This window comes from Haemaphysalis longicornis, unplaced genomic scaffold (assembly GCF_048455015.1).
Source record: "Haemaphysalis longicornis isolate Haplotype H1 unplaced genomic scaffold, Haemaphysalis longicornis Haplotype H1 scaffold_7, whole genome shotgun sequence".
NCBI lineage: Eukaryota > Metazoa > Arthropoda > Arachnida > Ixodida > Ixodidae > Haemaphysalis > Haemaphysalis longicornis.
In genome coordinates, this window is record NW_027526422.1 from 153,285,226 (window position 1) to 153,357,020 (window position 71,795).

Consider the following 71,795-nt stretch of genomic DNA (forward strand, 5'->3'; position numbering starts at 1 on the left):
TATAGGATATATAATAAACAGCCAGTTTGCACTTTTAATGAGTTTTAGCACTTCAAGTACGTTAGGTGACCATTTGTTGCATAGCGCTCGTGCAGTAAGCGTACGTCCCCCAAACTTCCACAGTATCTCACGTCTAGCAAATGCATTTATTAAAGGGAAAATCGTTCGCAGATGTGTGGTCGTACTGCTGATCGCTGTGCTTGTTCACCCAGAGCAAAAAAGTGCTTCCTGCTCCATAGTTTTGCGCTGTATGGTAAAAGTTTCAGTTGATGTTATTTGCTTAGTACCTATATTGAGTTCGGTGACTCTTCTCCCGCCTTCAAGTGGGCTCAGATTTTCCTACTAGCGCACCAGTCAGCGAAGCGTCGCATGTGCACTTGTGCAGCGCTTGTGTGGAGCGACACGGACTCGGAGCGTGATACAGTTTACAAACTATCAAAGTAAAGAAAGGCACATTATCTCATTCACAAACGTGTGGTGGCTTAGTTTCAATTGAGCGAGCCAATTGCGACGACCCGTCGGCGGCCGGCGGTCTAAACGCTGTGCCGACTGACTCGATCGGAAGGTCGGCGAACGGTGCAGTAGCGCAGCCAATTGCCAGCTCATCTCCTCCTGACGTCACACGAAAACGCCACAGAAAATGGGCCAGGGTGGAGAGAGGAGGACAGCATTTTCTAACTGATTTTTCCACTAAATAAATGCGCGTAACCAGGCTCAGAACGGTCGAAACATGGCCAACGGACTCCGGACTACAATATGCGCTCGGAATCCCGCAATATTTACAAATCACTTCCGTGTCTCTTTACGTGGTGTATAGTGCACCTGGCACACTTACACCCTCGCAAAAACACGATAACACCCGTTTAAATGGTGTTTTATTTTGTTTTCTTGCCAGCGTTTTGCGGTGTTAGTTGAAGACAAAATTGTGCAAACAATGCTACCCAGTATCGCGGAAAAAGCGTTCTTAAAATAAAGTCTTTCCAGATGTATTTTTAAGCCACCTTCAGGCAACCGGTGGTAACCGGTGGACCACCAGGTCAAAAGAGTGCATACCGAGAGACGGATCTAAAAGGGGAATAAAATAAGGAAATTCGGGGCAAGGATCGGACTCGAGCAGCGCAGGACATGAGAGGTTGGAGGTGACGGGAGAGTCCATCGCTCTGCAGTGGACCGAAGTAGGCTGGTTATGATGGGGGGGATGATAATTAGACATAACCACATACGTCTGGCAACGGACATTTTTTATCTCAACGGTGCTTGTTGACGTCCGCCAGATTTCATGCGTGGATACAAGGACCACATCATGGCGCCCTGCTCCGATTCCTTCGAGAATCCTTGGAGTGTATCTGTACATTTAATTTCCCCTTATGCTGAATAGCAAACTTCCGCAATAAAAAAATGGCGCTTTGTACCCCACGTAAGTGCCTGCAATGGTAAAACGGGATTGAGGTTATACTTGCTGGGTGCACTAAGCCGATGCCGAATAAAAACCCTAGCACGCTATTGGTTCAGTCATTTCCAAACCGAAACGGAGACCAAGTTAAAGACGTTAACTGACCCGGTAATTTTTTTCCGGAATCCGAACCGTTTTTTTTATACCGCGGAACTCGACCCGGAAGTAGACTGGGAAAAAGAAAAGATTCCTCGGGCACATAACTCTGCTCACGGGCTTGGAAGGCGAAAGCGTCGCCCTTATTAACGAGTTCTTTTATTTCTGTGTCGTGCTTGCGTCCCTTTGTCTGCTTTCGTTTCTTCGTCGCCTGGAGCGAATTACTGCGACCGGTAGCCTGGCCGCATTCCGCTCGACCAATCCCAAAAAAAATGAAAGCTCCCCTTCGAAGGCGTGCACTGGTTCCACTCACGTGCCGTTACGTTCGCCCTTTTCTTGCTCTATAAAGGTGGTATCACAGTTGTAACGCAGTCGGTGCTTGCTCTTAAGAGGACCACAAATGTGTTTTTTTTTATCTTCACAGTGGCCGTCATTTCAGTTCCATTCGTTTGGCGCCGCCGCCGGTGACACCTTGGTCACTTTGCGCGTTTGATGAGACATGTTAGGCTTAACAACGGCTACCGATATGTGACGAAAAGGTTTAGGCATGCGGCGTTTACGAAGTGCGGTTGGTGCCATTTTCTTCTGTTCTTTTTCATGTACGATTAAGCGCGTGCCACCAGAACTTCAGTTAGATGCTATTGATAGTTGGCCGCGCAGAGTTCAAAGGCACCGCAAAAAAAAACAAAAAAACTATATACTCTTTTACCTTGCGAAGTGGTACACATCATTGGTTTTATGTTCCCTGCAGATGTCTTACTCCGGCTTGTGCAACAGCGAACAGGCCACAATATTGCTGCACTGCGCATACCAGAGGACCTATGCACAGCAAGTGCCTACTTGCTGCATTTCATACTTAGTGTTATATTGTACCACTACTTTAAAGTATAAGTGCTTATAAGTCTTCATCCTGAAAAAAAGGCACAAAGAAGCAGCCCACCTTATTATAAATAATCCACGTTTCCACGAAACAAGGATACCTTATGCGTGTCTGCACTGCCTGCCACCATCAAAACATCACAAAACCAAAACGTCTCCTTTGCTTTAGACGTTCCTTCTTTCGCCAGCCTTTCACTTAAGCCTCCGGGCCATCAGTGCGGAAGTAGCGAGCTCCGCGGTGCGTAAAATATACGACTCGGTTTTTTAGGACGCGCGGAAAAAGGTTGAGGAAAAAAGTGCGTGTGTTGTAACGAAGGTAATTGATGGTGGTAGGTTCAGCACAAGATACACTCCTAGCAAACTGAGGGTTGCTTTTGACCTTTTGAATGAAACTCAGTACCTATCCGCTCACCATGACGCCGCAAACTATCTATCTCGTGTTTAAAAAAAAGAGTAGCGTTTATAGATAACCGAAACACGAAGAAATGCAGACGGGACGGGCGCTGTCTCGTTTGCCCAGCACTAATCCCCTCAAACTTCTTGCTGCTTTCTGTGATTTTGTTCTGCTTTGTTCTCCGAGATCGGGGTTTACCGACAAGTCCAATGTGATATTCCGCTACCGCTGTCTTTCCGTAGTGGTCATGCTGCTGTCGACAACATAATGGCCCTCTCTGAGGTTACCGCTGTCTCTTCCTTCTACACTTAAAAGACAATGTTTGTTGGAGGTCGCACCGGGCTAAACTATCTCCGACTAAGGTGCTTCTCTTTCTAAAAAAGCTTTCGAGCAGTGCTGCTTCATCTGGAATTGAGCGGTGTGTAACTACCTCGAGAGTATACGACAAGAGGACGAGACGATGCCCATCGTTTCGTCCCCTTGTTGTACCCTCTCGTCGTAGTTGCGTCATGCGGAATTCCGTCTGAAGCAGCACTAACTTGCCTCATTGGTCGTCCTTTTGTATACTGAGGCTCTTTGTGCGGCATCTAGATGACATTTGCGCGAACAGAGCTTTGATAATCTAATGGATGTGTACAACACGTCAGCACACTCTTAGTGCATGTACAAAGCGCCACAGTTTAATATAAACTAGCTCAATAGAAATAGAAAATAGCTCAATAGAAAGCGAGAACAAACAACTGAGCGATGACATTCCGACGATCGAGCCATTACGCAATCCGGAATCAACAAATAAGGGCTATGCTTAAAGGAGGACTGACACCAAATTCAGTATCCTAAAAAATGATATAATTGGCTTCAGTAGTTCGTGAAGACGCCTGCCAGCAATTTTTGTGGCTATCCTCGTCGGGAAACACATCAGAAAACAATTTTAATTGCCATGGCCTCGAGCTATTTCAGATTCCCAGCGCCAGCGAAATCGCCATCAGTGTGACGAAAGACATTCCGCACCCTGGGGACCATAGAGCTTCATACTAATATATACTAGAGGGAAATCTGGAGCTGCATTCGCGGGCCGCCGTGGGCGGCGCCATTGCAGCTAGCGACGTTCCTCGCCTCCTTGGCTTGGTTAGCCACATGGCTTCTATTTCGTCTTGAAGCCAAAATGAATAAAAACTGGTAACATAGTTTTTTTTGTTCATCTTGTATGAAGCTTCTCAATATTTCCTGCAGATACATCTTTCTGGAGGTTTAATTTTATAATAACAAAACAAATTCGATTAATCTTCTGCAGTAATATTGTTGTATTTTTACAGCCAGAGGCAACTTTTCAGCCTGTTCGTGAGCCATGCCAAGGACAAGTGGAACCTGCCTGCCCGGTACATGACGGAACGCTCGCTGGAACGCGGCTCCCCAAGACAGTGGCGCCAGATTTCTCCCTAGTGTATATTAGTATGAAACTCTATGCCGGGGACGGTCCTGTTCTGTATGACGTCGGGTAGCCGTTACCGGAAGCGGAAACAGTCTCCTGTGCTGCTCTTGTTGGTGGTCTCGTTGCGTCAGGCCGGGTCTCTCTACGGCATCGTCAACTTGGTCGAAGTGGCAAAAGAATCACGCTATCTTTTCAAAAACCAATGGGGCAGACCGAGCTGCGCGCGCGCTCACCAGTCGCGGTGCGAGCCTGGACCCCCCGCCGATGGAAACGGAAGACGACGAGGCGACGCCGCTCACCTCGTATAAGGACGCTCTGGAGTGGTACAGGGGCAGGAGACAGGTGTTCCCGCCGCCCCACCACAAGCTTACGAAGAGGGAAGCGGTGACGCTGCGACAACTACAAACGTGCGCGATGTGGACTCCGGTGATAGCCAAGCACGTGTGCCCGGACGTGTATCCGAGCGATGTGTGCGCGGTGTGTAGGAAGGACAGGGCCACGATGGCTCATATCCTGTGGAACTGCAAAGTGAACGACGGTGCTACAGAGACGTTACCGCCGCACCTAGCGGATGCGGTGGCAAGCAAGGACTACGACGTGCAATACAGGGCCGTCCAGCAAGTTTTGGAGGCTCTCGAGCGTCAGCGGCCGAAAGCACTGTCCCCTCGGGGGCTGGGTGCGTGTAGGTAGCCGATGCCGAGGGACCGACTGACACGACGTTAGGGCAGCGTCAATTTTGCCGGACAATAAAGATGTTTTATCTCTCTCTCTCTCTCAGAAACCAATGGAAGGCGAACATCATGAACACAAAAGAACTCAAATGTGTTTAAATGAAATATATTACCCGTAAATAACATCTAATTTACACAATTTCAAATTACCTTCAAATTACCCGTGTCGTGGTTGCAGCCGCAAGCTCGGCCGGGCCAATGCAGACCACGTGAGACCACCCCAGACGATGCAGAAAACACGTGTGACGTCGCGGGTTTTTGATCGACGTAATAACTTGCGATTTTGTTGCCACAATACCGTGACATAATAGCGTCCGGCACTGCCCAGAACTGCCATCTGTGCTGCCGGAGACCGCAACCGAAGCTGGTTAAAAGAAATGCTATGCTTACTGCTGATCAATTTTTGCTCGATTTTCTTTATTAATGGGCGAAGAGGTATTCTTTACAGCATGAAAACGGAAAATCTAAAATGTCGTGTCAGTAATCTTTTGAGGGCCATGCTTAATCTAGCCTATGCATCCTAATGTACGCCCATTCGTGCTAACCCATATCAATCCTTCTTTAATCGACTTTAATATCCCTTAAATACCTTTATCCGCCTTGCATAGACCTTAATAGAGCCTCATCTCACTTATTCCACCTCATTCTATCCTAAGTTTTTGAAGTGAAAGTTTATTTCATAAAAGCAATACAAACATATTGGTATGCAGACGGAGTCCCAGAGTCAAGAGACTGAAAGGGGACCCTCGAATTTGAATACATACGATCATTGCATGGAAGCAGCTATTGGGCACAAGAGCCCATCGGATCAGCACGCAGTGTCAAATGACAAGGAAAATTAGCCTATCGTATACATACACTCAAAAAGGTAGCAGCACCTAATAAAAGAACTAGTTCAAACAATTCGTGAATAACAAAATAGGAAACAAAGGCACATGAGAACACCACGAAAATACGCAATAGATAAAACAAAAAAAACATGGAATTTATTATAGAAAAAGAAACTCTCTCAGATTTTTTTAAAGCAAGTTAGGGATGGGGATGATTTAATAACCATTTGCAAATTATTCCGAAATGTGAAATCTGCAAAACAGGGGGTTTTCTTCCCGTAATTAGTGTGAACAGTCGGTAGTAAGAAATTGTTATTGCTCGAAAACCTACTGGCGCTTTTGCCGCGCAAAATAGTAACATTGATAAGGTTATATGAAAGGTTGCAATGTAGCAATTTGTAAAAAAAAAACATTCCTAAGTTAAATTCAAATATTGCTTTGATTGATACTATGTTATTCTGACGCATTAGCCCTAACGCACAGGAGCAACAGGAACTAAATGTTATAAGGCGAATACATTGGTTTTGAATATGTTGCACAGGTGTAACGTGAGAAGAGTATGTGTTGCCCAATGAGACAATGCCGTAATGAAAATGGCTGTGAACGAAAGCAAAATACAAAGATAATAAAGCTGTATGAGGAAAAAAGCGGCGAGCATTAATTAAAGCTCGTATACCGAAAGCCGTTTTCTGCTTGGGATAAGAAAAATGAGAACGAAATGTAGGTGAGGGTCGAGGTGAATACCAAGGAATGTAACATCGTCGCAAGTTGTAATTAAATGAGGTCGAAGGTTTAATTGCGGGAAAAAAAGTGATGGATTTCTGGTGAGACCTAAAGACCATGAATTTAGTTTTTCAGGGTTAATCACTAAATAGTTGTCACGGCACCACTTTACAACGTTAATTAGTAATGCATTCAAGTATGACGTGAGGCAACTTAATAATTTATCAGATGAAATGGTTGTATCATCCGCATACAAGACGCAATGGAAAAAACTAACGCAATCCGGAAGGTGATTAACATACAAAATAAAGAGTAAAGGACCTAAAATTGACCCCTGGGGCACACATTGGTTAAATGTTCTAGTTTCAGAAAAAGCGTTAGCCACATATACATAGGATTGTCTGTTAAGTAAATAGTTTTTCAAAAATATTAGTGTTGGTCCTTTTATGACATAAGCTTCAAATTTTTTTTAACAAGATAATATGATTAATCGTACCAAACGCCTTTGTAAAGCCCCAAAATACTGAACCCACAAATTTTCCAGAGTCAATAGATTTTTAATGAAATCTCTTAGGGAAAGTAATGATAGGTTGGTGGAACGTCCAGGCCCGAAACCGGAAACCGAATTGTCATGTATTCAGTAGATTAAATTTATTTAGGTAGCTGTTCGATTAGATAACTTAGACAAGAAAGAATGGATATCGGGCGGTAATTGGATATTAATAACCGATCACCTTTTTTGAAAACAGGTAAGACTTTTATTATACACTCTTTTGTACTAATTCAACGTAAAATCACGTTAATCAACCCTAAGCTGTGTTAACTGCATCTCACTAATCATTACTATCAATCGCTAATCAATCACTATTCTATTTTATTATATGCTATTGTACCTCAATTTGTCGTAATTTACTGTAATTCACCCGAATTCATATTAATCGAAAAAAAATGATTTTTCTGTCCCATTGAAACTCTTGCTCGCTGTGTGTCGGTTGACGGTCGCACGTTATAGTAGCTACGGTGATTCCGGAATGGAAAAGTAAATACGTACACATGTGTAGCAACCTCCCGCAGTAACGCAATCTCGGTGACAACTGTCGCACCGATCTTGGGAACCTGCTGAAACCTCTTGGACACTTTGGAGATCCGTTCAGTTGGTCATTGCATTGGTTGTGCGAATGTTGCCAGTGAGTTGGCTCAGAGCAAGTCAGTCGTTTTGTAGGTATCGGCGTTGCTTTACAGCGATGTCCTTGAAAAATCCAATCGCTGAGCTTAAGGCGCCAAAGATACATATTCATAATGAGGTAAAAGAAGAGGAGGAGGGGATGCAGGAGGAGGTATGCATTTAATGATGCGGCTTAGCAGGTGGCTACGGATTAACTTAGACCACCTACGGATCTTCAACGTGCGCCGATATCTCTTCACACGAGCCTCCTAATTTTTTGTTTCCCTCGGAAAAGCGACCGCCGCGGCGGCCATCGAATCCGATTCCTTGAGCTCAGCATACAGGGAATTGTTGCGAATGCGTTCAAGTCTGCGCGGAATAGTACAAACTGCTTGGGCAACCCTTTCTAACCCCACGTACTCTTTCATGTCAGAAAGCGAGCCACCTGCTTAGCAGAAGCATCGTTAAGTCGACGTGCTCGTGCTCTATTGCTGTAAAGTGGGTAAGCCAATACGGGCAAGCTTGTTCCACAAACATATCGTATTTAGGGTGGCATTGTAAAGTTATTTTCTCTTAAACAGTTCAAATGACTGCAACAGGTATTGTAGGCGGGCAACTTGGAACATAACTGAGTTACAAACAGCGCAGTAAACAGGAAGATATGAAGATCACATAAACACGGCGCTGAAACAAAACTGAGCTCGCTGTTTGTGTGATCTTCCTATCGACCTGATTCCTGCGCTGTTTGTAACTTAGTTCAAATGAGCACGACCACAGCGGGGGGATGCTACCCCCGTTTTCGAAATTTACTCGGCACCCCCTCTTTCTTGTTCTGTGGATGTGACGTATACACATTCCACGCACTATAGATTTGTGAGCGGCACCCAGCGTTAACCCGCTTCCCAAACCCAACTCTGTCATCCTGGGAGGTGGGGCTTTCTTACCCTAGCGCGGCGACACAGTTTGCGCTGATGACCAAGGCGGAGTAACTTGACGGTTGCTTGCAAAGAAGGCGCCGTGGACTGATGCTGCTAGTAAAAATAAAGTTTATTTCTTCCCTTCCTTCCCTCGAGACCCTTCTTTACTACCACTGATAAGATTGCAGTATGTCTTAATCTGCTCTCTTCACAATCTTCTTGAATGCCCCCACTCCGTTTGCGCTCGTTTCAATGGTGAGTTTGTACCTACGTCACATATTGCCGTGAACCATGCAATGGGTTTGTTTATTTATGTTTTGCTTTTACCGTCCGGCTGCGCCGGTCTGTGTTATCTGTGTGCCAAGGGAACCGAGTGTTCCATTCTTTATTTCTATGCCGCACGTGTTATCTCTTTCTCTTTTTATAGGGAGAGCATTTCCAACTAACGTCAACAGCCTAGAATAATCTTCTTTGATCTACAATGTACTGAATTTAAATCGACGGTTCGAGAACCACTCGCGCCGAAAGATAAAAGCGTGCAGAGCAGACTCTGCGGTATCGACTTGCCGACGCTCGCCTGCACACGTCACTTTGTTGACTGCTGCTTCGCCGCCTGTGTATTCTTTGAGTTGTTATGGGAGCACAAGTTACCTCCAGTAAACGTGCTTTCCTTCAAGGCAACTGCCTCGTCTTTGGCTTCGTGACATCTGGTGGAGGTGCTGGGTACATGCACCCTAAACCCTCTTGAAGTCGTCAACGAAGCCCAACTCGTGCCAGCCAACGACAGCAAGTCCTAAAGCCGGAGTTTGGACTACTGCCGGATAAATTGAAGGCGGAGGACGTCCCGACTGGTGCCATGAACAACGCATATACGATGACCAACGCAGCGAGCACTCCCGTAGTTCTGCAGCAACCCCGGGAGCCACCATCTTTTCACGGGTCACCTACGGATCCTGAGGAATGGCTGGAGCATCTCGAGAGGGTCCGAACGTTTTACCGATGGGATGACGACAAAACTCTCAGGCAAGTGTTTTTCTACCTTGAAGACTTCGCACGCATTTGGTTCGAGAACCACGAACGTACGCTGACGACCTGGGAGTTATTCAAGACCGAGCTTTCGAAAACGTTCCCGACTCTGGCACGCAAGGAACGGGCCAAGAACGGCTGAAGACACGCACGCAGTATCCCAATAAAACCATGCTCGTGTTCGTTGAGGAGTTGAAGCGACTTTTTCGCAGTGCGGACCCAGAAATGAGCGAAGGAGAGAAACTAAGGTTTCTGAGGCGAGGGGTTAAGCAGGAGCTCTTCGCATGCCTTCTCCGCAATCCCCCCGAAGACTGTAGCCGATTCGCGTCTGAGGCGGCCACGTTGGAAAAGACGCTGGACATTCGTACGAGGCAGTACGACAGCCCCATCAATGCTCTCACTTCGGAGCCGATAGGTGCCGGGGCTATTAGCTCTAACACACTAAAGGTGACCATCCGCGCAATCGTCAGCGAGGAGCTTCGGAAAATTTTAAGTGCGAATGCACTTAAGCGAGCCTGAATCGTCCGCCGCCGTCGTCCGCATAGCAACAGCTGCGGGTGCGCGCGCTCCTCGTCTTCCCTAACAACGGGGGGAGATGGGCGCGCGCTGCCTGGCCGCGTCCCTATGGCTCATTCTTGTTGTTGTTCCTGCTGACATGGCACATACCCACGTGGGGGATTGGCCAGGAATCGGGCGTGAGAAGGGCTAATGCACCCGCTTAAAGGAGCACTGAGACGAAATTTCAAAGCTTAGATAACTATGTAAAACGCTTCCTTTTTATCAGGAGATATCTCTCAGCAAGTTTTAACAGCAACCGTTCAGCGAAACATATTTAAAATCCATTTTAATCTTCGCCCACACGAGAAAGCCCAGAGCGGGTCGACGTGACATCATCTGCTACGTGCCCCAAACTGCCGACGTCGGGGCTCCCGTGACGAAGCCGAGGCGCTGGCTGTGGTTGGCGCGAGCTGCTCGGGCGTGTGTACACGTCATGGTTTTGCGACTGACGTCATGCTGCCCGGGCCTGTGGGGACGGCGAAGACCTCGACCGGTCTGGGCGCGCGCGTGCGCTCGCTCGCGAGCGCTTCCAGAGAGGCAGCGATACGGCAAGAATGGTGACGTCACGTGATACATCCTGTCATGGCGGCCGCTCGGCGTTTTAAGTGCGAATGCACTTCTTAAGCGAGCCTGAATCGTCCGCCGCCGTCGTCCGCATAGCAGCAGCTGCGGGTGCGCGCGCTCCTCGTCTTCCCTAGCAACGGGGGGAGATGGGCGCGCGCTACTCTCCTCCTCCTCTCTCCGCTCAGTGACTGCGGGTATTGGGCGCCTCCTCTCCACTTCGGGCGGGAGAGCTCTCGCTCGCGTAGCGGGCGCTCCGCATTCCGACGCGTGAGGGCGCTCGTGTAGCCCTCGCCGTAACGGCGGGCGCTACTCTCCTCCTCCTCTCTCCGCTCAGTGACTGCGGGTGTTGGGCGCCTCCTCTCCACTTCGGGCGGGAGAGCTCTCGCTCGAGTAGCGGGCGCTCCGCATTCCGACGCGTGAGGGCGCTCGTGTAGCGGCCGCGTGGCGCGGGAGAGTAATAGTCGAGCGCGCGCCGTCGTCGAGAGCGGTCGCATCTCGATAACGATGATGGTGGACCGGGCAACGGTACCAGCAATAACGAGTGAAATATCTTTCTTTGTAGTTGTGTGCGTGTGTGTAATCTCTCGACTACTCATTAAGATCACGATATCCACCGTAATCGCGCAATCAACAACCGTGCATTCGCACTTACACACTCTCCCCCTCGGGGAAGTGCGAGGGAATTTTTTTCCAACGACGCCGCAAGCTTCAGTCGCTTCCCTAACTAACGTCACCCGAGAAGAGATTCAACAGGCACTGGGACTTCTATGACCTACACAGCAGCTGTTCGTCTACCCCGCCCTGCTCCAACACGTCGTCAAGAGGCCCCGCCGTACCGCCGCCCACTGCCGCCCGCCCGACTCCCTGTAGTCCGCAACCAGACGCCGAGGAAGACGGACGTATGGCGAACACCGGATAATCGCCCGCTGTGCTACCACTGCGGAGAGGCCGACCACATCTACCGTCTCTGCCCCTACAAGAGGTTCGGTTTGCGAGGGTTCTCCGTCGACGCTCCACGCCCCCGGCCCGGCCAGCACCCTACGTAAATCGAAGATTACCTGTCCAACACCAACCGAGGTCCAGCGCGCTTCAACCGTTCGCCGTCACCCTACCTATACCGATCGCCAAGCCGTCGAAGCAACGCAAACTTTCCGCGTGGGAGTTCCCCAAGCACACGTAGGGGAAACTAAGAGCAGCAACTTCTGGAGGTAAAGTTGCACGACGGCGGAAAAATAAAAACCCTCCAACGACTCAATGACTTGCCGAAGACCATCATTCACGACATGCCCTCAGCCCAACAACCCGATCCAACCCGCACGTGACTACCGAACACCACGACAACAACACGACACGACGCATACCCTAAATGGCAGAGCCTGCCGCTGAGAAGACTACGACAATGACTGCGCATAGTGCCCGCCCGCCAACACGCACAAGCCGAGATACGGCACCCCGACGCACCCATAACTCGAGAAATGCGGCGTCCGACGTCGAGTTGTCCATCGACGGCTGTGACGTAGTCGCCCTCATCGACACGGGAGCCGACTACTTATTAATGAGCGGGTCATTCGCATCCAAGCTGAAGAAAGTTTCGACAAGATGGGATGGACCGCACATACGCACAGCAGGAGGCCATCTCGTAACACAAGTGTAACGTGCACATCGCGCGTCACCATAGACAGCACCACGTACTCTGCCGCGTTCGTCATTTTGCTTAACTGCTCCCGCGATGTAATTCTTGGAATCTACTTTTTGATGGACAACGGTGCAATAATTGATCTGCAAACAAGGTTGATAACCTTTGCCTTCGATCACTCCACGACGCCGGTACCAAACTCCGAACACCGTGTTGCTGTAAGGATCGCCGACGATCACGTCACCCTGCCACCGCGCGCAAGCTTGATAATCGCCGTCTACTGTGAGGATGCTGCTCCTGACATCGACGATATCGTAGAGAGTGACCAAAGCTTGCTTCTCGACTGCGGTGTCTCCGTCGCAAGAGGCATTGCGCGCTTTAAGCAATGCAAACACCACGTTTGGTCACTAATTTCACAGAGGAGTGCCAGCATCTAAACAAGGGCGCTGCAATTGCGTTCCTGGAGGAAACGCAAGAAACAAGTCAAGTGATAACGGTCGCCAACTTTGAACGTGCATCCTTTCGACGTGAACCCGGCGCTGCCACAAGAAAACCGGGACAAATTATTGGATTTGCTCCGTCGCTGCAGCGAGTGTTTTTCGTCGAACTCAAAATTACGTCAGACACTGCTAGCAAAGCACCTAATTATAACCGAAGATGCAGCCCGACCTACCCGACAGTCACCGTACCGCGTGTCTTCACACGAGCGGGAAGCCATCCGGACAAGTCTAAGACATGCTCAGCTACGACATTATCGAACAACAGCTATTGAAAAGCACCTGGGCTGCTCCGGTCGTACTCGTGAAGGAAAAAGACGGCACATTGACGTTCTGCGTTGACTACCGGCGACTGAACCAAATCACCAAAAAGGACGTGTACCCCCTGCCACGAATCGACGACGCCCTCGACCACCTCTGCCACGCGAAATACTTCTCTTCAATGGTTTTGAAGACGTGCCCCTGCAAATTGAAGTGGACGAGAGAGACCGAGAGAAGACTGCATTCATAACCCCGGGCGGCCTACACGAGTAAAAACGGAGGAGAGTCTGGCGATTGTAATCACCCGGCTTATGAAAACTTGCATTTCGACCACTTTATTTATTTATTTATTTATTTATTTATTTATTTATTTATTTATTTATTTATTTATTTATTTATTTATTTATTTATTTATTTATTTATTTATTTATTTATTTATTTATTTATTTATTTATTTATTTATTTATTTATTGCGAATACTGCAAGCCAGATTTTCTGGCCCAAGCAGGAGGGGCAACTGGCAATACACAATCATTTATACAAGGATCAAACTTTTTTTTAAAGTAAGAAAACAAACAAACGAAAATTACAAGGCACGTCGGTAAAGACATAGCACATCGTACAATGCATATACTCAATGACAAATACTCGCATGGAGCGCTTCGGAAAAATTTCTGGCCTGAAGGACAGTTTCGGGAAGTGCATTCCATTCAGAAATGGTGCGGGGAAAAAAACTAAGCTTGAACTGGTTTGTTTTTGCGAAAATAGGCTGAAGTGATTGAGTATGCGTGTGTCGTGTCGTTCTTGTGCTTAAGGGATGAACTAAAGTCGATGGAGTTATTCTCACTTTAGACGTAACAATATTGTGCAAGAATGATAACCGGGCCAAGCGTCTTCGAGATTCTAGAGATTGAATGCCATTGTCAGACATGAGCTTGGAAGGAGACTCGTAACTCCCATATTTGCAAAAAATAAACCGTACTGCTTTTCTTTGGAGGAGCTCTAGCATGTAAATATCCTTTTTAAAGGGTGGATCCCAAACCATGGAGGCATATTCCAGTTTGGCTCTAACGAAAGTATTGTAGGCTGAAAGCTTGGCGTGAGTTGGGGCATGTCTTAATTTGCACCTCAAAAAACACAACTTCGTAAACGCAGCTGAACAAATACGTGATACATAGGACAACCAAGTTAAAGTAGAATTTAGTGTGATGCCGAGGTATTTATATTCTGCAACGTCTGCGATTGCAGTGTTCTGCAGGAAATACTGGGAACGAAAGAAAACGTTTTTTCGTGTTATTCTTAAAAAAGCACATTTTCCGGCATTAAGCATCATTCCCCACTCCTCACACCACCTCTCTGTTTGTACTAGGGATTCTTGCAAGAGAACACAGTCGTGAGGTGAGCGAATTTCTCTAAAAACAATACAATCGTCGGCAAACAGCCTGACAGAGACCGCTTCAGGAATTACAGACACCAAATCATTTATATAAAGAAGGAACAACAGTGGCCCCAGTACACTGCCCTGGGGTACACCAGACGTGAAAGCAAGAGAATGAGAGAAACAACCATTAATATCAACATACAGTTATCTGTTGGCAGAAAACCCCAGTTTTGGAGCCCTACTTTCATTCGGACTATGAGGGTCGCTCCATTGTTAGCAGGAAACGTACTCTATAATTGCCACATTTCTATGTTATTGGTACATTGCTGATTTAATTTGAATTTGGGACCCACTGCGGGATGTTGTTCCATGTATGATGCGAGGTTGAATGGCAAGCGCTTATGTGAAGGCGTGTTCTTTTCTATTTACATTTTAATTGCAGGAATCGAACCTAATTCCGGCTAAGCAGTGAGAATTTGAGTTCAAGCTATCTGCTTTGCATTCTCACATCTTGAAGATCTCCAAACCATGTTCCTACGACTGATTTCCAATTGCCCTTGTATTGCGGGAGTTAGCTGTTTTTCTGAGGCAGCGATGAATTCATTCCAACAAGCGCGAATTCTGGTCTTTTTTTTTTTAAACATCAGTGTAATTTCTCATTTGCATCGAGCTACACGTAAACAAGGGAGAAATTGTGGATGAAATGATTCTGACATGAGTTAAACCAGGCGACGGCTGCCCAAAATCGGTGTTCCAAACATACCACCGGAAGTCTGTTAGGAGGGATGGTTGTTTGCCGAAATGAAACGGCTGCATAAAGGTACGGGTGGAGTTAAAAAGGACGTGTTTATTTTACTATGGTCACATGTGGCCGACCCGCCGGTTATGTTGTAAACGGCCGAGAGGAAGAAAGAAAGGGATAGAGACGGGCAACTTCCGGCCCTGACGAGTGGGTACGCGCTCTCTTCTTGGCGTACGTAGAACCCTGCGGGTGCCAATAGGGAGTTTTAGAATAGGGGGCCCCAACGCTCTGGGGCCCCCAAGCGTCTTGGGGCCTCGTACTGCGCATGCGCAGAACCCAAGCCGCCCTTGGGGTTTTGCGTTTGCGTTTAGCGCACGCTATTTTGCTGAAATAGCGGGCGCCCCAAAGCTGGCCCCAAGAGGAGCTTGCGTCGCTCTCGCAGGCAGCGAGACTTCGCGTGATCGACAAAAATGGCCGACCCCAAAGGGCAAGCTACCCGAGCGAGGTTCACCGTCGAGGATGACATAAATTTATTAAAGGAAATTTGCGCAGAAAATCCATTTAAGGACTCAAAAGCGTGGCTGGTCATCGCCAAAAACATCGAAGTCGGCACAAAAAGGATCTTCACTGTGCGGGCCATCCGCGATCGTTGCGACCTGCTGCTCGCACAGTTCGTGCATGAAGATCGCACAAACTTAAAAAAGTAAGTGCTGCTTTCGTTTGCCAATTCTACCACTTGCGTTTGTTGACAGAAAGCGTGGCATTTGCTTCATTGCCTGTCACCTGCCGCCTACAGAAGTTCAGGAGTTCGTGCGCTACGTTACAGGTCCGGTACTGAAGAGCAGTATGACGAAAAGCACCACCTACTGCAAGATACGCTTGATCTGGCGAAGGAGTTCGGCTACCAGATTAAGCGGTCGGCGGTGCGAAAAATAACCGTCGCCCGCTCGCACCAGCGCTCCGACACTGCGGCAGAGCGGACCGCGGCATCTACTGCACGAGACACCGCGGCGGCCGCTGCTGTGAGCAGGAGCTCCGCCGACAGCCTCACGCAGCCGGAAAATCCCGAGTGTAAGTGACCTCCACGAGCATGTTTCTTTGATTTTTGAATGCTATTTTTGAAATCAAGAAAACAACCGCGTGCCCATTGATTGCAAGTGTAGGCGCCGACGCCCGTGTCATCACGGGGGCGCCGAGTGAAAAAAATAAGTGGTGTCTGGTGCCGAGAAAATTTTGTGCCGGGTACAAATACGGAAGCATTTGGTAAAAAAAAAAAAAAGTGGTCCGGTTTTTAAGGAAGTTTTATCTTGAGAACTGGCGCTGAAAAGACCGACCAAGAAAAAAAACACAGGGTAATGCGCTCCTGTTTGTGGTCTGGTCCACAGAAACACAGACCATCAAACCTTTACCCTGCGGTTATTTTGTGGTGGTAAATCTGCCTGTCGTCATCGATTTTTTTTTTGGCTCCGTTTTTCGTGAAAAACTTTCGTTTTGTTGCCCTATCATTGGTTCCTACTTGACAACATTCAGCAACCCTGTCAAACAACTACAACATTTCTTACTATGCTATAACATTTTTTTGTAGAAGAACTGCGTTTTTGTCATGAACGGTAAAATATACACTACGCCCACAAATGACAGTCACCCGCAAACCTCAGATATATATATATATATATATACAGATGTTTCCTAGTGCAATTGTTGAAGTTACCAGCACCTTCCCCGCCAAACGAGGCTGGCTGGGCTTCATAGTTGGCTTCGATCAGAGAAAATTACGCTTCACATAATAGTTCCTTTCGCACAATATGCACTGCCCAATAGTTTTGTCGTGAATTGGGCTTTTGCAACAGATAACATTTGCTGTGAAATATATTGTCACGGGTGGACAATGCCCCATGGCGCCATGGCCAGGCATCGAAGACGAGGAAAAGGCTGGCAAGCAGCCTGCATAGGCTGTCACGGCTGCTTGTAAATATTGTAAATAGATCATCCATAATCATTCATGGTTCGAGTATTGCCACTGTGTAACAATATTTTCAAATACAGGCGAACCTCATTAATTCAAACTCACTTATTTTGAACTTGTGGTTTATTCGAACTGATGCTGCGGTCCTACCAAAGTTATGTGTATTTCAATTGCTTTCGTTAAGTCGAACTTGTTTTAATTTGAACAAATTTTTGGGCCCCTTTGAGTTTGAATTAACGAGGTTCGACTCTACTTCCCCAGCTGTAACAGCGTTGCTCGGAGCGGTGCCCCAAAAGTGTGCAGTAACATTTTGCAGAGTTGTTGCTCATCGTACACTGTGGTAAAAAAGTACTCTTAAATTATTACTGGGGCGCAATGAGTCCAGCAGTTTCTTTTTTCATGTCATGTGGTTGACTGTGCTTTTGGTATTGTTGATAGAACGTACAAGCTGCATTGAAAAACATTTTTGTCGGATGCACGTAAAAAACTGCCGATTTTCTACCATTTAAATCGTTGCTATATTATTATACTTTGTGTTTAAAATATTTGCAACTTTTTTGCATTACGCAAAATGTTTTCCAGGGCTGCATGGTATATCGCCTGGCGTCGCAGACGTACTTCAGTATGTTTATGAAAACAATGCCAGATACCACGACGACATCCCGGAAGACACGCGGAGCAGTGGTGAGGAGGGCCCCAGTGATGACCTGCAAGGCACCACCATCCGAGGCCCCAGCTCCAGTCATGGCCGAGGTGCCAGTGGCAGCCAAGTGCTAAGTGTTCGGGAACTGTTGAGCTTCCCCCCGCAACAAACGAGCCAAAGCACCGACCGCCCCACCAGTGCCAGCCAAGTCCCAAGTGCGCGGGAAACCTCAAGCTTCCCCCCGCAACCGACCAGCCAGAGCACCGGCCCCAACAGGGAAGCTCCACAAGGAAGACGGGGCAAGTTGATAATTCTTTTCTGCTTCGGAACACTTGTACGCACTTACTCGTTGAAAATGCAAATTCGGCAGGGCTTGCAGAACTAGCGATTGCATTAAAAATGTAATGCACATTCATTTTGCGGCAGTAACAATGGTTGGGTGAAACAAAGGAAGTTGAAAAAGTAAACTTAGACTAAGTACACTAAGTACACTGACTACATGCACAGCATTCTGGTGACAGGCTGTCATGCTTTCACAGTTTGCACGTTTACCAGACACTCTCCCTGATATCGCTTGATCACACACTTCTCTGCTGTGGTAGTTACGTCACAATACCTGTAAGCGATTGCAGAGAAGGCCCTTGCAGATCAGGGGCATTTTATCTAGCGATAAGACAGTTATTTTTAAATCAAGCAACAAAAAAGTTTGTTTCTCATTTTCCAACAGGGTGATAGAAAGGGCTGTATCTTCACGCGCTGATATTTCCACGTGCCTTGACAGAACTACCACAGACAATGGCACGCTCCAGCACTTTTCTTTAGGGAGTGTGTCCACTAAATGTATTTCAGAGTGTGTCAGCCTTTCACCAGAGTGCTCTGCAGGCACAGAGCGGCACGATCTCCTGTGTTTATTGTCGTAAAGCTTTCGACTGTACACTAACTAGGCCAGTACAGTGAAATGAAAAGTCGACTAAATAAGACATACATAAAAACAAGTCCACGGGGGAGAATGGACAAGGCCCAAAGCCCGCCTCGACATGTAACAAGGACAAGTGCTCACACAAAGTCAGTTGACAAAACCAAGTGGAAAAGCAAAGGAAACTGTGAAGGGGAACAAAGTTGGTGGCACCTCACTTTAGTTGTTATGCCACCAAGCTACACACTGCTGTGAGGTGTGTGGGATATTAAGCTTAACTACAAACACGTAAATTTTTTTCCTCCCATCACTATAACCTTAAATGCGGTCCCATTTTACCTTCATTAAAATACAGCCACAGCACTTATGAACTCAACTTTCAACCTCAATACGTGCCACTCTGAATTTTAATAAAAGGCTGTTACAAAGAATTGTTTGGAGAACAAGTGTAATGATCTCGTGTTTCTTTTTTTGGTACTTTGTAGGCGTTAGCAGGCCCAGAGAACCGGAGAACAATCTCCAATTCTTTCAAAGAAGACTTACCCATGAGAATGGATGGCGCGACCAAGAAAACTCAAGGGAGCTTCGGCGCCTCGCCTTAGAAGAAAAGCGCCTGGATTTTGAGTGGGCCTCACTAGAGCAGCGAAAAGCTGAATGGAAGGCTGCATGTGAAGAACGAGAAGAGGAGCGGCGGCTACGGATGGAGGAGGTGGCCGAGCTCCGGAGGGAGAGAAAGCAGGAGCAAGAGGAGAGGGCAGAAGAACGGCGGTTATTGCTGGCGCAGCAAGAAGCCCTCCTCCAGCAGCGGGCGGAGGAACACCGCATGTTTATGGCTCAGCAGGAGGCACTTTTAAATGTCATTCGAGCACTCGCCATGAAAAAGTAATTGCCTCTGGCTAATCCATTCTTTACCTCTGAATTTTCCAAGTTAGTCCCTCCATCATATTATTGACCTTCTCCGTCTTCTAGACCCGTCTTTTGTTATCCACTCTGTTACCCTGTTAGTCCACTCTGTTACCCTTCATCTCACTACACAGCCAGCCTCAGTTAATTTCTTTCCTTTTACTTACTTATTTTTTCATGTATGATATCTACTTCTGCTTGTTCCCTGATCCAGGAAGGTCGTTTCCTGTCCATAAGTGTTGCTTCTGTAATTCTTCGTTTCACGGCTCATTGAGCCAACCTTATTTTGCTTTCCTGTTGTTTAGTGAGGTGGTAAGTTTCCTCTCCATATGTCATCACCAGCAGCATGTTTTCATTGTATATTCTTCTTTTAAGTGAAAGAGGTAGCTGCTTTTATTTGTGGATGAGTGCAGGGTGCACCCCAGCCCATCTCCCCCTCCTATCAGAAATGATTTGATTTGATTGTAGGGTTTAACGCGCCGACGCAATGCAGGCGATGAGGCGCGCCGTAGTGGAGGGCTCCGGATTAATTTTGACCACCTGGGGATCTTTACCGCGCACCGAAATCTCGTTCACACGAGCGTTTTTGCTTTTCGCCTCCATCAGAAAAGCGGCCGCCGCGGCCGGGAATCGAACCCGCGACCTCGTGCTCAGCAGCGCAACGCCTTAGCCACTGAGCCACCGCGGCGGGTTCCTCTCAGAAATGCAAGATTATGTCCTCGTCACGTTCTGCTTTTCCTCTTTTCATGCCCTTGACAGCCTTTTCTACTTGTTTAGTTACTACAGTGGAGCCCGCTTATAACGAACCTGAGCGTCACGCGGCCTCCATTCGTTATGTCCCGAAGTTCGTAGTAAATGGACCCGTGTAAAAAAAAGTAAAGAAAAAGAAATCAGAAGTCAAAAGAGAATGTATTTTTTTCGCAAAGAAGTCCATGATGGCTGCTTGTTTCTGCGGGGCAGACTTGATGAGGGCGGTCTCCAGTTTATTTAGAGCAACCGCGTGATCTTTGCCGGGGCCCTTGGCGTAAACAAGTTGTTTAAGCTCCTCTATGTAGCCCATTACAACCGGCGCACTCTAGGCGCAGGCTCAGAAGTTTCGTCATCATCCACGTCAGATTCCTTCGCATCGCTCTTGCCCCGCCCCGGCTGCACTTTCGAAGTGGTAGTATGTGGCAGGAAAAGCAGGGTCACTGCCGTCGGGGAAGTTTGCACGTGGAGCGCAGAGCAGTTACCAATTACGAGCAGCACGTGCATGCCTTGTTTCTGCATGTCACGGTCGAACTCGCTCAGCCACTCCACGAATAAATCTCACGTCATCTACGCCTCAGCGTTAGGCCTGTAGTGCACAGGCACATAGCTCCTAAAGCAATGTGGCTCGTTCGATTTTAAGATGATGAAGGGCATGCGCCGGTCGCTGCCATCCATGTTAGTGCACAGAAATAGTGGGACGTGCACTTTGCTATGCTTCCTGCCAGTGCATGTGTCGCTTTTCATAGCATGCATTTTATCGGGAAACATCTGGCAAAATAACACCGTTCAATTTGCGTTATATACGTCACACTTCGCATAGCTTGAAATAACTTCTCCATTTTTTTCAAGCCACGCTGCAGCATCTTGGTCACTTGCAGACGCCGCCTTGCCGACAATCAACTTAAACAATGCCGTGCCGCACATTGAACCGATGTAGCCACCCATTGCCTGGGCAAAATTCGAAGTCTCTGGCTTTGCGTAGCATCATTGGGCCACTTAATGGAATGTCGCAAGCCCGTGCGTCGATGAACCACTTCAGTAGCATGTCGCCGGCAGAGCTGGGAAGAGACTGTCGTTTCAACCCACATCGCGGTGCGGTCATTCGCTGTAACCGATCGGCAGGGCTCAAAGTCGTTCAATGTACATGGGATTTAATGTCATTGAAATAACGTATATTTTGACCGTCACACAGGTTTTGTTCGTTATGAGAGAAAGTTCGTTTTAAGTGGGGCTGTTATATGCGGGCTCGACTGTAGTTGGACATTACAAGCTAAGCTCATTCCCTCAGTTTCCCCTGGTCTAACGTCGCTGGCATACAGGCTGGTGTTGAAATGTTCGGCTACTTTTATTGCCTCGTCCATGTTGTGTGTAATGTTGCCCTTCTTGTCTCTGAGTGCATACATTGTCTTCCTCTTAGCTGTTTTCAAACTTCCTCCTAGTTCCAGTGTTTCCTGGATCACTGCCATGTTGTACGCACGAATGTCATTTGCTAAACTTGTAGTAATCAGCTTTGTCAGCTCTGCTGATTGAAGTTGATTCACCGTACTTGACACCTTTATGATCTTACGTTTCACAAGTAGTTCCTTCGTTTTCCAAGTTAGCTTTTTAGTTTGTTTCCTACATGCTGTTCCCCCACACCTGCTTAATCTGTGATTGTCATTTCTGGGTTGTCGTTTAGCCTATCTTACACTATCCTTGTTGTCCTCTTTGAGAAGTGCAAATTTGTTTGAAAGGTTTCGTGTGTCCTGGCACTGAGTGATTGCATGTTGGGTTTCTTACTTTTCAAGATTTTCCTTCTTTCTTTTTGAGATTCACCCTTACCTGCCACTACCAAATGATGAGGGAAATAAATATATGTAAGCTTTATAACCACTTGTGTGTGATGTGTATTTTAAACCGCTTTGCTGGGCAACCACTTTCGCAGAGTGGAATGGTTCCTAATTCTCAAGCTTTTAGAAAGCGAACAAGTTTGCAGCCTTTAAAAAAAAGGGGGGGGGGGGGAAACAGTTATGCTTAAGACATGAAGGTAGCAAAGCTGTATGCAACTTTCATGACCACAACAATTTAAGTCCACTATCGTAGCCAATTTACTTCTTCGCTGCTGCTGCAACGGTCTTTACTCCATCATCACTATACGCATGAGCTTCCTTCACTTTTTTGGAAGTGATGATCACTAGACAGTGTGTACATACACTGTTTTTTTTTTCATCTAATCTTGGTCAACAATGTCGTATGCTTGGCTTGACAAATGTGTGCCGGGGACGCTGGGTAGTTGCCGCGTGGCACACACACGAGCGCTGGGCATTTTTTTATTCTTTTAACTGTGGATGCGGAAGTCAAACGATTTGGTAAACAGCTTCGCTGTTAAAAAGAGGCCTCACTTTTTGGCATGCAGTGCCGATGCTGCTGCGGGCTAAGAGATGCACGTGCCAATGGGCACATGAGCAAGGGGCGTAATGGGCATGCACGTTTTTCGTATATTGTGAACGTTGAGCCTGCACCGGCTCTTGCAGCACCCTCTAAACGCCATTTTACAGGCCGCTTGAATAGGTGTTCTTAGTTTACCCTGCAGCGCCAAGGCATTAACCAGGGAAAATTCAAAAGACAATGCAAACAGCAAAAACGTAAATGTACAGTCAGCTGCTTTGTCACTACTGCAAGCCCAGCAAATGGAAAAAGTTGGGTATAACAGCCAATCCATGGCAATGCCTGTTATGAGAATTGTAGTTGCCTTCAGAACATCTCCAGCCACTGCTCACGTACTAGCCATAACGGTTGCACTCTTCTCAATTCCGGTTTTACAATTTCCAATTTATAATGGCCAATTGGACCAGCACACCCATACTGTGGCTGTCATTTCTGTATCTTGCAGTCTATGGTTTTTAAGAGATCAGATTTTAAGTGCTGCTGGCCTTGAGGGGAGGGGGGTGGGGACAATCAAAAGCACCAATGGCAATGAAAATGCAATTCATGGTAACAGTTTATTAATTACGAAAACATACAGGTAGCAGCAAACAACAAAAGGAATTGACAACGTGAAACAAAATGGTTAAAAGTTAATCTGATATCCAAAACGTATCGGTGGCAGTAAGCAAACTATGAAAAAAAGAAGAAACAAGAAAAAACAAACAGTTAAATTTAAAGGAAACGGGTTCCTTGACAATAGCATCTGTCAATCCTTTGCACTCTTCAATCAATCAATAAGTTTGTTTGACATACACAAACATACAGATGTCAAGAGCACGGACAAAAAGCCTTGCATTCCAAAAGTGGGCGCAACTATTTTACTTCGGGGGGGTGGACCTTCAAGCACCGTGGAGCGCGCACATCGACCGAAAAGGAGCAGATGTAAACAGCAAACAGACAGAAAGAAGGCGCCTAAATCTGGTTCCCAACTGGTGTCTCAAACCACCACCTCCTCCTCAAGCTGGGCCCCAGAAGAGTGTCTGCACAAACAACGTCCCACCTTCAACATGACCAATACTTCTGGCATACATTGTGCCCCATTGCTAACCCCACCTCTGCGCAACTGGGCTCAGGTAGCTGCAAACCAGGGATCGTCCACAAATAAGGCATCAACTTGGTCTGCACCCTGTAATTTGAGACAACGCAAAACACTTTCGCCACTTTTGCGTGTTCTTTTGCTCCAAGAAACTGACTGTCTTTCGGTTCACCTCACACACTACAATGTGTATGCATGTCCAACGATACTTACTTAGAATAGGGAGACATGGTAAACACAATCACCCAACGCCAGGGGCCAAGCTGTGGTGCTCATGGACAGATGTTTACAGCGACAAAAAGCCAACAAAAGCAACTTGACGGGGTCTGCGCCACTTAATGTACAAGTCACGCAAAATTATAAATACAAATTGTAGTGCAGGCCGCGCATGCATGAATATTGCATTTATACATTAAAAATCAAATAGCAATCAGCACCACCACCTTATCTAAGGGCATACAACAACACACATCTGCTCAAGAGTACACATCTACTCGCAGCCTGCACGGAAAAAATATACGCAGTGTCTAGAGTGTCATCCAATGACACTCTAGCTGATCGCTGCAGGCATGGCTAGAGTGCCGTGTCATACTACTCTGGATGTCTAAACATGCAGCACGGTAGGTTAGTGCAAATATTCATGCAATGATGGTGGCCGCAGGCCGAAGAACATGCCTACTTGGCTGCCATAGATACACGTGTGGCAATTCGTGAGAATTGTAGCCACCCTGTACATTTGTGGCACATTCTGTAGCAGAAGTTTTTGATTTTTTTTGAAGTCAAGGAAGGCAAACAGATTTACTGTCTTCCCAAAACCCCATTCAACTGCCTGGCGCACGGTGCTCATGGTGCTGTTAAAGTTCTGCTGCTGTGGGCTCAGGGATGAGCCTGCATATGGCCGCATCAGCAGTGGCCACAACGAGTACGCAGGGTCGCCATATATCGTGTATGTTGTCCCTTGCACCAGCCGTTGCAGCTTTTCGTACAGCCCACTTTCCCTCAGCATACCTGCGAAAAATGCAGACAATGAGATAGCGTGTTAGTGCACTCAACTCCCTTCTGGAAAACAACTTTGTTCAGTCGCACAAGCAAGGCTGCTCAGACAACCATGCATGTACAAGATTGCGCAGAAGTAAACGGAGCACGCAAGCGGTGGCCAAACTGCATTGCTGCACCGCGTATGGGTGCCGACGGGAACCAAGGAGCGCCGGTCTAAAAGTGCGTTCGCACTGCACTTGCCGCCCTATCTGATATGTTTAATTACCGCTCTGCTGGCATGCCATATTGGGCGTAACGGTCTTCCAAAGGCCTCACTGCGCTATAGTGGGGCGCACCTTGCAAACACGGTATTGCTATGCTAAAAATGAAAATTCTGTAATCATACTATATCCGTAAATGGCCATGCTTCACTGCGGAACGGGAAATGTGGAAAAGCCAGCTTACAAAAACCAAGCTTACACTGATTTTTCGTTAGTTGGCTTCACCTTTAGGACAGATGCGTTGCTAGAAGGCATTTCTGCAGGGGCAATAAAAGCCTCCCTAAAATATGGATGTCCTAGTACCTTTTTTTATTTTTATAAGGTTTATCTATTTGTCTATACTGGGAACTGTTTTTTTCCGTGGCAGGAAAACCTGCTCCGGAAGGAGTGTGAGGCGATACCACACCCAACTATAGTAAACTGTAGGTTCTTGACTGAACGATTAATTAAAATTTTCAATACATGAAAATAATTTGCATGTTTTGAAACAAAAATCACACGAAAATGGTTTACTTTAATAATTTACGTGAAAGTAATTTACATGCTACAAAGCACCTTCCACCCTAATGGTGTCATGAATTCTGCGGGGAAATGAGGCGTACCTATGAGGCGTACCTCACCATGCCCTGACTTCCCATTCCGCCTTTACAGCCAGCCACAAATAGTCGGCGGTCGTCGTGGTGAGGTAGAAAATGTATTTCGTTTCCCCAAAAATGCTCTCTATGGGGTGCAAGTCGGCCCCATTCAGAGGCTACTCGTACAGCCGGACATCGCGCTCTTCCAGTAACCGCTAAACAGCTTTGAAAGTGCGGAAGGGGCTTCGATCTTGTTGTGAGATGTAGCACCCCTCTTTGAAGGGCCCGTTCACGGCATTTGGGGATGAGCTCATTCTCGATGACTTGGCAGGATGTGGGTGGGTTGAAAAGGCGTGGAAGCCTAATTAGGGGGCCAAGGCAGTTCCTCGTTACGGTTCCCCACACATTCACGGAACACCGACTGCTGCTGAAAACCTGGGACACATGCTCGATCTAAGAATTGTCGGAGCAGCTGATTTTCATACATTTTTGTATAGTTTTGATAAAACAGAAATGACAGCCCTTTTCAGTAACCAAACTCCCTCCATGAAAATTTCTGCCGCCGATTTTTCCGCACCCCTAAAATGGGGAATCCGAGATATATTCAGCTTCGCTGTAAAAAAGATGAAATCTCATTGCAATTTGGAGGGAAAGAATGCTGCCAATGGTCTATAAATTGGATAGTCTAAATTTTGTGAGTGGCAATTTCGTCCTCAATGATGATGATGTTTGGAGTTTAATGGCGCAAGGCCAACTAAGGGCAAAAAGCGCCAAACAATAATTTGGTCCTCAATGCAAATCTATTGGCTGCATGATGAAGCTCCTATTGCATGACCTCATAAGAGCAGCTACTCGACTGTCGGCTACGCAAGAAGCTAGCACGTTCCAGGGACATGGAACGGCAGTACGCAGTCATTCACATCCACACCCACTCGAAGGGGCAAACATATCAAACGGGCCCCCAAAAGGGCAGAGAACACTTGCGCATTGTGTGCTTCCAACTGATTCTGGGAGGAGAAAGGAGCTAAAACAGCACCACACGTGCATAAAGGAGTTGCACTACACCCTCCTCCACATTTGCAGCCAAGGCATGTGAAGCTATCACCCAAAACTGGCTTCAAAGTGGTGCGCTCAAGTCCCTTTATATTGAATGATTGGGTCGTAAATCATTTATAAGACCGCATGCTAAGCCGCTGAAGCACCACCCACACAAGACGATGTCATAGAGATGGGACTCATACAGGCGGCAAAGATTGCGATACGCAAGGAAGGCGGACGGTGACAAGCAAGGGCACCTACAAAAGCTGGCCTCTGCTTGTAGGTGATGTGAGTGTTCATAAACCTCATCGGGATGTCACGAACTTGTGGCGGTGTGAAAAAATAATCATCAAAAATGACAAAAACAAAAGAAATATATACCGAACCCCTAAAACTACACATAATAAATTAGGAAAATAAAGCCCCTAAGATTAGTTATGAGAACGCAATGTTAAGCTTTATCATGTGGCCGTACCTAAATATCCGAAGCAAAGTTATCCAGAACCATTAAGACTTGGGACGTTGTCCATTTCTGTTCACGCACCCTCAGAAATACTGCCCTAATTGAAACAACTATCGCTCTGCTACAGAGTCGGGCAAGGAGTTTTTAACAGCGGAGCTGCTCTACGTCTGGGCTTTACGGCAGTCGGGTGTAACGTCGCATCACGCTCCTTCTGAGGCAAGTTTTTCTACCCCCCCCCCCCAAAAAAAAAACATCCCAGTGAGGATAAAACAAAATCATAAAAGTGGTCCAACGGCCTTCATATTTTTCATCAGAAGACGGCTTATGTTTTCCCTAAAGTGAGTCTGCTAACAGTGCATTTGCGCGTAGAGGTGAAGCCGACTTTCAAAAGATCGGTGTAATCTTGGTTTTTGTAGGCTGCCTTTCCCACACTGAGTGTTTCGCCGGGAAGCATGGTTACCTATTTGTGAAGGTGAGAGAGAGAAATCCCTTTATTTTACGAGCAAGTTGGCTTAGGAACACGTGGCTGCGGTGGCTAGGGCGGCGGCTCGGTCAACCACAGGTAGCTGCACCCCCGCTTCCGAGTGGCCCAACAAGTCCTACCACTGCTCACTGCTGCAGATGGCTAGGTGGTGGAGGGGGGGCGGCGGCGTGAGACTTGCGAGGACAGGCCACATGGTGTGAGAGAAGGCGTCAAGGCAGTCACAGAGAAAGTTAGGGGAAGGGAACTGAGAGGAATGGACCTTGTGAGGGAAGGTACGACTGGCGCAGGAATTGGTCTGTGTGGGAAGGTACAACTGGTGCAGGAATTAGTCTGGAGGGATCGCCATAGGCGCTCCTAAGCGTTGGGGAGGGATGTGTGGTCAAGGTGGATAGCGACGGCGGCAGAAACAGTGATGCTGTGTGACTTCTTCACATGAGAGAAGTCTATTGCGGGCCGACCGAGAACCGTGGTGGGGAGCAGGAACAACCCCAGCACGGCTAGTATGTTCTCGTGCTGCTTTGTTGCCCGCCTCAGGTTAGTATGATTACAGAAAACGGCTCCAAATTTGGTGTTATTGAGTCAGTAGTGAAGTTGTAAAACGAAAAGTAAATGCCGTCTGCTGGCAATACATGGCCATCCACGGAGGGAGTTGGGTTACAGGAAATGGCTGTAAATGTTGCTTTACCGGAACTATCGCGAAATAAATTATATGACAATGAGCCACGAGATGACTAACATTATGCCCCACAGCTCCACTGGCCATCCTTCATATAGTAGAAGGGCATTGAATTTTTTTAACCGTGCGTGTCGAAACATCGGCTAATTAGTATTTTCTTTACCTTGCCATTGACATAACAGCGCAAAGGCGTCAAATTCAAAGCTGTAGAAGATTCTCGTGAAAAATAGCAACGTAGGGTGCTCTCCCAGCCCCCTGCTTCGAGAAAGCGGTTGGTCCTGCTTTTGGCCGAAAGTATGGACGGCCTGTAACAAGCCATAGGCAGCTGGTTCGCAGTCACTGGCAGCCAGCGTGCCCGCAAGCCGCCACTCGTGTCTTTTTCATTTAAAATAAGAAATTGGGACAAATGAAAGATTTGTCTTTGTAAGGTTCTCTTCGTTACTTTCATTCTTGGACAATACGGTCACTTTACACATCTCACCTTCGGGGCATGCTGTCCTCGAGACACTGAATTCGGAGCTTTGCTCGGTTGCTGGCTGGTTAAAGGTCTCTGCTTCAGATTACGCAAAGATGGCTGTAGAATGAGCTGGTCGAAAACATGGCAATGTGTTCATATTTCTTAGTAGCTGAAAATCGCATTATTGTCTACAAAGGTTAAACTTTGTGCTCATGCCCCGATACCACAAGTGCCCTTTACCAAGCACTACAAGTGTCCTTTGCCTTCGCAGCTATTGTGGTCTACACCCGACGACAATAGCTACACTCACCAGCATCATGCCTGTGCCCTGGGTAAGGCCCATCCAGTTCGCACACTATGCCATTAGCACACATGATGGCCTGGTACTTGACTGCATGGACCCTTTTGTGCCCCGAGAAGTAGATCCTCTGCTCCACGGATGGCCGGCAGATGGGCCTTGCAGTGCCATCCACAAAGCCCCAGCAGTTTGTCAATGCAGCTCCTCTGTTGTGCACAGCCTGCAGTGAAGAAAGTCTTAATTAAACACGCAATGCGAGGAAAGCTTGTAACCGTACTAGCACGCACAAAAAGAAAAAAAAATGCCAGGTCGGCTGCTTAACACAGGAGGATCTCATAGTAGTTCTTTAGCACTAAAAAGGAGCAATTGCTCTGTTCATACATGTTCCCTATTTGACTTGTCTTAATGAAGTCTTTATTGTTCTGAAATTGAAGAAAGCTTTCAAAAGGTGGACCTCACTGCATCGCTGCTTGCTATGAGCCACCTTTTTGAAGTGTCATAGCATAGACTACAATGCAGTGCACGGAATGTATTTGGCAGGAATGTGATCCTCGGCTCCCTTATTTAAAGAAGTGTCATGCCGGACGGACCCCGGGTTTCTGTGTTGGTACTGACTACAGTGACGAGGCCCGTCGCTTTAAAATCTGCACTACAGTAACGGGCCCCCTCATCTGTTCATGCACTACACGTGTTTTGCCAGTCAGTCGTTCGCACGAGCTGCCTGGCGCATGCGCTGCCTGGCGCTTGTTTATGGAAAGGCTGTGTCTAGCGTTCCGTCCAGAAGGAACGGCAGCTGTCACTAAATTTCCGTCCAGAGGAAACACAACTCGCTTTGAGAGCTGTCTCTCTTGATTTTTACCCAACCGGCCAAACCGCTACCGCTCACTGACTAGCCAGAATCACTGTTAATTATTAATCACTGGTAATAATTACAGGAGATCGGGCGTAACTGGCGATGGCTACGTCGGCCTTGGCTCCAGTGAGCGGGAGCGGTTCGGCCGCTTCAGTAAAAAACCAAGACCGACTGCTCTAACCGTGTGAATGGTTTTGCTGTTACAAAACGCTAACCACGCAGCCACACACACACACACACACACACACACACACACACACACACACACACACACACACACACACACACACACACACACACACACACACACACACACGCACGCACACACACAAAAAAAAATACCACGGTGCGAGAATCGAACCACGGACTGCAACGTCCGTAGTCAGCGGCAGAACCACAACACAAAATCACAGAACGAGAAGCGGCGGCTAATCGGCTGGTTTTGATTTTGTTATATTGAGAGGGCCCCGTCACTGTAGTGATTCTTTTAAAGTGACGGGGCCCCGTCACTGTAGCGCAGATTTTAAAGCGATGGGCCCCGTCACTGTAGTCAGTACCTCCTGTATTTCATAACTTGGCGAGTGCAATACACCACGCTGAAGAGTAACGTAAGCAAGCATGTACTAACCTCGGCCAACTCCGGGAGGTCGTCCACGGTAAGCCACTGATGGGAGTTGAGGTCTCCCAACAGGTGGGCAAACGTGGTCTCGACGTGGTTGAACAGATGGTTCACCACACTGGACATGGACGACGAATGACGACCGAACATCGGCTCTAAGTCCCACCACCTGTTGGGGTATGCCAGGCGCCGTAGACCCATCAGGAGTGCCTCCTGGCCCGAAACTTTCACACCTTGGCTGCTTCGGATTACATCCGGCACTCTCAGTTCCCCCTTGAGCAAGTCGAGGTGCTGCTTCTCGAAGCGGAACATCCTCCGGAACTCCTCTTCATCGAAGCTGTTGACGTCCAGCAGGCCGCCGCTCGATTTGTACTGGCGTGGCTTTGGCTCCCGGTAGCCGAGAAAAAGGTCTTCCAAGTCCGCCCAACTCAAATCTAAATACAAAAGCTGGTCACAAAGGACGCTGGCACGGGTTGGCCTCAACTTAGGCATCGTTCAACGATGAGGAGCACTACAGGAGCACAACACTACAACGATCAGGAACACTACAAACAACACTGAATAAGAAAAAAAGCTAAAACAAACGGTGAAATTATGCACACCGTTGAAAGTTATGTACAGAGAAAAGAAAAGAAAACACAAGAGAAAAGACAACTGTGAGAAGTGGCGCACAGAAATGAGTACACTGTAGCCCAGTCGAAGTAACTAGCCGCAGTACTGACATTGGATTGTATTGACTTCATTATGCTGACGCTCCAATATTTTGAAAAGAAAAAAAATATTTTAACTATACTTGCTGCATTATTAGTTGCATTGAAGGCAAAATATAGTACACCCACTAAAGTATTTGAAAATTTTGTAATTTACGCCTTCCGAAAGCTTTGCTCGTTTGCCGCAACAGCGCTGCGAGTGAAACACGCAAAGCGGCCGGGGAAAACGCTATACTAAAACTGGTCGCGGGCAAGCGTGTTGCGTTTGGGTTCCCCTAACTTCTTGGGGGCCCCAAACGCAAGGGCCCCCTATTCTAAAACTCCCTAATAACACTAACTTAGTAGCGACTTTCCGCGGCAATACAGTGTTGAATGCGACGCCTTTTTCGCCTACTAATCTCACTTTTATTGGCGTGGGTGTATTTACCCCTTCATATCGCCAGTTCAAATGCAATGAAAAGTAAGCGAAGCACGGGTTTAAGCACTTCGGAGGGATTCTCCGCCACGTGCCCAGCTACTGCCCATTAAGTGATTTTTTTTTCAAGAAAGCCCTTCCAAACTAAAATTTACCCGCACACACGCAGTTTGTAGTTAGAGCCACATAGAGGAGAAATTAGCTTAATTTGTTGAACCTATGCTCGGTTTACTTTTGACTAGCTGTCACTGAACACCTTGCGAAATGTTTTCCAACTCGTGCACTGGTGCAGATTGCATACTTGTCATCGTAATTTTTCGCAAAATAAAACCCGCGCATATTTGGATCAAAGCACAACGACGGCAACATAGTTCCTGTTTCTTTTGTAAAGCTAAAATTAACATTGGATTGGATGCCACGAAAACAACTCAAAATCAGCGTTGTGTGGTAGGTCCTACGGAAAAACTGAATAGAATAGAGGTGTGACAACTCCAGTACAAATTAAAGGAATGTAACGTGCCGTGCGAATGGCTGTACTGAACTGCTGACGTGGCCCAGAATAAAAAAGGGAAAAATGGACCGCGTATCTGCTCGCGTCGCTACAAATCACGTCGAAATATACGATGGTCTGCTGCTATCGCTGCCATGTAACTGCCTTCCCGTCTCATCCAGCCACCTCTCACACTGTTGCACTCCTGTCTCGGTCCACCCATCGGAGGTTTGCTGAATTTAATTTTCCCGTGTTCGCACTGCTAGCACCATCTCTTGGGGCTGTTGGTTCTGGAGCCACGCCCGTCAAGCTTGGACGGCAACCTTTTTTAAATGCGAAGCATCTCTTGCTCCCGGCTCTGTCGTCCGTCGTCCGTCCATCCGCACCTCTCCCCCTACACTATAAAAAAAAAGAAATAGTTAGCGGCCCCCGGTTTTGATCTCAGGACTTTCTGGCCGCAACGGGAGGTACGTAGCGCTCTTTCCACTGCGCTACAAAACCGAGACAGGAGCAAGTGCTACGAACGAGCCTTGTGTCCTTGACACATTCAAACTACGCCAAGAAGCTACTGATACAACGAAGGCACGCGAAGCTGAACGTCAACGGAAACGACGACTGAAAACTTTAGAGGAGGATGTTGAATTTCCCGTGGGAAAGCTGTGGCGGGAAGCGCCACGCGCCTTGCAGCCCAACCAGAGAAGAGGACGAAGAGGGCGGGCAGCGGGGTAGGAGAGTGCGAACGCAATAAAGAAAGGCGAGAACCAGGAGGTGTCCGATCAGGTAACGCCGGTGTCGGTCACTTCGCTGTATCTACATTTCTCTACATTTCTATGTCTCTACATGGGGGTTCACACTACGTTCCCATTCGTGCCCCGATAAATGGAACAACATAACGGCAGCACGATGGCAACACACACGGAACCACTATGATGCTTCGCATCCTCCTCATGGTTCCCCACGGGAAGATGGTGTAATTTGTTTGTATTTTGTTGTTAAAAATTCTTTTTACGCGTTTTTTTTTATTTTCTTGCGCAAAAATCGGGCACACGTCTACTGTTATTTAGGAGAACACTGCTACAACCACTTATGTATTGATGTTTTGCCTCAAATAGGCACGATGTTTCCTGTTTAATCAACACTGTTGTCAAGTGTGTAGTATGTCTCCAGATCTAGTGGTTCTGAAACGTTTTGCCTATATAAACTTCTTTCACAATTCTTTTGTATTTTCGCAGGGCGGTTCAATCGAGAGGCAGACAGACAGACAAACATACATTCGTGCAAACCAACAAACAGACTAACATTTTCTCGTTCGAGTAGCCCAGGAAAGACTATCGTCTTCAAAATGGAAACTCCTTCCAGTACATAGTAAGAACATGAAACGCGACGTGTTCGCAGATTGCGCAAACAGGAATCGAGCGAGACAATCAAAACCTTCCTTTGTACGGGGAAAAGAGAACATGGAGATAGTAATTATGGTTTGAAGCAGCCCAAATCAGACGGCGGACCGAAGAAAGTCCACACGTTGTCTATTGTTTGCGTACCTTCTTCAGGTCCTTCGTAATATCACAGCGCCCCTCTTCCCTCGGCGTTTCGAGTTCTCTCGTACGGTATAGCTCGCTCGCACATTCGGTTCGTGCGCACGTCGTCAAGCGTGGACACACTTGCACATAACTAAAATCGTATCGACCAAGCATACGCTGCATCCGTTGGAAATGTCGTAAATGCGCTGGCATACGCAACCAGGCCACGTCAGAACAACGGTATACAGGATTGTTCAGTGCACGAAAGGTAAGAAATTCATCATATACTTTGATTTGTCCGTAACTGTGGTGTTCAATTCTATTGCGCAGCGGTAACTGGCCTGTGCGCGTAAAGTGCGTGGCACAGCTTCGCAGTTAGGAGCTTAGTACCCATTACAAAGTCATTCTCAGTACAAATGCATTTTGCAGTCATTTCCTCGTCTCCGATTAGCGTCAAGATAGATGTCTCAAGCATGAATTTCGAAAGCCACCGATGTGCACCGTGTTCTTCTTTAAGGTTGAAGTCTCCCATGACGACCCTGACAAACACAAGTGTGGATGTGTTAGTTTCCCACCCACGTGGAATTAACCTTTTACCTTTGTTACTGTACTTATCGGCTGTGGAAGCGCTCACTGCCATCTCTGAATGAACGCCTTGATCTTGCTTTGAGAATAATTTGGAGAACTGCAAAACATCATAATGAATGCATCGTCGGAGCGTGAGGTAGCGAATAAACTGCTCATTTCACCTAAAAGGCCGTCATGTATACATGTGGGCACAGAAATTTAATGTGGAGTGCATGTGTTTAGAAGGTCTGAAATCAAACGTACATTATTCGCGGCGCTTTTCTCGTGCATCCAAAAAGAAAAGCACTCAAACTGACTGGCTAACCGGTTTATCACCGATTGAGTAGGGGCCATGAAACCGATTGAGTGGGGCCGTAATAACAAATATTTTTTTCCCGAGGAAGTTACAAGTGTCCATATCGATTTGATACTGATGGCCTACGGGCCGTCAACGATCGATTCAAGGTCGATACCATGTAACGGTGGCCCGGGCCAAGATTGTGACGCTGCAGCATCTTCGCAATCTCCTTTGCCCAATTTTGATATTGAACGGGGTTTTGGTAAGCAATACAAATATCAAAAACTAGCTGTAGTATTGGCGATGCCGGGGTGGGCCCCTATACTAACGACACTAATGTGTATAACGTGCGGTCGGTTATATCTTACTTGTCATGGCTAGTTCATCGTGAAGTTGTGGACAGTTAGGAACTCGTGCGAGCTTTCAATATACGAGTTCCTACACGACGCGGGTGGTTATGAGAAACGACCGGAACTCGTGAGTTATTGAAACTATGCTGAAACAAATTGTGTTCAAACAGCCACTTACCCATGCCGCATTGCTGAGAGGGCCACGGTCCAACACCAAATTTGGGCTTGTACGGGCGACCAGTTCCCTCCCAATATTTCCCTTGACCAGTGAATGGAGGCGTTTGGCCGCTCGGATCCCCGATCCATAAATAGATATTTTTCTCGAGCGGCACAAGTCGTCGCCACATTTAGGGGGGCGCCCACTAGGCCGTTATCTTTAACGTCAATAACATTTCTTTCTCTATATCTACCCATTGGAAATGTTATCTCAGTAGGTGGGATGAATAACTATCACTAGCTTCTTATAATACATACCATGGGCTTCTACCGGAGGCGTGTGTTTACGTAACGTCCCAAAAATGGGTGCTTTCTATTCGAACACTCGAAAATTGAACAGAATTCCACTTTCTGAGGGGTGTAGTTCAAAAACCTCCGCTCGCCTCTTTTTGGCCTTGTTTCGACAAAGTTATGAAGTTGGTTTTTGAAAATTTACATGAGCTATATTTCTAAGCAAAATCCCTAGAAATGCGTAATTTCCCCAAAGTATTGATTCTTCCTACCATGTGGTTGTTAGGGAAAAATATTTTAAAACATATTTTAGATATTTGTATGAACTACAAATATTAACAAAAACCTATTCGATATCTCAACGACCCTGCGATAACAAGAAACATTTGTTGAAAATTAATTAGCAATTTTCATTCTATCAGGTGTGTAATTATTAAACATTTAGCCATACTGAGCTGCTGCAATATAATAGTAATGTGCTCCTGAAATTTGAATCCTCTGGAACAAAGATTTTGGCTTGGCGTTCAAATCACCTGTAAGGCCTTTTCTCCAGGTCAGTGGTACAATTAAAAAAAATCATTTCCGACCTCTTAGCGCAGAGAGAGATTTTTTGAAATGAAGCCCCTAAAAGAGTGAGAAGGCTTAACAGTTGATGTCAAGGGCAATTAAACTTTGGTCGTGGAGGCTTGAATTCTCGCGAGTGAATTGATATTATTTTTTAGATGTCAATATGCCTAACTATTTCCTGAAAATTACACTCCCGAGGAAGAGAAAATGCTAAAAAATTCCCTCGCACTTCCCCGAGGGGGAGAGTGTGTAAGTGCGAATGCACGGTTGTTGATTGCGCGATTACGGTGGATATCGTGATCTTAATGAGTAGCCGAGAGATTACACACACGCACACAACTGTAATGTTCGCGAAAGAGAGATCACACACACACACACAACTACAAAGAAAGAAAGATGCATTTATTCACAGACACCTATTTGTGTTGTCGTTGTACTTGATTGCTAGAGCGGATCTCAGCTTTGAAATTTCGTGTCAGTACTCCTTTAAGCGGGTGCATTAGCCCTTCTCACGCCCGATTCCTGGCCAATCCCCCACCTGGGTATGTGCCATGCACAGACACCTATTTGTGTTGTCGTTGTACTTGATTGCTAGAGCGGATCTCAGCTTTGAAATTTCGTGTCAGTACTCCTTTGGCCAATCCCCCACGTGGGTATGTGCCATGTCAGCGGCCTGGCAGCGCGCGCCCATCTCCCCCCGTTGCCAAGGAAGACGAGGAGATTCCTGGCCAATCCCCCACGTAGGTATGTGCCATGTCAGCGGCCAGGCAGCGCGCGCCCATCTCCCCCCGTTGCCAAGGAAGACGAGGAGCGCGCGCACCCGCAGCTGTTGCTATGCGGACGGCGGCGGAATGCGGACGGCGGCGGACGCTTCAGGCACGCTTAAGAAGTGCATTCGCACTTAAAATATCTTTTTCAGGAAATCGTCATTTTATCGCACGATCTTTGGCCGAAAGATTCAGCTTGTGCAGACAGAGGTAGCCCACAAGAAGGTATCGAAGCTGTTCTGCAAGGTTTTACTTTACTAGTTAGAAATAGGACTAATCATGATTTGGGGTATATTGAGTGTTTACCACTTACTCAGTAAGAGCAATTAAACTTTGCTCCTAGAGGCTTGAAATCTCGCGAGTGAACTGCTATTATTTTTGAAAGGCTCAATATGTCTAAATGTTCTGAAAGTACACTCGCGAGGAATAAAAAATGCTAAAAAAATTCCCTCACACTTCCCCGAGGGGGAGAGTGTGTAAGTGCGAATGCACGGTTGTTGATTGCGCGATTACGGTGGATATCGTGATCTTAATGAGTAGTCGAGAGATTACACACACGCACACAACTGCAATGTTCACGAAAGAGAGATCACACACACACACACAACTACAAAGAAAGAAAGATGCATTTATTCACAGACACCTATTTGTGTTGCCGTTGTACTTGATTGCTAGAGCGGATCTCAGCTTTGAAATTTCGTGTCAGTACTCCTTTAAGCGGGTGCATTAGCCTTTCTCACGCCCGATTCCTGGCCAATCCCCCACGTGGTAATATTATGGGGCCCAGCACACGAAGGCCTGGAAGGAAATGAGAGAGCCGACTCCCTAGCGAGGCAAATCAACAGCCGCAGGGAAACGGACCACTCTTACACCCTTCCTCCCTTCATGTCGCTTAATGAAAGGCTTTACACTCAAAGGCAAGCGAGAAAGACCATGCCCGCACCGCATCACATGTTAGATGCCGAAGACGCGCGAAACATAAGAAAACTTCAAACCAACGTTTTCCCATACAAATCCAGACTGTCTCTCATGTTTCCAGAGAGATATAACGAAGAATGCCACAAATGCAAATTACGAGCAGACTTATTCCACACAGTCTGGAACTGCCCTATAATTTGGCAACAGAACACCTACCAAACCTCCAGAGAGTCCTGGGATTTAGCACTGTCCAGCTCGGACCTTTCGACACAGCGTGAGCTGCTAGAGAGAGCCAAGCTGGGAGCCTTTGCTACTGGAGTCCTGGAAATAGGACTTCACCCATAACTCTTTCTACATTCCCGTCTTCCTATTTTCAAATAAAGTTTACTCTCTCTCTCTCTCTCTGTGTTGTCGTTGTACTTGATTGCTAGAGCGGATCTCAGCTTTGAAATTTCGTGTCAGTACTCCTTTGGCCAATCCCCCACGTGGGTATGTGCCATGTCAGCGGCCAGGCAGCGCGCGCCCATCTCCCCCCGTTGCCAAGGAAGACGAGGAGATTCCTGGCCAATCCCCCACGTGGGTATGTGCCATGTCAGCGGCCAGGCAGCGCGCGCCCATCTCCCCCCGTTGCCAAGGAAGACGAGGAGCGCGCGCGCCCGCAGCTCTTGCTATGCGGACGGCGGCGGAATGCGGACGGCGGCGGACGCTTCAGGCTCGCTTAAGAAGTGCATTCGCACTTAAAAAGTTTTTTCAGGAATTCGTCATTTTAGGTGTCTGGTTACATTTGCTACCCGTTCAAATGTCAGAAAACCAACTTCAGCATTTCGTCCTAACACACCTATAAAACGGCGAACAGGATTTTTGACACTGCATCCCTCACAAAGTGGCAAATGTTAAGGTGGGATATCGAAGCCTACACCGAAGTTATGGGCATTGGGGCTTGCAATTTCGTGATTACGTCCGTATCATAGCGTATGGGTTGATTTAGGTAGCTTTTAGTACATCCACAAGGGAGTGAAAAAAATGTCCGCGCATTTGTTTGCTTCTCTGCAAACATCGTCGAAAGGTGGCAAATTCACAGCCGTCCCTGCCATGTAACAACTTCGCCTCCACTTCACACCCCTCACGCATTTCACCTCCCCTCTCGCAACTGGCATGTAAAACACAGTGGAAGCTTGCTCTATACAATTTCCCAGTGTTCGACAGCCCGCGCCCCTGCCGTGCTGTTTTTAAAGCGAAGCTTTATCGTCTTCCCTGATGCCGTTGTGGGCCAATACGCCCTGCAGGAAAGCCAAAGTTTGATGACGATGGCGATGAATGGTCCTGGGTGAAGTAAAAGAAAAAAAGTTTTCCATGGCCGGAATCAAACTTGGGTCCCTCGCGTAATGAAGCCGGCGCCTATCCGATTGCTTCATTTCGACATGGTCGAAGCGAGCACCAAGCAGAAGGTACCCATTCGCGCCGTACACCCCAAACCCAAACGTTAGACCTGCGGAGTGCACACTCTAGAGGTGCTGTGGGTATTCTAGAAGAGTGGTGCGTACCTCCATAGTAGCTCGTACTCGCAGTGTGGGATTAGCCTACCAAAGAATCCATTACGAGAAAGCTTCGCGTCCAACCATCGCCGTCGTTAGACGGAGGGGTGCATGATTTTTTTAACGCGTTTTTCTTTTTACTCGTCGTTAGAACAGGTGCGATGAGTATTCATAACAGCAGAACAACGGTACTTTCCCTGCTTAGATAGCCCGAAAAGGGACTACCGTCTTTAATGATTGTCTCCCAAGCCATCGCATGAATGTGTTTTCAGCACATAAAAACCAAGTTGTCTGGACAGCAGCGCAAACGATTGGAATAACCCAAAAACCTGTTGCTTATATTTCGCGATTTTCCTTTCTTCTGGAATAATTACGTCAGATACATTTAAAAGGATAACAGCGTTATCCTCGCCAAGATTTGTTTGTCAGTTGCATGGCGACTTGCGGATGCGGTGACTTAGAAGTGGAGCCTTCGTGATATTCCTATAAAACCTGCTCAGATAGAACTTCTTATGGGTATATAGTTGTTTGAGCAGACGAGTGTCATACCACATGTTTCGGGATAGTTCCAATAAAACACGAGTTCCAGCCGTTTCCTGTAACCACACGCCTCTCGTAGGAGACCACGTATTGACAGCACATGGGAATTCTTATTGGTGTACAACTTGAAGGAACCCCCTTCATGAGCGAAGGGTTCGCGACCCTGACCCCCCCCCCCACGAAGTGACGCCGACACAAAAGAAACACACATCACCGCGTTATTCCGGGACAGCAAAACAAACATGACATGGGTAGAAAAAGCAGCTTGTAACACAAACGGTCATGTAAGCAACATGACACTGCAAAAACTCACTGCACCGATTGTGCAGAAAAATAACACAGCACTTCGCTCTACATTTACGACAACGTTCGAGTCTCTGTACCAAGCCACCCCGTGTGCGCCCAGCACATGTGCTGGTTAGTCCGAGCTGGCCAGGGGTAGTCGGTCCGGTTGTCTGCCTTTTGCTGCTCCCATCCTGGTTCTGCTGCCGCCGAGCTGTTCCGTCCAACTCCCCCCTACCCCACCCATGAGAGCAGTCTTTATACCAGACCGGGCCGTTGTGCGCATGTTCCGGGCTTGGTACGCACCACACGTATTCCGTTGTCCGTTAACTGTTTATCGCACACGCACGCGCGGGCACACGACTCACCGGCGTCACTATCGCTGTCCGACGCACGCTAGCTGCACTGTATTCACCATAGCGCGCACGTAGGGGCTGAGTCACTACATACTCTACTATGAACACATTGTGACAAGCAACGAGTAACTCAATGTACGTTCTCACAAGTGGAAAATAACTCCGTATCTGTTGTACTGATTGATATATTGGCAAAGCCTAGCATCAGCAGGTACTACGGCAAGTGTATGGACATTACTGCAGAAGCTAGTTAATGCCTTTGGAGGTTTTCTTTACCTATGCGTACTTCATGTACATATTCACTTTTTTATCTGGAAATAATCTGTAGGAAAGAGTTCCTGTGCGCTGTATATTCAAAAATATACTCTAAAAAGTGATGCTAAAAAGGCCTGCAAAAACCTACCGTGGTTCGCCAAGACATAATTCGTGTGAAAAGTACGAACTAATTTAAAAGGCTTTTCGTGAATTGGTGCTGTTTGTCATTTAAGCAGTGTTTTTAAAGGGACAGCTTTCTAATTGGGACCGATGGCGCCCTGTCAAAAAATGAGGCACCCCTCTGTCTAACACGATGATGGTTGAACGCGAACCTCACTCGTGACGGATTGTCCTCGTCTTTACACGGTGAGGTGCAGGATTTTTCTGTCTACTTTCCTACGTCCATGCACCCCTCTCCAAGTCCAAACCGCCTCGACCATGTCGAAATGGAGCAATAGTGTAGACGCCGGCTTCTTAACGCGAGGGGCGTGGCGGGAATAATTTTATTTCTTTCACTTTACCTTCTTTTTTTTGTGTTGCAGACGCTATCAGTGAGAACACTAAAGGTTCGCTTTAAAAATAACGCATTTCCCTATAGACCGGTTGGACGACCGAAAAGCTCTGATAATATCTCTGGTTCGCGGAGCGTGCGCTAACCGGGATTCCACTGAGTAACAACTGTTAATTTAAAATCTTTAAAGAGGAACGGTTGTAGATAAGACGATAGACGCACCGATCATGAGAAAGGAGTACAACAGTATACCTTTATCTCATAAATGACCTACCGCAATGCACTTAGGTCGTTGGTATATGCGTTTACACATTGCGTGAAAAATCATCGCATGGCCCTCGTGCTTCGTTTTCGATTTGGTGTGATGATCGATTGGCAGGCTGGACACACTTTTAGCATAGGTTTTGACGCACTTATAACGCAGTTTTGACGTAAGAAAAATTTCTCACTTCTCTCAACTTTATGGAGCGGCAGAGATTCTTTTTCTTTTGCACCCACAATATAGTATTCTCTATATTCGATTGGGAAAGGTAATATTAAACCAGAGATAAGCGCACAGACTCAGCAGCTGCCCATCGGAACCAACTATTCAACCGCCCCTGACTATTCGACGCAATTACTCGCCCGTCGTCGTTGGCTCGTGTAGGCCTGCGCGACAAAAGGCCCGACCCGAATCCGACACCCGTCTCTCCACTCAGGAATGCGGCGGCTCGCCCGTGGCTCCCGCGTGCCTTCCTGTTGTCGAGGCAGCAGAGGGCTGCGGACCCCGCATCGCGACGGTGCTATTCGCAGGGGACCGCCATGCCGATCAGTTGCCCCGATAGCGAGCCAAGAGTGCGCACTCAGCCAACACCGACCAGCCACGAAGGCACTTCACCTGCTCGCTCGTGCATCGCGTTGGCGACTGCATAAGGACCTATGCAGAGTCGTCTCTTGACACGGCACGAGCACTACGTGTTCCGGTCGCCAACATGGATCCCCTGCCCGCAAATTAAGACAAATAGTGCGGCGTCCTGACATCAATGAACACTGCCTTGTTATTGAGTTGGTGTTTCTAGAGCTCGGCGCCGGGATGCTCAGCCTAACATCCATCACGATTGCGCGGTGGCAGGAGTGGGTGACGACACGCAGACCACCCTTACTTGCGTTTTCACTTTGGCGTCAGCGGGGCCGCTGGTGGTCATACTTTAGCGTCGTTTTTTAGGGAATAGTTTACCTGGAAAAAATTATTTCGCGCCAGTGGTAGCGCTGAGGTGTAATCCGCTTGATGGACGATGCGTGTTAGTGGTACTTTACAACTATTTCAGCGCTGCGAGAAAATTGATTACACAAAGTTCTGGCTTACCTAACCAGGGCGCCAACCCTTCTCTGGATTCAAAACGTATTGCTCGGCTTTCATGTTGTCGTATAAATAAGCATGCACATTGCATGCTTATCATGCAAGCACATTGCATGCACATTGCATGTTTATAAGCACATTGCATAAGCACATTGCAGGCTCATAAGCATGCTTGTAAGCACATTGCATGCTTATCATGAAAAGATGTCAGCTTTCCTCGGGATTGTTGAATGCCATCACCATGGGCATCGGCAGGATTTTTTCTTGAAGGGCTCAAACCCTTTCCACCGCCGTAGGAGGGTGGGGGGCAAGGGTTAGTAAAAATATCTTAATCAAAATTCCACAGAATCCGAGGGATATAACAAAGAAAGTGTGTTTCTGTTCTTAGGGGTGACAATTAGGTTTCAAAATGTCCATTAACGCTCATACGTCGCAGAATGAGACCACTACGTTACATAACGGCATCATTAGTAAAGAGAACGATCGAGGGCACAGATTTTTTAAACAAATGCCCGGCACCGATTGGATAACCACGTAAAATAAATGATGTTTGGAGCCGAAATTGCGAGAAATTGGTATTTTCTTCGTGTCAACCTGTTCTTATAACTCCATAATAACTCTTATTACTCAGCCATAGTATAAGCAAGGTGCGTCTACGGGCACTCAGATTGCAAAGTAATTAATTCTTCGAAGACTATTTGCCTCTCTTTCTGAAACTTTTGACGATGCACATGAAGCATTATGACTCCATACAGACTATTGTCGGACACCGTCGCACGAAGCCACGTTTTCACACGCTGAATCACGCTAAACGAACGCTCGATTGGGACGCCATTTCGTCCCAGGAAATATAATGGCCGTATGCTTACCGCGACTGCTGTTAGGATGTAGCCTTCAGCAAATGTGAGAAACACCTCCGGGTATTTATTGAAGTCCTTGTTCTTGCACGATCAACGCCAAAGTTCACCGTCACAGTATAAGTTGTCGAATTGGCGGTATTACTTCACTGGCTCGCAAAGCTACGTTTTGAAATCTTGCTCGCTCCCTCGACGCCTCTCGGTGATGCAATAAAACAAAGCAAATGACGGGGTGTCTCTAAATTCTTCTTGTGCTGATGGCAAAGAGTCCAAGTAAAGGACGAACATGGTACGAGTATTCTTCCGGAGTTCCCTTGTGTTCGGCCGGCCTGTATCAGGCGGGAAATGAGTCGTAGAGCACTGAGTTCTGTACCAAGCTTTCTTCTCATTATCTGAATGTGGGTTCGTAAAGATTTCTTTCGCTTTTGTCCTGTGCTCGCCGATTGTTTCTGTTAGGAGGCGGCATGTTCCGTTGCACCTCTACACTGTCAATTTGTTCATTTAAAATGTCCATTCTGTTACAAAGTGTGCAGAAGAGTGTAAACTGAAGTGCTGCATACTGCATTTTCTACTACTTCATTTTTCACATGTAACACATCCACACTTAGCTCGGCCAACATCGCCAGGCTCACTAAATATCGCGTTCTCTCGGTCTTTCGCTGTGGAGCCGACGGGCACCCATTCATTACGCAAGATTAAAATTTAATATGCGGCTTTCGATGAAGCTAACATGAAAATGCTTTACCAAGTGAAGGGCCAGCTCGAGCTTACTCAATTATTTATGCGGTAAGCACGTAAATCGCAGAAAAGCGGCCCATATTCATAGGCCATGTTAGAGCAAGTGTTTGAACAAAGATGTTTTTTTCTCAAATAATACTGCTGCCTTTTAACAATACTTAAAAAAAAGACGAGAGAAATCAAGAAATCAGTTATGAATCGGCGTTGATTAGTCTTTTGCCCGTTAAGTGGGTGTACCGAAAAGTTTTGGAGGCGAAAGGCAGGAGCGGGACTATTTTGTCCGGCGGAGTTTATCTGCGAGGGATGGTTTGAGGGCGAAGCGATGTGGAGACGGTTGTGCGATGGTGGAGGCAGCTCAGGTGCGGCAGTGGTGACAGAAACATTTTCGGATTCGGAATGGTCAACCGGCTCGGAAGGAAGGAAGGAAGGAAGGAAGGAAGGAAGGAAGGAAGGAAGGAAGGAAGGAAGGAAGGAAGGAAGGAAGGAAGGAAGGAAGGAAGGAAGGAAGAAAGGGAGGGAGGAACAGTACAGTAAAGGCAGGGAGGTTAACCATGGTATTGTGCGGTTGGCTACACTACTCAGGGGAGTGGGGACACGGGAGGAAGGAAGGAAAGAAGGAAGGAAGGAAGGAACAGTACAGTAACGGCAGGGAGGTTAACCAGGGTACTGTCTGGTTGGCTACCCTACTCAGGCGAGTGGGGATACGGGGAATGAATGAGAAAGGAAGGACCGCGGTACACATCAAACGAGAAGAGAAGAGGTAGAAAATTAGCAAAACACAAGGCGTGGTCATGGCAGCTACAAAGGCAGTACAAAGCACACTCACAAAACAAGAAAATGTCAAAACTAAGGCGGTACACTGATAAAATTGGCGAGCTAATGGCGCTGCACTGTAGTAAAGACCCTGCAATCATTCAGATAGGCCCGTGTCCTTCAGAAAGCGAAGTAAGGCTTTTGTAGCCTTTTCGGCCTGTGACGGAATAGGCCTACGACTCAAAATTGTATGTGAAGTAAAGGGGTGGTCGTCGAGTCCGCGAAATGTGGTGGAGAGCTGTTGCCTCTGCGTTGTGAATCGGTCAGAAGGGCACACAAGGCGTTGAATCGTCTCTTTGGTGGCGCACACATCACAAATGGGCTATTGGCCATTCCAATGATATAGGAGTAAGCACCGGTGAAAGCAACACCTAGCCACAGGCGACAAAGTAAGGTGACGTCCGGGCGTGGCACGTTACTAAATAGGTGGCGCTGCAAATCGGGGTCGAGCGAGTAAAGACGAGAGTTCGGAAACTCTGGTGTGTTCCACTTAGCGAGAGTGACTTCGCTGGCAATGGACCGCAGCGGCTGCCTCAATGCGTGATAGAGGGATGCAGGTCAATCTTGCACTTTTGTGGGCGCCATGAGCCGCTCTATCCCATGTTCGTTCCAAGTAATGCCGCAGTGGCTTGGAAGGCGCTGGAAAACAATAACATGCCCATGTATGATTACTGCGTCATATAAGCACCGGATTTCAGCCACAAGTTGTTCGTATGGGCCGGGGCGGAGGGCATACAGGATGCACTGAAGAGTGGGCCTCGAGTCGCAGAGCACAACCCATTTTTCTGGCGATTCCCACTGTATGAATAGAAGGACCTCCCTAATAGCTGTCAATTCAGAAGCACTTGACGTCGTAGAGTTTGGAAGCTTAAAGTGAATGTCGACTGACTTTTGTGGTATTATAACACCACCGGCTGTTATAACAACTGTAAGTGGTTACCGATCCGTCTGTGTCTACCGACCCGGTCCATGAGGATTACCGACCCTGTCTCTGTAGGCCTCACATAAAAAGAGTAGGGACAGCTGTTGAAGAGCACTAGGTGGAAGGCCCGCTTTCTTTTTTATTCCCGGGATGGTTAGGTGCAGTTGTGGCTGTAACAGGCACCAAAGTGGGGACGAGGGTCGTGATGGAGGTGGATATCTCGATGGCAAGCTCCCACTGTGAGCGGCAACCACCTTACAAAAATATGCCTGTGGTCGTGTTGAAGGCAGGGATGCAAGGTGGTGGTGAGGCAACCGGGTGAGTTGCCTGATGTTTGCCCTAATTGTCTCCAGTGGCATGTCAGTTGTGATCGGGTGGTCCCTCGCGATGCAAATTGTGGCCACAGGTGAGGCGCAACGCGGGAGACCGAGACATGTCCGAAGACGCTGGGCTTGTGTGACCTGAATTGTCTGTAGGTTACTTTCACACGTGTTGGTTAATACAAGCAGGCCGTAACGTAAAATACCAAGAAACACGGCGTCGTATAAGCGGAAAATTGGTGCACAGAGACAACCCACCTCTTTCCAGCCAGAAACTTGAATAGCTAGAGCACTGCAATCAGGCTTTTCAGTAGGGAAACTTGAGGAGTCCATGATAGATCCCGCTCAGAAAAGTTTCTCTTCTTTATCAAACAAGGCACTATAATAAAAACAGGTCGGTATTTCCTTTTAAAAGCTTCTGAAGTACATTTTAGCTTTGCAAAACGCCAAAATGGACGATCTTCGCGCTTGTTTGAAGCATGCTCACAGACGCGAGCGCACTTTGACACACGGAGGCTGCGAGGTGCCCTTGCCGGACTTTTCTCTTTTAGGGACGAAGCTCCTTAAGTCATGGGTCTGTCCATCCCTTGTGTCTCGTGGTACGTGACCGCCGCATGCTTTCGGAGATGTCGCAAAGTGGGCCGCGTTGCACGCGCAAGAACCGGCTGCAACCGGCAGCGCAAACTCGGCACCGGGAGCGCGAGCTTGTCTGTGTTCGCCAACGGAGGCGCGAGCGCACGTGCACTGCGAGGGGGAGATCACGCAAGAGATCACGCCACGAACGCAGGCAGTCGTTCTCGGAGATCGAACGAGACGCAAGGACCTTTGCTCGTTTCCTCTCGTCTTGTTCGGGCACAAGTTCGCCCTAAATAAAAGTTCTTTCTTCAAATACGCACTCAGATGTATCCATATGAACCCTACCACGATCCGAGGAACGTGTATAGACTTAGTGTTGCAGCCCATTGCAGCCAGTACAAGAACCTCTCTCGCTTCATTTCACAGATCATAAAGCCGTCGTAATGAAGGGACCTCGCAATCCAGTCATGACAACGACGAAATGAAAAGAACAAACGAAGAAACGCACACAGTCTTACGTCTTTCTTAATGATGTAATGGTCGAACTTTCACGGGAGAGTTACGGTTACCGATGATCTCCCCCTCTCGAGCTTCGCCCCACTTATCATCATTCATTACGTGGATATGGCGTGATTTTTTTCCTTACGCACACCCTACAAGGTACACGTTGTGGCCACAACTGGCTAGGGTGAGAAGGATTATGTTTTTGACGCCCCGCCAGCTGGACGGCTGAACGCTGGTGCTGCCGACTTCACCTGCAGCTGTCACCTAGCAGCAGAGCAAACAAAATGAGGGCAGAGGGCATAAATTCTCCGCTTTTCGGACGAGAGCGGCAAGTAAGACTTCAGGGGACGCAGGTGGGAAGCGGGGCTAAAAAGTTTCATCGCCATGGCAGTCACCGAAGGCTTTCAAACACGCCAGGAAAAATGAAGGGCGTGCATCTGAGCAACCTGCTATTGATGATGATGATGATTATGATGATGAATAAATATTTATTGGTCAAGCTGGTGCAGATGTTAGGGCACCCGCCCAGTGCTTCCCTATTCCGGGATACCCTGAGCTCGGCTGGCGGTCCAGGTTACCAGTTCACGCTGGATCCCAAGGTCCGGGCCCGTCAGGCGGTTCGCCCACTGCTTGTAGAAGGGGGAGGTTATTGGGACAAGGCCTGTGGTCGTCTGGCACTCCCAAATCTGGTGGTACAGCGTACCGGGCGTTGGAGGGAAATTGCAGGTAGACGGGTATTGGGTGGGGTAAATCGCATGAAGTAGAAGACAGCATTTGTTTTGCTGACGCTGACGGGTCCCTCTGGCCCTTCCCGTCAAACACGGCGTGGGTGCGGGGAGTCGGATTGGATTATCATATTCACCGGAACCCCGTTCATCGCAGTCGAGGTTTTGCAGCTTTAGCCAATCTGTGCGGAAAAAGTAAATTTATGTACGTTCCAACTCCAAGCAGCAGCCTTGCCACCAGAATGTTCAGCAGGAGAATAAATGTCATTTGACACGGGCCTTGAGCGGTTCAGCACCTACCGTAGGCGAGGGGGGCTGTTAACGAAGAACCCAGGCATAGGTAAACCGTGGGTAAATAGCCTAGGTCTCGCATTCATCCGAAGTACAAACTCCAGTTTTTCAGAAAAAATTCAAGTGCTAGAATGCAGCGTAAAGGCGTCCAGGCGTGGCTGGCTTAGATATTTGTTTGTGGTGTCTACTTGCGTTCCCGCCGAAAAAAAAAACCCAACAGAATCAACCCCCCTCGCTCTTTTTTTGACGGCAAGGTTGCAATGAACGTCCTAGAAAGTTTCGGATCATGAATTTCATCGAAAAAACGAGCAAGCACAATGAAGCTGCGGGAAAAGCACAGTGAGCAGGAAAGGGGGCAGGAGCTGATGCGGCATGGAGGGCGAGGTGGGCAAATTCCTTTTTTGCACCCCCAGCCGACGCCCATGGCCAACGCCTAGACCAATAAAATGTTTTGTCTTGACAACACCTGCTGGTTGACATCCCTTATGAAAATTGTCATGGCTCATCGCGTGGTGTCTTTCAACGTAAACTTCAGTTCGGCTGCTTCTTCTAGACCAGGCTTTGCTGTTGAATCTGCATAAGGTTTCGTTCCTTCAAACTCTTTCAGCGTAGTTCGTTTAGGCATACGGGAACATTAAAGGTGCGGACTCGTTGTTTCAGTGCTCCGCTCAGCCAATAGCCTCCGGCACGGATATTCCATCTCTTGACTGTACGCCAGGTCTTCAGGTCATTGCTGGTGAAACAGGGTCAGCCTCACCGCATTTGAGCTATTCCGTATAAGCGTCAACTCCAACGGACGGCCTCTTACCAACACACAGCTTCAGTGTCGTTCTTTTGGAAGCTAGACTCACTCCTTCCGTCGACTTTGTTTCCCACACATTTTGCAAAGATCGCTGGAATAGGCACCTTTTTGCTGTCTTTGCAGCAGCAGGAGGTTCAAAAATTACACCATCTTCCCGAAGGGGAACCCTGAGTAGAATGCGAAGCAGCCATGGGGTCGACTGAAGTTCCCATTAGTTTTCAGTTCGCCGTTGCCGTTGACGTTCAGCTTCGCGTGCCTTCGTTGTATCAGTAGCTTCGTGACGTAATTAGAATGAGTGAAGGACATAAGGTGCGCTCGTAGCACAGGCTGCCGTCTCGGTTTGTAGCACAGTGGGAAGAGCGCCACGTACCTCGCGTTGCGGCCAGAGAGTCGTGGGATAGAAACCGGGTGCCGCCTAACTATTTCTTTTATAGTGGACTGCGCTGGCGTCAGCCCAAACGCCGACGGGGCTGAAGAGACACCATGCGCAGTAGAGTGCGGACGGCGGACAAGGGAGGGAGGGACACAGCCCCGAGCATGAGACGCTCCGCATCTAATATCTGTGATTTAAACTGAGGTGCTCTTCGCGTCTCGTGAGACTACCTGAAATATTATCCCACTGCGCCAACTGATGTAACAAATTTTTAGAAGCATAGTTAGCCAATTGATGCTCTGCTTGCATCGTAAGATGTTCATGTTACTATAATCTTTACTTTTTTATGTGTCTGGGGGAATTCTGGTTTAAATTGAAAGTGCTCAGGTGCCCTCAATTATGCCGCACCACCACATTGCGGCACGCCTCTTGGCCAGGTCAATCTTCGGTGCATAAAAATGCCCGGAATATTTTTTGTGTTTCTCAGTTAGGCCTTTTAAACGTTTCAACGTCGTTTTGTGGTTGTTAAACATGTTTGTTCTTCACCTGCTGCAGTCTTTTTTTTCCCTTAGTTGAGTTTGTATAATATGTTATGGTTGACAGCGCATACATTGTAATTATTAAATGTTTTCGCCGCAAAAGCATCATTTGCCATAGCATTTTTTTGCCTTGTACACGCATTGCCAAGTTCTCTTGTGTTTGTTATTGTTGTTTGCGTTGTACTGCTCATGTACCACTCCCCTCAATATTGCCCCTTGGGCACTGAGGTATGTCAAATAAATAAATAAATAAATAAATAAATAAATAAATAACCCATTGAGTGAAGAGCTAGTGAAGGCTGTGGCCGGCGTCGGCAGCAGTGACAAGGCTCCAAAACTCCATTGGCATCGAAGCCTGTCATAGCACTTGAGTGGCAATAATAAACAAACGGGAAAAAAGACGCCCGCCAGCATCTTCCCACGTGGGGAACTCCAGTAAATGCGTCGCATAGGGGTGGTTTTATTGCGTGAACGTTGCGTAATTGGGTAGTTTGTGGTTACCGGGTCCGGAGCTCGCTTCAAACGCTTGCGTTCAGCGTTGTATGGTCGCCTCTTCGCAGCCTTGTCTTCTACATCGCTCGCTGTTGAGGGTGGGGTAACGTTGCCTTCAACGAGTGGTGGGACGCTGCTGTTGGCTTGTGCCCCAGTACTGGTTGAAGGTACTGTTGCTTCTATCGCTTCTACTTCGACGGAGCTCCGTGGTGGGACACGAGTAACGTGGATCGAGCATCAACCAAGGATGGCAGTTGACTGAATTCCGAGCGCGCGCTCCGCCGCTTATATACCCAGCGCGCGCAGTAGAGGAGGAGGAGTACGCGAACCTATCTCGTGATGGATTCTTTGGTTGGCAAGGCGCATGCGCGCGCAGTAGAGGGAAAGGAGTACGCGAACCTATCTCGTGATGGATTCTTTGGTTGGCCAATCCCTAGGGGCACCCTGCCACAATCAGCATCAGAGGCGCTGCGGACGGGGCTGGTTGAGCTGCAAGGCGCGTGGTGCTTCCCGCCACAGCTTTCCCACGGGAAATTCAGCATCCCCCTCTAAAGTTTTCAGTTCGTCGTTTCCGTTGACGTTCAGCTTCGCGTGCCTTCGTTGTATCAGTAGCTTCTTGACGTAGTTTGAATGAGTCAAGGACATAAGGCGCGTTCGTAGCACTTGTTCCTGTCCCGGATTTGTAGCGTAGTGGGAAGAGCACCGCGTACCTCCCGTTGCGGCCAGAGAGTCGTGGGATCGAAACCGGGCGCCGCTAACTATTTCTTTTTTATATAGTGTAGTATCGCGGAGCTGTTGGTCTAAAGAGGAGAGTTGCGCATGCGCAGTGAGCGTGTGGACGACGCCGCCATCAACGACGCAGGACCAGGCGAGCCTAAGAAATGCTCCGCATTTAAAACAGCTCTTGCAGGCAGCACCTCGGCATGCGAAGAGCCATGTGAAAAGCGGTTTAAAGCACGACCTGCACTGCTCTCGCCCGGTGGCACAAGAGCCTGCACAGGACAGAACAATTCTCAGCCACATCGTCCAAAAGATTCCGGTCTGCGCCAACATGCTAATCTGGAAACTATAACTTAACGTACCAATTTGCTCGTAAAACTAACAAAAACATAGTCTCCCCCTCCTCCCCCCTCATGTAACAAAATCGCAAACATTACACGCAGCAGAAACCTCGTAGAAGCGCTCAGAGGGATTCAGTTCGACACTATTGTTCTCCCATTGCAACTCATAGTAAGCCTTCAAGTTAAAACAAAATGCATGGAGCCTTAGTGTCCCTTCAAGCTATGTGCCACTTTCTTCCTTTCACCCCCCCCCCCCCCTTTAATCCCGCTGTGGGGTCGGAGGAATATGGTCACTTTATCCATGAACCGTTGTGTCTGGTTTAATGAGGCTAAGCAGCAGCTCCACTCCTAACTGATCTTCCTGCAAGGCCGCTTCGCTGATTAAAGTGGGACACACTGACACACACGACTAGTCAGGCGCTCAGTTTATTTTTTTGAATGGCAGCCATGACAGTCTTATCGCCGGAGGCGGCCATTTTTGGGTCACCCCTTCCTGGCCTACCACACCTGAGCCACCCCGTCTGTTTTTCGAGTGTTTTCTTTTCTCGTCGTCAATACGAGAGGGCCGTTGTGACGGAGCCGTAAATGTACAGCGTGTGCCGTGAGCTCGTTTCCGGGAAGGCAACGTCGGCGAGACGCGGAGACGGAGGCCCTCCAGTCAACACAGCCGCGGTTATGCGGACCAGTCGGATCGCCGGGCGAGGTTTTTTAAGGAAGCGCGAAAGGCAGCTCGGGGCAGTCTGTTCGGGTGTGCACGAGGTGCATCATGTGCGCGCAGCGATGGGGACCGAGGGTGAGAAGTTTCTTTAATGGAAGGAAGTTCAACGGTTGCCTTGCTGCAACAGACCGCTACCATCTTCGGTTATGTACAAACGTGTGTTTTGTATTAAATGTGCCGAAGGCGTTCTTCGTTCTAAAAACGTTTGACATGTACAAACCCCGGCAGCAGCAGCAGCAGCAGCTGAGAGAGTCGTTTGGCTACATTTAAGTCGCCTCCATACACAATGTTGTTGCATCATGGGCTTTTCCGGAGGTTTGGCTCTCGTGAACAGAATTCGGCTTTTAAAACGTGACGACGAAAATCCCTCCCGAAAGAATCTCCCGTGTTCAGCGAAGATTTTCCGCGCTTATAGGTTGTTTCAACGCCCCAAGAAAAAACCTAGCCTCGCACCCAGGGGACGCAGTGAGCGGCCAGGCTTTCCTCTTTAATTCCTGAGCGCTATCCACGCCGCGGGCGCTTTCTTACCTTCAAGATCTTCGGCCGGCATCATACCGACGAGTTTGCCAATACTTTATAAAGGGCTCTCGGAATTTGCTTCGTGTTGGCTTCGCGATGTAGGAGAAACGAGAATTAAATTTTGATCCTTAGAGCCCGGCCAGAAAGAAGCCATCTGGCTCTTCCGCAGGAAGTCTGTCTTTATCTGCGACGGCAGAAAATTTTGTAATCGTGCTTCGGAAAGGGCCCTTTCCTCGCGGGTATACCATACCCCGTCGGTGAGAGTCCAGTAATTGGCGTATAATAGGTAGAGTGCTGGGAGACGGGTGGGATTAGTTCCATCGCGACCGTTGCTACGCTACTCTAAAGCCGCAGCTTGGAACACTTTGCGGGCTAGCCACAGCGATTTTTCAACTGACTACATCCTTACCCGCGTTTCATATCCTTCAGCGAAGAGTTGTCTGTAACGCATGATACTTCTCACCGGCAATAGAGAAATAAATAAAAAATGACGCAACGCGAACAATGAATTCTTTTTTTTTAATCCGGCTTATTTCATGCCGATAAAAAGGCATTCCATATAAAGTGACCCCACGTCCCGATGTAGGCGGGACACGTCCCGGTTTTTCGACTGTGGTCCCAGTGCCCCGCAGCCTACTTGTGGACGGTGTTCTGTCTCGTCTTCGGGCGGAACTATGGAAAACGGGTGTCAAGCCCAGTGTCACTAACGAAAATCTGGAGGAATAAAAGAGCCCAAAGAAACCGTTTGAGGAACTTCAAGAAAAGAGCAGCGCTCACAACGGGACTAAACAAGAATTGATTTGATTGATTGTGGGGTTTAACGCGCCGACACTACTCGGGCGAAGAGGCGCCCCGTAGGGGAGGGCCCCTAGTTAATTAGGACCACCTCAGGATCTCTAACGTGCGCCGAAATCTCGAACACACGGGCGTTTCTTTTTTTTTCGCCTCCATTCGAAAAGCGGCCGGAGCGGCCGGGAATTGAACCCCGCGTCCTCGTGCTCAGGTACTAAGCAATAAACTGTTGCGTGTTTCTTGCTTAGTTCTAATGTCTGAGCTGTTTTCTTGAAGTTACACTGTACCAACAAACCGTTCAGCACACACCCTTCTGCGTTTGACGAACGGTGGGTAGCACTTATTTACTTATTCAGCAAATAATGCATCGTTGCTCGTCGAACAAACGCCGAGAGAACTAAGACATGTATGATCTTTCAGTCAAAACAAATTGCATTGAGCCTTGCTGTCTATTGAAGCTATGTACCACGTTCCTTCTTGCCCCCCCCCCCCTTCAGCCCCCTGCCCCCCTTTAATCCTGCTTCTGGGTCCGAAGAATAAGGTCCGAAGAATAAGCAGCAGCTGCGCTTCTAACTGATCTTCGTGCAAAGCCGCTTCGCTGATTGAAGTGGGACACACTGTCCCAAGCGACTGGTCAGGCCCTCAGTTTATTTCTTGGAACTGCAGCCATGACGGCTTTATCGGCGGAGGCGGCCATTTTCGGGTCGCCCCTTCCTGGCCTCCCACAACTGGGCCACCTCGTCTGTTTTTGAGAGTTTTCTTTTCTTCCCTTTGTCGTCGCTCTTAGAGGGGCATTGTGACGGAGCCGTGAATGTCCAGCGCGCGCCGTGAGCTCCTTTCCGGGATGGCAACATCTGGGAGCCGGGGAGACGGAGGCCCTCGAGTCAACGCAGCCGCGGTTACGCTGAGCAGGCGGCTCGTCGGGGAAGGTTTTTTAAAAGGAACCGCGAAAAGCAGCTCGCGGCAGTCTGTTAGAGTGTGCACGAGACACATCATGTGCCCCCAGGGAGGGGGATTAAGGGTGAGAAGCTTCTTTAGTGAAAGTTCGACCGTAGTCTTGCGGCGGGACGACCAGCGCCTCGTCCCCGGGATCAAGTTCGCGTCCTTGTCGTGAGTCACAAGGCCGTTCAGACTCCGCATCCCTGGCCCCGGAAACCGTAGGCGGCTTCCCCGGAGAAACTGACTCCTCTTCGCCGGTACCTCTTGTTGTCGGACTTGTATTGCCAAGGCTAACCACGACCAGGGTTAGCATATATGCCTCCCCTTAGAGCCGGGTTGTTTTTCTTTTGTAGCCCCTACCTTCGTGTATTTGAGAGATTTTTTCTGTGCGTGTGTACGTATGACCGTGCTCTAACCACCAAGCGCGCATGTGTTGCCTCTTGTCTCGCGTCTGTTGTTCAGTGCCTGCGCGCACGAGCACATATATCAGCGTGAGTTTTTTTTTTTTTCTCTTAGTGAAGTCTGCCTCTTTTTAGTCATGTGTCCCATGCCTTCCTATTAAATGCTTTTTTTGGGACTGGCCGAACTTTGAACCCGTGTGGGTCTCTCTACCTCCAGGGACTCCGGTACACGTGCACACGCACAGGCTGACCACACTGTTAAAATATCAAATAGCGATTGTCACACCTCTCGCTTTGGGCAAGCAAGCAAAGGGTAGTGACACATACAACCTGGTTTTATTCAAAAGAATATGTGCTTTATACTTCTCTCAGTGCTCGCTCAGCAGCAAACCATCCTTTATTCGCAGATAAATATATTTATTTCACTCAGAATTTCAAGTCTACACCATAGTTTTCTTCGTAACGTCCTTCCTTCGGTAATGATGCGTTAGAGACAGGTCATAGAAAAGCCAAACACTATATTGACAAAGGCTCCGGCTTCGCTATCCGCACAACGCGTCCGTTACTTACCTTTCGCCTTCCTTTAGATGGCAGAAGGATACCGTTTGGAGGCCGCTCCTTCCACTCCATTTGCTTATAACCGGACCTGTTCGTGCCGTATTTTTGGTACGGTTGATGGTAGCTGAACAGCGTCACGCAAGTAACAGTGTAGCTTACACTATTGGCCAGTTTTGTTTCATCTCTCCTGTATTCGTGTCAGACAAGCCCTACGCGCCTCACGGCTGCGTAAGGCAGCGTCGGCCGGCGTAGAGCTATTACGTTAAAACTGCCGTCAGTGTTACTTTAACGAAGCAATATTTCGAAGGACGCAATTTGTATTTTGTCTTCATAGCCCCGTTGAACAGCGGAAGTATTGCTTATACTGTGAGGTGCACCGCAGTGGAGGCGGCACGAGGACGCAATGGCACGAAGGTTTATTCAAATATGAGCATGTGAGATCCATAAATAATACCTCTTGCGGAGGTTGGTAGTCAACTGTCTGCTACACTAACCCCTTTTCTGCTCTTGGTTGCTTGTCAAAAACGTCGTTCCCCTGCTTATTCGTATTTTTTCCAGAAACGCTCGTCCTTGCAGTGAAACATTTGAAAAAGAAACAAAAAAGAAACATGAAGTGCAAGGGTTGGAGATATATAGCCGATGGACGTAGGATGTATTGTCACATTCACCGCAATATATACCACGCGACTTGCGGATGCATTTAATCTTCACCTCTACCCAAAACGGTGTCGTTTCGAGTTAGGTCACTCCAGTCTGACGCAAGCAGCAACTTTAGCTCTTGAAGTAAATCCCCCAGCGGAGCGCAGACCACGATAGCCTGCGAACCTCATTGACTACCAGCTTGTGCGAATACATGGTCTAGTAACCGCAGACGGCAGCAAGTCCGCCAGCTGCTAGAAGGCGCTGCACACGCAAAAAAGCGGCGCCCTGAATGACATGAAGCGTGAAAGTTCACACGTACGCGCTTTACCTCGAGCCCTCCTCTGCAGGAAGGTACTGTATTTGCGGTGTTTAGTGTGCTTTAAATACACGCGCACCGCATTCTGTCGTTTAGTTATCATCTTTTTTCTAATAGACACCAATACAAAATATTGTACTTGAGACTTGCCAGCAAACTTCTGGGCTCCATTGGCAACCTTGATGATGCTGGACGTGGCAAGGGCCGCATATTACGCTACTGGCCGCTCAGCATCCCTACGCGTTTGACCAGGGTTATGGCAAGCTATCAGCTCACGCTGAACCTGTCAAAAATTATAAGCATTGACACGCATGGGCAGAACATGATCAAAACCGGTGTACTTTCTTCTCCACTATTACTTCACACTTGATGCAGTAGAAATGTTGCAGAATGAAGTCCGTGGTGGTCGTCGTAATAATGACTATATAAAAATATTGTTCTGGGCAAAGCAAAATAAAATAAAGCGCATCTTTCTTCTGGTACCTAATGCTTCTTCGCCTAGACCGCTCATCAAATGAAATGTATCTTATTTATTAGCTTCAATATTAACATTTTCTTAACGTTTCCCCTGACAAGTGTTCGTATTGTGCCCCTAACGGGGCCTTAAAAGGGTGTACGTCTTTATACGTGTACTGTAACTGTCTTGATGCAATGTAAACACCGTCTTTATTTCTTTTTATAGATTCAAGGCTTGAACGCATTCTGTCGGCGCTCTTGGCAAAGACAACGTTTATCACTGGTTACCGGCAGATGCTCTATTTGTCGCTCGACACAACTTTATGGCATTAACCTTGTCTCATCACCGTTCATGGTAACCGTTAACAGCTTATTTTCCCTGCGGATACGCCTTTCACGGTGACATAAGAAATATTATTTTTTTTAAAACATGCAATCGGGCCATTGATTAACAATCCACCTTTTAGAGCTATGCCGGACTGCATGGAGAGTAGCAGGCATCATTTTTCACAACTGTTATTAAATTCTTTGCGTTCGCGAAGTTGGCATGCTCGTTAACCCTTAGTTGTATAGGCGGTTTGATATGAAGAGGTAGCTGGAGGTAAAGCTGGTCGAAAGTTGTCGAAAGTTGTGTTTGCCAATGTTTTTCCACGTGTTTTTGTTTTAAGGTAAAAAGTACTCCAACTTCATGCTTTACCCGGTACCCCTGTTTTTTGTGTATGTGTTTTGTACAATGATGTCCCCTTTGCTCTCCGCTATGTTTTTTCAGGCAGATAAGCCCGCAAAAGCTGAAAAATTCGGCGTTGCTGAAGATGCCGTTATGACAGGGGGTCTAGTAACTCCAAAAATATGACTCTACATGGTTGATTGTGGTTGAAGGCACCTCTCACGCATGATTCTAGGCTAAACGTTTTTTTCATTCGTGTGCCTAGCTACCAGGACATAAAGCTTCTTACCAACTGTTCAGAACGCCACTCTAGCAAAGGAAGAATTAACGTCTACTATTCATTTGTTCATCTTCTTCAGTGGCGGCGTGTACAATTGTACACATCTATTTTGGCGCCATGATGCGCAAGCTCCCCTGCTTCAAATGGAATAGTACTCAAAACGGGCCTTCGGGACAAAATTAAAGTTTGTTTTATTCGAGAGATTTCGTGTTTTGTAGTGTTCCTGCACTATAACCGGCAGCAAATGATACCGTATTCACTGAGAAATTAATCAATTGAGGTTAAAATTTTCATTCTCCCCGAAATCCTGCGTTTTCGGGACGTCAGCAATGAAGTCATCAGTGCGCGTATACAAACGAACTTGCACTAAGTGATTCGGCTGCAGCGCTGCTTGCCGTCAGCCTTCCCAGATGGCGCTACCATACTCATGCACGGACCGTTGTCTGCCGTTGCGGTGTTTTTTGACCGTATGTGAACCTGGCTTCTTTTTGTTAGTGTAGAAAGCAATCGTTTCTTGAAACATGGAATATTTTCGGCAAAAGGGTCACGTAAGACAAGGTCACTTACGCCAATCGGCCAGTGCGTGTAAGACAACTCGAAAGAGGCGGACTGCTGTGCAGCTAAAACAATCATAGTTCGCGCAGTACCAACAACAGTACGCATAAGTACTTTTATATTAATGTGTGCTTTCGTAACTTCCACTGTTTATCCCCCATTCTTACTGTTATAAAAAGAATGGGCCCTAAATTTAAGCGCAAATAGCTCGTTCGGAAAGCTTATAAGTTCTGTCTAATCTGCGTCTGCTTCCGCCCTCCTCCACCAATCGCAGAGCTCGGTGGTATGACATCATAGGTTCTATTGTGGGAAATGAGCTAGTGGGTCGCATGGCCATTCCATTTTTTCCTAATTGCATAGCTTATTTGAGCGAAGTGTGCGTTAAAAGTGGTGTCAGCATGGTTCTAACGAGGCAATCTTTCGAATGAACCACATTTTTGTTTGGTCTTCCTAGTCCCTTTAGGGCGCGCACTGCCGGATGCCTTCTAAGTAAGCAATCAGCGAAAGTTAGTGTTTTCGCAACCAAAGTTAATGCCAAAACAAACACTCAAGATGGATGCCTCCAGCTTTTATGGAATGGCACTTCAGTTCATTCCCGTGACACTTTTCGTTTTTAGGGGTATTAAGGCTTTTAAAAAATTGATGTTCATATAAGCTTAATATATAAGGTTCTGGCTTGTCGCAAATGAGAATTTTTTGTGATTCCTGCAGAAGATGGCACTAGGCCGCGGGAAAAAAACGTGTGAGTACCATTGTACATACGGCGCTTCGACACTTCGTCGTCGGATCCCCTTTCCTTTGGATTTTATTTTTATCTAACTTGCATTACTGAATTTATACGAGCATTGTACTTGTGATAGGTATAATAGCCCGCTCACTAAGTCAGCAAAAGGCTTCGGCGACGTCGGCTCAAGCTCTTTTCGCCACAATTGCCGATGGGAAGAGCTGGCTGGAACACAGACGAGATTGGGACGCTCAGCAACTCCCCTGCCCCCCCCCCCCCCCCCCCCCCGCACACACACACACACACACAAATTGAGAGATGTCCCGGCATTTCAGTCAGACATTCCACGTAGCTTGACTGCCAGTAACAGGGCTGCGCGACCGAAGAAGGAAAGACCAAACACGACCTGTCAAGGCCTGTCCGGAAAAAGTATGTCCGCACGCCCATGCCAAGCATATTTACTAAGTTTGACAGAGTGAACCCCTGGCCGATTCACATCACTGCTAACTTCCATCGAAGCTACTGACACAAAGGTTGTGTTTCGAAGTCTCGACTTCGGTGCCGCAAATGCGGAGTTTATTTTTGTCTCAGTGGCGCAAAGGATTGGTTCTTTAAATTTGACGTCCAAAAGTAGCAGCGTCAAAGCAATAATCTAAGACGCATTGAAAATGCACTTTTCAACACTGTTGACAACTCAAGTGCCTGCAAATCGTTTTTGATTGGGCTAATGGTCATTTACATGGTTTATTTGCCCAGAGGTGCCATGTGTAGAAATGTACACATCATAAAATGTTTTTCTTGGCTCAAGAAACCTGCTGTGATTCATATCACTGAGTTTGGGTTTCTTTAAAGAAGCCATATTGGGTGGAATCATAATTTTCCTTCTTATTTATCTTAATTTGCGTCTTAAGGGGTTATGACACAGCATGTTTGAGATTGTACATCTTTCCGTTCGACTAGTTCATGGTTCAACTAGTTCATGGGTTCGACTAGTTCGACTAGTTCATGGAACATCGATGGGTGGATTGGATATGGGACTGATTACGGTGCAGACAAAAAACCTACACTTGGAAGCGCAGAGCGCAGTCTTTACGTCAAAGTGTACGTTCTCTTTTGTCTGTTCCCGTTAGAAGTCTAAGATGCAATCCACCGATTGACAGGAGTATAGTGTGAGGCTTCTGTCAAAAAACATTAATACACTTGCTTCGGTGCTGACCACAAAGTATCGCAGGCAGAACTCAATTTCAAGATAAATGCAATGACCAAGCGGCAGTAGAGGTTTACTCTACTCGAAGGAGAAAATAAAATAAAGGGGATGCTACTTAAAGGCCAACTGCACTCACGATATCTGGACAACACTATTTTCGTATAGTATGCTGAAAAATAAAGCAAGATGCAAAATACAACACCTGAAATACGCGCGTGGGCGCCGCAAGCGATCAACAAAAATCGGCAATCTTCAACCCGAAATCGAAGAGAGCGCGGCCATTGCAGGGACGTTGCAGCCGACCAGCGAGCGGCCGCATGGTCAGCACCTCCGGAGCAAGCCTGCGCGCAAGCTCTACGCGCGCGCAGGGCAGCAAATAAGTGAAGCGTTCGCAGTAGAGCTCGACCGGTTCTCCAGCTACGTGGCTGGTCAGAGGAAAATGCCCCGGCCGGCCGGAGTGTCACAGACGCGTCATGGCTGTTTACGCGATCCGCCGGCAGGTGCAGCGTGGTCTGCGGCGGAACGTTTTTATACGATTCTGACTTATTAATAAAGCGTTTCACGGGGCTACCACTTAGCTTGCAGCTGATTTGGTGGTACGCGCTACACACTAAAAATAAATTTGGTCCAGGTGAAATTTGGGTGCAGTTGGCCTTTAAGTGCCACCACAGCCAGGAGAGCAGGCCCGGGGAGATTCCTCTTATCTGAGGGAACGTAGAGCGCTGAAGTATACAGGGCCACGGTTGACAAACGAAATGGTTGATCCGCACCAGCGGTTTCGTTTGTCCCTTTATTCTGCGGTCGTCCTGTATACTTCACCGCTCTACGTTTCCTCATGTCCCGATACCAACTAGCCCAACATCAATCTTTACTGAAGTAAGTCCTCTGATCTCCTCTGGGAAGTAGCGGGTGGGGTTGGGTTGTAACGGAGTGGGTACGGGAAGATGGGAAGGGGCTAGTCCAGTTTGTATGGAAATAGGGCCAGCGATTTTGGATCTGATTTTTTAATATCTGGCTCCTTTGCAGGCCTGATCTGCCGCATCGGGATGGGTATTAGACTATGCCAATTCGAATTTTGCGGCCCCTGCAACCGGGTTGCTGCTAACCTGCCGGGTTGCGACCGTCGGTGACAGGGAAAACTTAACAAGCGGTCACGACTATATCCCCAGCAACCACCCCCGGTACAACCACCCCCGGTACAACCACCCCCGGTACAACCACACGGTACAACCACCCCCACCTTCAGCGGCCCCGACCAAATGGGTACTACGATTACTGAAGGGAGTCTTCTAGCGATCTCGGGTACAAACCCCCATGCCTTCCTCGGTCTTCGGGTACCGGAAGCTTGTGCGCCATCCACGGGGAATTATCGGAGATCCGCACGATTTGTCTCACGTCCTCCTTGCGCCATCTCTTCGTTCATTAGAACAGGAGGTGCGTTATGTCGATAACACCTATAGGTTTCAGTGGTCCGTTTGGCTCCTTTAACTCCATTCACAAAAAATGGCTAGTATGTATGGACGTCTCAGTCGCCACGCCGAAAAAAGTTCTTTACTTTTTGCTTGCTTGTTTATTTATTTCTAGAATAGCACTCCCAGCCGCCTGTCTGCAACCAAAGCCGGAGTAGCAAGTGCCATAAATGCAGCCATGCAGTGCAGTGCATAGCTCGCGCGCTAATGATAAAACTGACCCAGACAACAAAAGAAAAAGGGACACCGGGTTGCAGCAAAGAAAAAAAAAAAGAAATCGTGCAGCTTCTACTTGTGGTGCAAGGTTGGAGGAATAGCAGAGCTGGCGCCCCTCTTCCTTCTTCGGAGACCCGGCTGTTGCACCTTACATTCATTTCTGAACTTGCCGCTGAAAGCTCTCCATGACTGACTGGCCCGTATCGCTTCGTCCGCAGCCTTTCACATCTCTCCCATAGTGGACCGCGTTAGCGCATGCTAGAACCCGCGGCCAAGTCCAAAGCCACCTCTGCTCTACGAACCCCACGGAAATGCTGTGCACCCGGAAAGCGATGATACCCCAATCGTATAGACGCCTGTTTCATAACTCAAGGGACCCAGGTTCGATTCCCACCCCGGAAAGCATTTTCGCTAACCCCGTACCTCTCGGCCGTTTGGGGTTGCCCTGTGGTTACGTTGCCGGTTTCGCGGTGTAAAGGTCGCGGGCTCGGTTGCCACGATCTCCCTAACCACATTTCTTTAAAGCAAAGCTTTCTAGCTCTGCCAGCAAACGGTTATTTCGTGGCGTGCGGGACAACATACTCCCAACGCGTCAGAGGCCGTGGCGGGGGGAGGGAGGGGGGCCGGAGGGTTTTACTCATGGAGCACACTAGAGATGGCGCGGTGAATTTACCCAGCGTTCCCCGCGCGGAAGTGCCTCCTCGCCGGCGGTACGGCTTTGTCGTCTGCTTTAGCGACAGTTGTTTTGGGCATGTTTTGGTGCAGCTTCGCGTCCATTGCGCGGTGCCTTCGCACGGCTTGATTAACTGGTTCAACAGCACCTCCCGGGTAACCCACATCTGAGGGAACTAAGTGGCCGTACCGCAAACATACGTTAAGGATTGGATTTCAGGGTGGGAAAACAAAATGTACAGACCACATACAGACATCAGGCCGCCAGAGAAAATGCTACCTATTGCGCATTGCTTGCCACGAATGGGACTCCGCTTTCTAAATTGGTGAATACCAGTTCGGTTGTGTTTTAAGAGATATTACAAAAGGCGAAAGTAGCAACTGGTTCTGATCAACAGCGATTATAAAAGTTCCCTCTTCTTTCTAACACTTCTCAAACTTACTAAAGTAGCTAATTTAAATCGGTATAAATGTTAATCGCTAAGCTTACATGCCTAACTGTTTCAGTGTCTGCGCTTGTGTCGCGCGGTGGTGTAGCCCCTGCTAGCACATCAGGATGGCTAGTTTCCACTGTCTCACCGTTCGAAAGACGGTCCTCTCCGTTTTCTTTCCCCCTACTCACAGCCGGGTTACAGCGGCGGCGTCCGCCGCTCTAGCCCGGCCGTGGCCGACGCTGCTGCTACGTTCGGGACGCAGCCCCCGCGAATTCTAGGTAACACGCCGCGGTGGCTCAGTAGCTAAGGCGTTGCGCTGCTGAGCACGGGGTCGCGGGTTCGATTCCCGGCCGCGGCGGCAGCTTTTCTGATGGAGGTGAAAAGCAAAAAAAATTCCCCCGCATTTCCCCGAGGGGGAGAATGTGAAAGTGCGAATGCACGGTTGTCGGCCCGCTTGCGGCGCTTGCGCTCGGCCCCCGCAGCCCACCGCCTCGCCGCCTTCTCTTCCATCTCTTCCATCGGGTTTGTAGTATCACGTGTACACCACGCAGTTATCAAGCCGCTATAACGCCGCTGAGTCGCCAACGCACGCCGCTGACGACGTAGTTTGAATGCGTTAAAGATATAAGGCGCGCCACTAACACTGATATCAGCGTCGTGTCCGTGGCTTGGTCGGTAGAGCGTCGCGCTGCGGCCGCAAAGTCCTCGGATCGAAACCTGGCGCCGGATGCTGTTTCTTTTTCAAATATAGAGGAGCACTGCGGACGCCGACGCCGCCGCCGCCGCCGGCGGTGGATGGTTTGGGGTCGCTTATAAAGTGCATTCGCACTTAAAACACCCGTGTGTACGAGATTTCGGCGCACGTTAAAGATCCCGATGTAGTCAAAATTTATCCCCTGCCCTCCACTACGGCGCGCCTCATCGCCTGCGTTGCGTCGGTGCGTTAAACACTACAATCAATCAATCAATTAATTCCAGGTAACAACTGGCAGAATCTCTCGTTTTGCTTGTGAGAGCCACGTGTGGGATTTAAAGTGACACCGCGTGGCCAATTGTAATGGGTGTCGTATAAAGCTTCGCTTTCCAACCACCTTCACAGCGTGGATTGGAGCCGATTTTTTTTCTTGAGGCGCGCTGTGGCAACACCTGCTCGTGGGCTCCCTGCCTCCTCGCCACTTACCCTCACACTTTGAGGTTTTTGGAGCGACAGATGGCTTTTGCTCGGCCCTAAAAGCTCCGATTTCAAAATATAGACTTGCGAGGGAGAAGCTTTATGTTTCTCCGGTGACATACAGAAGCGCTATGTCAAGCTGTGTGTTCCCATTGGTATACGATAGCATTTCATTTCGCTTGTGAAAGGCGGTCAAGTTTAAGCATTGACGAGTGATAAGAGGGATATTCGGGCATCCGTTCTGTGGACAGCGTGCGGAATTCAATTCCAAACGCTTACAGTTTGAAGGTAGAAGAAAAGCCGAGATCATTAATTTTACTGCTGCACATTTCGATAGTTTTAGCATGTTTGGTTCGTGTTTGAAGCGATCTAATGAACTGCGTGTAAGTTTGGAAATTGATTTCCGAGTGATCATTAACAATGTTGAACAAGAATTTTAAGCGGGCTAGCTTTCCACGTGCCTCTAATGTTGAAAGTTGGGATCAGGGGCGGAGTTCGGTAATTGAAACCTGCCTGTCATATGCGTGATAAATGAATTTCAGGGAGCCGGAGTACGTTCGAGGCAGTTTAATTCTAATTTTTCACGATGGTCCCAAACGACATCTGCCAGTGAATATAATGGTGATGGGTGCAGTTGCTTTTTCCTCTTCTTTGCTGCTGTAATCGGGGTAGCAGTAATCTTCGCAGTAATCGTCGCAATGCCGCTGCTGATATGATCAAACCCAAAATATCAAATAATGACCAATTTATGGCACTCGTCGTAAAGTAAATTCGAAATGTTGGATAAATTGAAGCATCTAAATAGCCTGAAATTTACCTCACAATGTAACAGTCGCCCATTGCAGTACCCTCACGTGATTAACAAAAACACATAAAAGCGTAATCAATGCTAATTGCAAGTAATTTATTAATAGAAAAATAAAAAATTTAGAAGTAGCAACGTTCAAGACTAACAAAACCTGTTGCACCATCTACAAACTAAAGAAGGTCTATCAAATTAGCGCCATCACGATTAAATAAAGAAGAAAGAATAGCACGCTGTACAATTTAAACATCGCTTTGAAAAGACGTGAGATAAAAGCAGAAAAAAACACACAGAAACCCCCACCAACCAGTGCGTCTTACGCATTTAAACCAGACAGATCCGGTAAACTCCGTCGAGTCGCGTGAAAGAAAAACGCGAACAAGAGGACTTAACAATGGCTCCTACGAACTGCGTGGTAAATCACCTGTAGAGTATCCCGTATTTTTTCTCATATACTTTCTCAGGCAGCTGATCAAGACATTCCATCTACTTATTATAAGGTTTAACGCGTCGTCGCCACACAGGTGATTAGGCGCAGCGTAATAGGGTGCTCCGGATTAATTTTGACCACTTGGGGATCTTTAACGTGCGCCAAAATTTGGAACACGTGGGCATTTTCGCCTTTCGCCTCAATCCGAAGGGAGACATACCTATATCTTGCTGGGAAAGAAATGTTTATCCACTGGTTTAGTGTTAACAGCACGTGTGCCTGTTTCCACCTCGGTGTCAAGGGTCGGGCGTGCCATTTACTCCCAATAAGTGGTAAGCCGCATCAAAGTTAGCTCCTGAGAGGTGCTGAATCAACCGACTCGTATACTTTTCTTAATCGTTATGCCGCTGGTGCTGAAGCCTTAGAATGGCCGGTAACCGTTGGTGCCAGTAGGAAAAATTAGGAGCCCTAGAATAGTTTAATCTGATTATGTGTCTGGTTTGCGCCATGGGTACGCCTACTTTTTGCTGGCAAAAATGACATTGTGTAGTCAGAAGAGGATTACACGATTTCAAAGTCCGCAATGCGTTCACCGGTTCTCGCTATGTGTAACCTGCGGTGCTAACTACAACGAAGTTATGTTTCATGTCTATTGAGTTTGCTAGTTCTATTAACGCGAAGCTTTGTGTGGCCAGGAGCAAGGAAAATCCGGCCGTCCCGTACACGCAGAAAACTCCTCCTGTGTAGCCCCATGTGCATGTGCGATAAAAACGAGGTTGGAGAGCAGTTAGAAGAAAGGGAAGAGTGATTGACTGAACTTATTTCAATGGCGTAGCTACACTCTCACATCCACTGGCAAGCGGAACGCAAATCGAATAAGCAATACACTCGGGTAAACACTACCTCACGTCAAAGCTTCGCTGGCTAACCATTTGTACGGAGTGCGTGGGCGCGTTATTTTCGACACAGTCTGGGTACCGAGTTATGTATTCAGAACACCGTGGACATCGGGCGTTTGGTTTCGTACTAATGGCAAATGGGGTCTCCTCTTGCTTTACCGCTCTTGAAATCTATGAGGTCTTGTGGAATTGGGTCGATGCAATGAACGCCCCAGAATTTACACTCAACCTTCCAAGCATCCATTCTTCCTGCCACCACGGCTTCCTAAAGACACGGGTTGAACCGCCAATAAATTGTGTGGTGACTATATGCTGAAAGCTTCTTGAATTACAAAGTGCGCTACCTGTGTGTGGGATGGTTGGGAATTTGCAACTTTCAATTCTGCACGTAGTTTGCTTTACAATTCTGTATCAACGTAGTGTTACAGCATTTATCTAAGCCTTTCATGATGAGAGGAAGTTTCACTTCCTTAAGGCACGGTGTTTACCGTAGACGGGCTAATAAATTATACCAGGGCAGATTGCGAATTCAAAAGGCTGTGAATAGGAGCTCTGTGTAGTGCCACAATGTGTGGTTTCAGAAACGAAACGGAAACTCTTAATCAAGCAACGTTGAGCCTAGTTTTGTCAACATAGAGTTTATTGCGTGGGTTTCTGTCGCCAGCTTATGTAATCATTTCATTTCAGGGAACCTGTGTACTAAAACTCGTACTTGCAATTAGTTAAAGAACATTCTGAGGTATATGTACACAAAGTATTATAACAGTCAGCTAAATATGTTTCACGAGATGACAACCGCTTCTAAACTGGTGGGTAAACTAAGTGCCGCATACGGGACAGATTTCCCTTCGACTATTTCTATATGCCCAGCCACTGGAACAAGCACAGCCAACATACTGCACCACTTAACAGTGATTTAAACGTGCTGTACGAACTGAGAAAGGTAGTTTCGGGCTTAAACCTGTCTGTTTGAAGCAGACTATATATTGTTATATTTTGAAGCAGTTTGTTTGATTGCGTAGGTTGTTAGCCCGGTGTGTTTAACGTAGACCAGTTTATAACCAAACGGTCTGCTATTGACGGTCTCCTATTGGTTTGAGTGGCGCCCGCTCGCACTGGCGTCGGCTTAGGGACTCGCTCTGCTGTCGTCTGCTACACTCCGCTTGTGAGGGGCAGCAGCGCCTATGCTAGAAATCGCCCGCTTTGGTGCTTTAGTGCATCAAACAGCGTATTTCTAGTAATTCAAGTATTTTTACTAGCTTCTGACACATATGAATAATTTCAAGCTGTATGCCCCACAAGTTTGCAACACACGAGTAGAGAGCGAACTTTCTTAAGAGCATCGGTTAGAAGATCGTATGTAACTTGTCCTTTCTAGCTTATACGCGAGGTTCAGCGCTCAGAGCACCTCGATAAGTATTCAAAATGTGTAGTCTTCCATACGGGATTTTTGGGATTCTCTTTTGAAGACTGAACAGTCTAATGCTACGTGCCAAGCAGAGAGCCCCTACACGCCCATTGCATATGAGGAAATAAAGCGGCTTTCTTCTATTTCTCTCGTTGTTGACTTGTGTCATGTTGATGGTTTTTTTTTGCTGTGCCCAATGCATTAATTTTTTCGTACCGTCGCAAACGGGTCTTGAGTAGGTTTTGGGATGTTTGGGAGGATCACAAAGATCGTGTGGATATTTTCTTCAGGCTGTATAGAATACATTTCCTTCTTCAAAAATTCGTTTTTGTTATGGCTGCGTGCAAAAAGATGCACATTCGCAGCGTACGTTGTTTATTCACATGCAAATAGAATGAGAAGGTTTGTGCTACGCCACCGCGATCGCGCTCCAGGCAACGTACGTTGTCCAGAGTACTCGAAGGCGGCTTTTGTGCTCCGAATTTCTACCGTAACCATCGTTATCATAACAATTATGACATGATTACTGTCTTGAAGGTGCGATATACTAGCTCACGAACGCAAGAAATAGTATGCGTGCATATATTACAAGAATCGAAACTGATGAATGTTTCCAAACAGCTCTTTATTGGTTTCCACCCTTTCCAGGCGTAAAAAACAAATCCTAGTCTACTCGGGATGGCGTTCTATGAATCGAAGAAAATTACTCTTACTCTATTGTCCTGGACTGAGGACCCGGCCTATTAATCAGTTCGGTTTTACTGTTAAATAAACTTCTCTCCTCCGGCGCCTACTTCTCCTCTTCTAATTGTCTTGAGCGCAGTTTTCCTATGACGCATATCTGAATATTGGGGAGATAAGGCTGTGGGAAATATACCGCATTTCCCTCAAGCCCGAACAAACATAGTGTTACTGTATCTTTACCGTCGACAGTACTCGTTTTGCTCAATAAAGCTCACTACTGGTTAGAAGACTGGTATACAACCGGCACGCGCCTATACACACAGTGGATTATTTGGAACTCAACCTATAGTTTTTGCGGCCGATTGTGCATGTCGGCATATTTTCAAGCTATTATAACGTACAGGGATCAGATATAATACTTTCGATCGTCCGGCGAGGTTGCAAAGACTGTTTTTCCTTGCATACTATTACCGGGAATCGTAATGCCTTCTGCCAAAGCCGACGGCCCCGAATGCCTGGAAATTTGTTTTGTGGTTGCATTTTCGCTGTTGTAGTTTGATAGGAGCTGGTTTATTAGTTGGTTTATAGTTTATTAGCGCTGGTTTGTAGTTTATTAGCGCTGTTGTAGTTTATTACCTTTGTTCTAAAGATTGCTTGCTGAACACTGAAGCTAACACTTACTCCGACTCTTCCCGCTCAGCACAGGGCCGGCTTCGCAAAAACTGGGGTGGCGTCGGCAATGGTCCTTCCGGAGCGGTATCAAAAACTATACTTTAAATAACGCGTTCAGCTGGTGTATGCGATTTGAAGTGTTTTCTTAAGACAGAAAGTTACGCACACGGAAAATATGGTGCGAACAAGCAACAGACGTCAATCGAGCGCAAAGAAACAGCAAAGAGAGCGAGCCCGATTGAAGCAGACGACAAATGCGTGAGTCCCTAAGCCGACATCACGGAGGCGCACTTCGCAGCGCCGCCCGTGGTCGCGCTCATCGCCAATAGGAGGGATTTCCATTTCAGTGATGCTGCGCCACCAGAGGATTTTGCCGAACTACGCGTCTTGTAGAAATAAAAGTTCCTGCATGAGAATATTTGAACATTGGTTCTTGAACGCAGGAAATACATCGTTGATATTAGAGTGAAGCAGTATATGAATAGGGTCCACTTTTTTTTTAATTTGAACAAAAACACAGTGAGCTTTCTGTACTCAATCCAATCACGTGCGCTTCTACAGTTTCCGCCAACTATCCCACTCTGAAAGAGCCGGAAAATCGAAAGCGCGAGGTGCTTTACTGGCCTTATGCAAAAGTGGCGCCCTCTGTCGCGGCCAAAGCAAACCCTCCTCTGGGCGCCATGTCAACGGGCAGCACCGGTCGCTGATACGCCTGCAACGAGTGCGTTGTTAGCGGCGAAGGCCCTTGGGGGCTGGGGGTGCTGGTGTCTCCTGTCGTCGTCATATACGTCGGATCATGTAGTCATGGTACTAGAACACTGGGAAATTCGTTTACGCCTCGCGCTAGAACGGAACGCATACTAAAACACAGGTACACCCTTTTACGCCTCGTGCTAGAGCACTTCGTCACGCGTAATAAAAAACATCGGGACACTCATTCGCGCCTCGTTTACGCAAGAGAGCTTCGTGCGGCAAAGACAAGAGACTTTTACAGCAAAGCTGTTTACTTCTAGCCCACAATGGTTTCATATCCGTTGGCAAAAACGCCAAGGCGCCAAGAATACACTAATACACTACATGCTTCGCCCCTACCCAGATTTCACGTTAGTGGAAATGGCCCGGGATTTTTGCCTGTCGTGCTGACCCGCTGCTCGCTTGGTGCTTTTGATCGCGCATAACGACTGATGAACCGTGTGTACAATTGTATGTGTTCCCCCTGTTCTCGTACGGCTTTGCCGACACATATTATGCCTCCAAAGCGCGCTGCTGAGCACGAGGACGCGGGCTCAAATCCAGGCCGCGACGACCGTTTTAAGTGCGAATGCACTTCTTAAGCGACCCTGAACCTGCGTCCACCGGCGATGTCCGCATAGCATACCCACGTGGGGGATTGGCCAGGAATCTCCTCGTCTTCCTTGGCAACGGGGGGAGATGGGCGCGCGCTGCCTGGCCGCTGACATGGCACATACCCACGTGGGGGATTGGCCAGGAATTGGGCGTGAGAAGGGCTAATGCACCCGCTTAAAGGAGTACTGACACGAAATTTCAAAGCTGAGATCCGCTCTAGCAATCAAGTACAACGACAACACAAATAGGTGTCTGTGAATAAATGCATCTTTCTTTCTTTGTTGTTGTGTGTGTGTGTGTGATCTCTCATTCGCGAACATTAGCGAACCGCGCTAATTCAACTCGTGCATTCGCACTTTCACATTCTTCCCCTCGGGGAAGTGCGGGGAATTTTTTCTGATGAGAGATGAAAAACAGACTCCCGTGTATTTGATATTTTGGTGCACGTAAAATACCCCCAGCTGGTCAAAATTGTTCGGGAGCCCTCCACTACGGCACGCTCATCACCTGTGAAGCGTCGGCGCGTTAAACACCACAATCAATCCATCAATGCGTACAAAACGCAATCGCAGTGGGGCGAAGAGCGGAGACACAAGTTTTCCACCGAGCACAGACGTTCGATCCTCTCCGTTCGAACGTAAATTCACATTTTTGCCTCCCGGAAGATGAAATAATTTCACACACCGACCATGCGAAAACTGTCGCTAACCTATCAGCATTAGACACACGGACGTAGCTGTTTCATTTCTTTCCTTGCTTTAAATCGCCTTACAGCCTGGATCTGGTTCGCGCGAATCACCGCAGTAGTAGCTCACAATCGCCGCTGCGTAAGTGAGAAGTAACTGGCATATTTGATACAAGCACGCACCTGTAACACCATTCGTATCGCGCGGACATAATTCTTTACTGTCACTGCTAGATGAATGAAACTAAAGCAAATACGATTCGCAGCGCACGCGACACGCACACAAAAGGAAGTAGCAACGTCCACGTTCGTTGCGGAGCCTGTGATGGCACAATAAATAGTACTTCGATTTCTGGAGTTCTTTTCTCTCTCCCTTGGGCATCATTTTTTCCACTTTGTGTGCAGCATAGCATAAAACAAATTTGGTCATCCCGAATGACAGCACGCCCCCGATCACCCAACACTCTGCAGGTAGTAGCTCCGCTTTAATGTCCAACCCTTGAACATGGCAGCCGCTGTCGCAGTGCGCGAGAGGGCAGCACATTTTACACAAGGTGCTCGT

The 71,795-nt window shown here is 47.7% G+C and overlaps 2 protein-coding genes across 2 annotated transcripts; one reads left to right on the forward strand and one right to left on the reverse strand.

Annotated features, from left to right (window-relative positions):
- Positions 1 to 15,723: 15,723 nt before the first annotated feature.
- LOC144147148 (uncharacterized) lies at positions 15,724 to 20,868 on the forward strand. Its single transcript, XM_077679219.1, has 4 exons — positions 15,724 to 15,988; positions 16,112 to 16,356; positions 17,834 to 18,193; positions 19,296 to 20,868. Exons 1-4 carry the CDS (start codon positions 15,756 to 15,758, stop codon positions 19,694 to 19,696), a joined length of 1,239 nt encoding a protein of 412 aa, XP_077535345.1. The 5' UTR covers positions 15,724 to 15,755; the 3' UTR covers positions 19,697 to 20,868.
- A 2,693-nt stretch (positions 20,869 to 23,561) lies between these two features.
- Positions 23,562 to 31,720, reverse strand: LOC144147149 (uncharacterized). The gene is made up of 3 exons (XM_077679220.1): positions 30,697 to 31,720; positions 29,228 to 29,435; positions 23,562 to 24,973 (listed from the first exon to the last, which is right to left on the reverse strand). Exons 1-3 carry the CDS (start codon positions 31,177 to 31,179, stop codon positions 24,591 to 24,593), a joined length of 1,074 nt encoding a protein of 357 aa, XP_077535346.1. The 5' UTR covers positions 31,180 to 31,720; the 3' UTR covers positions 23,562 to 24,590.
- Positions 31,721 to 71,795: the final 40,075 nt, after the last annotated feature.

What these genes read in the sequence shown, in the direction of transcription:
- LOC144147148 (XM_077679219.1), top strand. Translation starts at nt 15,756, where the DNA reads ATGGCCGACCCCAAAGGGCAAGCTACCCGAGCGAGGTTCACCGTCGAG. An exon ending in GATCGCACAAACTTAAAAAA is followed by an intron (nt 15,989 to 16,111) that starts GTAAGTGCTGCT and finishes GCTACGTTACAG; the next exon opens with GTCCGGTACTGAAGAGCAGT. An exon ending in AGCTCCACAAGGAAGACGGG is followed by an intron (nt 18,194 to 19,295) that starts GCAAGTTGATAA and finishes GGTACTTTGTAG; the next exon opens with GCGTTAGCAGGCCCAGAGAA.
- LOC144147149 (XM_077679220.1), bottom strand. Translation starts at nt 31,179, where the DNA reads ATGCCTAAGTTGAGGCCAACCCGTGCCAGCGTCCTTTGTGACCAGCTT. An exon ending in ACCTCCCGGAGTTGGCCGAG is followed by an intron (nt 29,436 to 30,696) that starts GTTAGTACATGC and finishes TCTTCACTGCAG; the next exon opens with GCTGTGCACAACAGAGGAGC. An exon ending in AGGGCACAGGCATGATGCTG is followed by an intron (nt 24,974 to 29,227) that starts GTGAGTGTAGCT and finishes CATTTTTCGCAG; the next exon opens with GTATGCTGAGGGAAAGTGGG.